Source organism: Rhineura floridana, chromosome 13 (genome assembly GCF_030035675.1).
Source record: "Rhineura floridana isolate rRhiFlo1 chromosome 13, rRhiFlo1.hap2, whole genome shotgun sequence".
NCBI lineage: Eukaryota > Metazoa > Chordata > Lepidosauria > Squamata > Rhineuridae > Rhineura > Rhineura floridana.
The window spans coordinates 14,923,435-14,995,523 of record NC_084492.1 but is presented as its reverse complement, the minus strand read 5'-3'; the positions used below and the strand labels follow the sequence as shown (position 1 = coordinate 14,995,523).

General features: G+C 43.3%; 3 protein-coding genes across 3 annotated transcripts; 2 read left to right on the top strand and 1 right to left on the bottom strand.

The window, feature by feature from the left end:
* Nucleotides 1–13,224: 13,224 nt before the first annotated feature.
* On the top strand, nt 13,225–18,229 carry CLEC3A (C-type lectin domain family 3 member A). Its single transcript, XM_061594159.1, has 3 exons — nt 13,225–13,339; nt 14,821–14,904; nt 17,838–18,229. The coding sequence occupies exons 1-3, from the start codon at nt 13,225–13,227 to the stop codon at nt 18,227–18,229; spliced, it is 591 nt and encodes a 196-aa protein (XP_061450143.1).
* A 6,035-nt stretch (nt 18,230–24,264) lies between these two features.
* On the top strand, nt 24,265–62,509 carry LOC133369388 (uncharacterized). The gene is made up of 5 exons (XM_061594661.1): nt 24,265–24,732; nt 34,170–34,346; nt 51,239–51,445; nt 59,224–59,437; nt 62,331–62,509. Exons 1-5 carry the CDS (start codon nt 24,265–24,267, stop codon nt 62,507–62,509), a joined length of 1,245 nt encoding a protein of 414 aa, XP_061450645.1.
* Nucleotides 56,886–57,916, bottom strand: LOC133369047 (small ribosomal subunit protein RACK1-like). The gene has a single exon (XM_061593890.1). It carries the CDS (start codon nt 57,839–57,841, stop codon nt 56,888–56,890), a length of 954 nt encoding a protein of 317 aa, XP_061449874.1. The 5' UTR covers nt 57,842–57,916; the 3' UTR covers nt 56,886–56,887.
* Nucleotides 62,510–72,089: the final 9,580 nt, after the last annotated feature.

Sequence of the window (72,089 nt, the reverse complement as noted above, 5' to 3'; positions counted from 1 at the left end):
GAAGCAGAACTATAATTGCAATATGAATCAGAATAGGTTCAGAATAGGCAGGATGTGGAACAATCTAGGAGTGAAAAGGGAAAGCAACATCAATCGCGTAGAAAAACTGGGAATCTTGAGAATTCTTTTTCCATCTCTGAAACTTACATTGGACAAGATTTCTCTCCTTTGTTTTCTCTGTAATTTCTTTAATATATGAGATACTATAGCCTTAGGCAAACAGATGCTGTGCCACTGAGCTACATCCCTTCCTTGGGCAGTGGCTGGGTCCTTGGGCAGCTGCACCCCTTTTCTAAACACTCTGAGGGATGCCACATCTAGCCATTGTAAAAAATAAAAATGGTCATCTCCAGCCCTGTGGTTACCTGCTTGACAGCTGCTGCTGTGATCAGAGGACCAGCACCACTACTGTCCTCCTGCTACCACTGAAGAACTAGGCTGCTGTAGGCCCACTACTGTCTGGTAATCTCAAAAGCACTGAAGTGCCTGCAAGGAGACTCATGCCTGGAGCTGGTGGTGCAGGAGGAGCACACCAGGGTGGTATTTGGGGGGAGCTGCCAGGGCCCCTTACTCAGGGTGCCTTCCAACCTTCCACTTGTCCATTCTAAAGCATAGAGATGCATGCACGTGGATATTACATTCCAGTGCATGACTTTCTTTCTGTTCCCCCTCCGAATAGTTGAATGTGTTTGAATTACATCTATTCTCCAACATAGGGATGGGGGAACCTGCAGTCCTCCAGATGTTGTTGGATTCAAAGGCCCATCATCTGTGGCTATTGGCCATGCTGGCTGGGGCTGATGGGAATTGAACTGGAGTGCCACAGCTTTTCATCCCTGAGAGTCAAGTACAACCAGGTTGACTGAGTGATTGATCCTGAACACACTTACTAGTAGGGACTAAGCCTGCAATCCTAACCCCACTTTTCTTGGAGAAAGTTCCACTGAATTCAGTAAAACTTACTTTTGAGTAGACATAGTAAGGATTGTGCTGAAAGCCCCACTGAACTCAATGGGTCTTACTTCCAAGTAAACATACATAAGCTTGCCCTGCAGAAATCCTTACAGATTGGTGGTTGTTTGTAAGGAAACCATTGTGATCAATTTGCTAACACATAATAAATAATAATAATAATTTAATTTGTGGGTCGCCTATCTGGCCAATGGCCACTCTAGGCGACGTACAATTTAACAACAATACATTACATCATAATAAAAAACACTCTGCTTCAGAAGCAAACCAAGCAATTACAGAATGAATTAACACAGCAGAATAAATGCAACAGAGCCAATGAATGGCCCTTGGCATGTGAAGGAGGAAGGGGCTAGTTTCATCTGTAAACTGTTGGAGGGATGCCTTAGGCTGCAATTGTATGCACACTTACCTGGCAGCAAGTCCTACTTAGCTCAATAAGGGTTACTTCTGGGTAGATATACATTGGATTGCACTGTTAATCATCTTTTTCCCCCTAGACAACCCCCCCAATGTTTAGCCTTTCCCTATAGGGAAAAATGCACACTGCAACCCCTCAGTCAGGTAAAGCAGGTACCACCCACTCCATGCATAAGCATATATGGAAAGAATGGTTGCTAATTCTAACCACGAAGTGTTGCTGCCTTGCAAACTGTTCCCCAGCCCTACATACCCTTGAGTCTGGGTTCATTCATGCACCAGAGACACTCGGATTGCTTGCAAAGACACTGCGTTAGAAGGCTCATTAGACAAGCTAAAGTCAGATCCGGGGAGTGAAGGAGAAATATTTAATCAGGAAATTTGCCAGCAGACACACACAATGATCAGGGCAAAAATCAGACATCTTTCCTCCCTTCCCTTCAAAGATAATGTTAATCAATCCATAAGGTAGCCTCAGGGTAACACACTCCCTTTCCTCTTTTGCAAATGTCCATGTAAAGCACAGTGCAATTAAAGGCTTATCCCAGGACTCTGAGAAATATGGCTTTATTCATAAGCAGGATGATAATGCTTGCAGCATCTCTGTCCATTGATTCCATATATGGGCATGTGCGCCTTGTCTGCCTCTGTGATAAATTGGCTTTTTTGTCCTTCAAAAAATAAAACCCAAGAGATGATAAACTTCTTAAAGTACCTTTTCTCTACACAAAACTTTTGTTTATTGTTAGGGATGGTTCTCCCAAGTTTGTTTGTCAACCAGTTGTAGCGAGGGATAGCAGGTACACTCCCAATTTTTTTCTGATATCTCATTCACTCATAATCTAGCTTTATGTGCACAACATTAATGTATAAACTGCTCCCCTCTCCTCCTCTGGTTCAACTCTGGGAAGGAGATCAGCAGGATCCATTTCTGTTTTGAACTACCTGTGGTATATTGTTATGTTAAAACCAGGAACTTTGGTTAGGGTTAACTATAGTTTATCCAAACAAATCAGGATCATTAATCATAGTTTGAAGTTGGCTTATTCAGAGAAAGCACCCAATTCAGACTTAACAACAAGCCATGGTTAGTGGGAAATGAAAATAAATGCTTCCAATCTCTTCCTTGCAGCTGTACCAGAGGAGAGGGAGGGGGGCACATGTAAACCTGAGGTTCATGCACGAAATGTTGAACTATGGTTTAGACAAAAAAATTTCAGCAGTTCATTTCAGCAGCTGTAACGTGTGATATGGCACTCTGCATGGCACCTTAGAGCAGCCCTTCCCAACTAGTGGGCCACCAGATGTTGCTGGACCACAATTCCCATCTTTCCTAACCATTGGCAATGCTGGCTGAGGCTGATGGGAGTTGTGGTCCAGCAACACCTGGTGGCCAACTAGTTGGGAAAGGCTGCCTTAGAGCCAAATGACACTGGATGTTAATCATGTAATTTGTCCTTACATGCTTGATTTGTCTTTACCAAACAGCCTCCATTGAATTGCCTTCAAACCCCACTTGTGAATTGGTAGGAAGCATCTGTGTAGCCACCATGAGAAACAGGTTACTGAGGTAGATGGCCCTGTGCTCTGATCCAGCAGGGCTTTTCTTATGTTATTTTGTTCTTCATTGCAGTGAAACTACTTTAACGGCTGCAGCACAAGCCTCTGGTTCCAGTGCATCAGCAAAAGCAAGGGAGAAAGGGCATAGAGTAATCAGAGGCTTGGAAAATCGGCCATCAGTAAACTGTCTATGGGTTTTCAGACTAGGGCCGCTTCCAGACTATGTTATTTTCAAGTGGAATTCAATCACATACTAGTCAATTCAGGTTAGCCAATTAAAGTAGATTTGGCCCTCTTGCGCAACAGACCTGTTTCCCAAAAAGGAAGAAAATGACAGGACAATGGGTGGTATTCAATGCTACTCCTATTCAGAGTAGATCCAATGAAGTTAATAAATATGACTGACTGAGTTTCATTAATTTCAGTGGGTTTACTCTGAGTAGGACTTAGGTGAATGCAGTCCAATGCACTAGAATGTATCAGATAACAACTGCCTGATGCGACATTGTATAATCTCCCTACAAGTAAATGCTCAATGAACAGCTGATGTCATATAACTAGGGATGAGGGGAGAAACTGAAAAGTTCACACTGAAAAGTGAACCTACCTAGTTTGTTCTTTCCAACACAACACATGGACCGTATGACAGCTTTCCTTCAAAATTTGCGCATCTCCAAATTTTGAAGTGCAGTTCTCCAGCCAAGCAATGTGTACCAAAATGCATATACTGGGGTAAAGTGTGCATGAAAATGCATCTGTTTGTGAAAATAACATACAAAGGTGCATTATATCATGGGAAATTGCTTTGCTAAAATGTGTGTATCAGGCAAAATTGCATACAAAACTGTATATTATGAGAGATTTGCACTAAAATGCTGATGAATTTTCACGAGGACTTCTTTTTAAAAAAGCAAACTGATGTGGAAATGTGGAGAGCTGAAGTTACGATTGGAAAAATGAGGGATGGAGAGAACTCTAAAATGACAAGATTTGCCGACCCTACATACAACTTTTCCTCAAACCTTGTGCAAACAAATCCGGATGAATCCTCAATAAGCAAGTCATCTGTAAATGGTCCTCATCAGCTACCCTTTATATGCACCACAAAGAGCACTGCATCTAGACATGTGCTCCATCCAGAGGAGGAAGAGGAGTCAGGGAAGGATCCAATCAAGAAATAGTTTTTTCCATATAAAGTGTGAGCTTAAGGCTGGGAGGTGGGTGAATCACCAGCTGACCTCCTTTCTTGTCCTGCTCATCCCTTTTCAGAGCACTTCCCTGTTCTAACAGATATAACTTTTTTTTTCCATTTCCAGAAGATCACACTGAGCTGTGCTCAATCAACCCTAAACCTCCTACAACCCTCTGAAAAACAGTTCGGCTACATTAGAAAATGCATTACCTTTTGTACCATTCTCAGTGTCATGTCCTTGCCAAATAGTATGTGCAACCCAGGTTCTTACTCTCCACATTGCCTCTCCACGGTGGTTTGTTTATATTCCTTTTATTCTCACTCTGTTCCCCCTCCACCACTAGGGATGTGCTAGAATTCTGCCCAATTCTGATTTGGTGCTGAATTTTCAATTAATTTGTTTATTCTTAGTCACTGAGGATCGGATTTTAATATAGTGAATTTCCGCAGCTACATTTAAAAATGAATGCGCCTCTAAAACATTGATTGTAAGAATTATAATTTATTGATATTTCCTTTTAAAATAGTGGGGGGAAATCCACCTCTAAAACATTGATTGTAAGAATGATAATGTATCGCTATTTCCTTTTAAAATATCAATATTTCCTTCTAAAATATTGATATTAATACTGATACTTTTTTCAAGCTGAAAACAACAACAGGGATTGTTTAAAAACATCAGCTAGCAGATGCAGAAGGAACTCAAATCGAAGCCAGCCAGTTAGGTCAATTGAATGCTTTCAAATTGGCATCGGCCATCAGATCCCATCCCTATCCACCATCTTTAAAATTTAAAAAAGTCAGGGTAGGGCTGGAGCTACAGTACCTATTGGCTTCCAGCAAGACATACCAACCATAGAGCTTTGGACAGTGGTTTTCCAGAAAATGAGATTTCCCAATTACAGAGTTGTCCAGGACTGAGGCCCCAAAGAGTCCTTGGGAGAAAAATAACTTAATGGAAAGAGCTCCCAAGGCCAAAACCAGATTTGTGTGCTGTTGCTCCATTGGTGAGCCACTAAGGTTCACTAGATCAGTGTGTTTTCTAGGTAGTGAAGTATTCCTATGCTCCAGAGTGCCTCTGCCCACCTAGCCTGGTCATTGGTTCACCTTGACCTGGAAGTACCACAGAGGATTTTCTGTTAGGCTGAGGCATTGTTTGGACATTCACAGTGCCTGTGACCTAGTGCTTAACTCCACCATGGCCCTGGCATTGAAGGGCAGTGTTATATATAAGATAGCCACTGACACATCGCTAAAAAAGAGGAAATGCATCAAGAAAAAACAGAGGACCAAAGGGGATGCAGCTTTACATATAATTTGCACTTGTTAATTTATATGTCTAGACGCACGTAAGTGCTATAATTCAAATAGAGATATAGTACATCTCACCATAGCAAGGGAAGATTGTAACCAGGTGACCTCTGTGCTTCCCATCATCCTTGCCCATTGGCCATGCTAGCTGGGCTGAGGGCACCAGGTAAAGGAAGCCTAGTCTAGCCAAATTTCAAGTGCACCTCTCTATGTGTCTACTCAGAAGTAGACATCCCAGGTAAATGTGTATAAAGTTGCAGCCCTGAGCATTTTTAAGGCTGCAATTTTACTGTATATACACATACTAGGGATGATACCCTAGTTGTACACAGTGTGTTTATTTCTGAGTAAGCATGCATAAGCCTGCACTGTGCATATTGATTATAGTGGTTGATTTTAAGCATGGGCTTAGTTTACTATTTGTTTAATGCAGGTACCTTTACACCACCCTTCAGTTTTTTTAAAAAAATCCCTAGAAAAGTGCTTAACCTTGGCCAGATCTTGCCAAGACTTTAAACTCTTTTTATATCAACCACACAAAATTGTAAAATCTACGACCAATACTAATGCAATGCTATCTATTTTTGCTCGATCTATGATGACCGATGTGAACCATGTTTTTATGGAATCACTGAAGCAACTTGCAAAACGAATGAGGTATGAAATGGAAAATTCTTACACTGTGGGGGGGAAAGAAGTCTAAAGATGTTGCATTTCACCCCTTGGCTATACTGGTGCCTCCTTCTCATCAGGATCTGTGGCCCGAATGGCACAGTTATGCATTCAAAGTAAGCTCGGCAATAATAATATGAAAGGCTACTGACCTTACAAAATCAGGCAATATGTCCTTCTCTGATAGAGCCAATATTCAAGATCTGCAAAGGCCAGAGTTCACATATGAAACATGGAATGTGACACTTAACAGATGCCTACATAACGCAAAAGGTGTAACACAACCAGTTCTACGTTTTCTTTCAAATGCTGCCACCTTGAGGTGGCCTATATGAATTTACACTAAAGCCTGGCAAACAACTTGATTTCTCACACAAGGTGATATTGTTGTGGGATTGGCAGGGAGGGGGGTTAGTCTGGGGAGGGTTAATGGAGCAGGGAGTTAACAGTCGGTGCCTTAACACTCCTCGCAAAGTTGCCAAGAACCTTCCTGTTGTTAGGGAATTAACAGGTAAATCATCGAATGGCAAGACACTTGTCGGGAATGTGAAAGTCAGTTTGGCAAAAATAAATAGATAAATAAATAAAATGAGCATGTCTTACACACACGTGTTCCTTTGGGGAAAGGTTCTAGGTCACTGGTAATGCATCTGCTTTGCATGCAGAAGGTCCCAGGTTCAATCAGTAGGACTGGGAAAATCCCCTGCCTGAAAAATCTGGAGAGTTGCTGCCAGCCAGTGTAGACAATGCTCAGCTAGATGGACCAATGGTCTGATTCAATATAAGGCAGCTTCCTATGTTCCTAACTTCACATACTCCTGATGACAGGCAGGGCCGGCGCCAGTGTTAAGAATGGACCTTGGACTTCCTCATGAGCATAGCTCAGTAGAAATGCAAGTTCCCCTATTGCGAGTGCAGCTGGAGTTACCCGCACGTCACCCTTAAAGTGTGTATAAATCTACCCTTAGCCCAATGACACACACACAGAAAGTAAAATAAAGTGTGGTCTTATTAAGAGAAGAAACAAGGAAAAATACTGCAGTGTACAATTACAATTAATATTTAAACAGTATCTATTACTCATTCATGTGTTTTGTAGTGCTAGACAGACTAAAGCAAAGAGACTAAACTTACGCACACTTTCACATCAAGCTCACTCATACAGAGAGAAAAGGAAATTAAGAGACGCAGAAGTTGTGTATATCTTTCCTGGAGAGTTGCTAAGAGAGAGATTTTTGTATCTAGCCCAATGAGCCAAGGCTCCTCCCTCATGTAACCAGTGCTATATTTGGAAGATCTCACCCAAACCCTTAGCTCTGAAGTTCTGCAACTGTCCCAAAGATGCTGGGGAGCATTGATAAATAAGGCAGCCATTGGAGCCCCCCAGAAGAGGAACTGCTGACCCCTTCAAACCCCTCGTGTTTTATACCTTTTCTAACTGAACTGACCCCAATGTAAACCTGACCAGGAAGATGTGGACATGACAGATAAGAACAACAAAAGAGTTTAGGAGTACTGGTCAAGGAATCTGTTTTTTCCAGAACCCATTTCCTAATAAGTTCCCAGATAATAACTCTGTTAATTCCTGATGTTTCAGATAATCATTATCCTGTCTCCTCCTAAAGGTTAAGATTATCATAAACCTTATGCAAACTGTTTCTTTGTTTGAAAGGAGCACCTGATTCTTACTGGGCAACATCCCCCAAATTTTCAAAGGAGTCAGGAAGTCTATACCCTCAGGCTTTCAAGATATCTAGCTACTCAGAGGTCACAGAGAGGCTGTTTCCCAGGAATCTTTGCTGTTGCAGATTTTCCAAACTCTGGTTCACTGAGGTGAAACAAAGATTAGAAATCCCCAGTATTTGATTCCTCATTACACCAGGCATGACTGAGCCCTTGGGCACCAGCCTGCCTTGGGCCTGCAGCGTGTACAAGCAATACCGTCTCCCCATACAGGCTGTGAGGTGCATAAACAGGCCTGGCCACCCCACCTACCTGTTGCATCAGTGTGCACGCCACACAGACTGCAAGCACATGCTTGCCATCAACCAAGATGCCCCCACTGCCATCTTTGGTGATGGCAGGAGGCATGCACAGCACACAGGGCATGAGCACTGACATGCTAACCCAATAGGTAGGTGGGCCTGTGTTGCCTGTATTTTGTGTGTGCATGCACGAACGCGTGTGCTAAGAAGCTCCTGCTCAATGATCGCAGCAGTGCCATCCTCCCACCTTAAGGAGGGCCCCCTCAGGGCCCCTCAGCCAGGCCTGGTGACAGGGCCGGCCCTAGACTTCTTGCTGCCCTAGGCAAAAGAAAAAATGGTGCCCCCTCTTATTCCATATACTAAAGCCAACTGGACTGGCAGTTGAATCTTAACTTCAGCACTGATGGTGGAACGGCATCCTCTGCCACACTTGAAGCCAGCAGGTTAGTTTAGCAGCCGCAGAGCAGGATATGTAGCACACACAGCTCCATCCTCCAGCTTCTCAGCGCTGCTGTTCACACCCAGCATCTGCCACCTGAGGTCCCTGCCTCACACTGCCTAATGTCAGGACTAGCCCTGCCTGGTGAGGATGATGTGATGTAGATGACTGCAGAAAAATACTACAGTTTGAGCAAAACAGAGACTGAGAAAAATAGAGAGAGATGAATATAGGTTCATTAAAAATGTCTTAGGTTGCTAGACGTCTTCCTAGAGTTCTAACAGTACGTGTGATATAGGGACACTTTCAAAGCTGTGTATCAGGGATGTGGAACCTGCAGCTTTCCAGGTGTTGTTGGACTCCAATTTCCATCAGCCCCAGCCAGCATAGCCATTGGTCAGGAATGATAGGAGTTGTAGTCCAACAACATCAGGCCATGGATTCCCCATCCTTGCTGTATATGGTCCTTTTTTCACATTTGTGCTTGTGTGTGTGTGTGTGTACACGTGTATCCTACACCATTCTTGACAAGTCTGAGTTTTTCCCTTCAGAATGAATGCTATAGGCTGATGATCACAAGTTCAAGCAAAAACTATAGATTAGCTGTGAGAGACTTCCGGCCCACAGGCCTAATTAGGTCCACTAAGCCTCCCCATTTGGCTTGTGAGGCCATTTTGGCCAAGCCAGGTCCACATTTGTATGTCAGACATGGGGCAAGTAAAGAGGTGGTCCAAAAAGGGATTTTCAGACATCACTGATCAGCTGATCAGTGGCACCTGTAAAATGGTGTGCAAAGTCCAGGGCATGCCTAGAGCCATGCACAGCACTTGGCAGCCCGATAATCAGCCAATCATCTGTGCTCGCATAAAGTCCTGCATGGTGCTTTGAAGCCCCCATTAACTGTAAAATAAAACTTACGTTGCTCATAGAAGCCATTTTTTTTCTTCCAAGAGCCAAAGGTGTGTCCTTCAGTAACAATGAGACCTGAGAGATATGACTGCAAGTTTGTTTATTGCTTTGTCATGGACTGCAACCTTGTTTGCTTGGGAGGGGAAATTTGAATCCAGGGCTCTTCGTTGATCTGTTCCTGACCATTTTTCTATAAAAAAAAACCCCATGGGGTGTTTTACTACCCCAACCCACTAACATTGTCTGGGGTTTAAATCACCCCAATGGCAAAATTTAATGCATTTCTGGAACATTTTCTACCCTGGATGGTTTTATGTTTCCAGAAGGAAAGTAAGCGGTAACTGGCTGAAATTTGGGGATTATTGTATGTGTGACAGTTTGTGACAATGTCCTAGGACGAATATCCTGTAGGTCTACGTGTGTAAATTGCACAGTGAAAACTGCTTCCAGGGTGGGTTTTTATCCGACAAAATTGGATGAAGTACAAAACGAATGTGAACCATTTCAGTTAGAAGTGAGATCTGAATGGATCAAGGCAGCTTCCTCTGTTGGGCAACTGATGCCATTATAACCTTTGTAGGCAGTATATTTCTGTTCTCAGACTAAGTCTGGTGCTTACTTAGGAAGCCTGGCGTGCTCTTTCAAGTAACCACCAGTCTCTCTGGGGACTTCTTAAGGCAGCATAAGGAATGCTTTGTGGCTGAACCATCAGGAGTCATTCCCCTGTACAGGATGCAATATTCACTGCTGTTTACTTCATTCCAAAGATGTAAACATAACAAAGACTTATTTCTTCACTGAAAACTGCTGTGCTTTCCAATTCATGTCCATCATTAGAGCTGACTTCAATATAACTGCAGCAGGCACTGTCTGTCAAAAGAGTTACCCAGTTACCCAGTGACAAACAGCAAGGTGTGGACCTGCTTAAAAAGTTCTTTTTTTTAGCAACTCATAAATTATGTATTTATTTATTTTAGAGATTTCTCTCCCACCCTTCTAGGCCTAGGCACCGCTACCTAGGGCAGCTTACAACCATTTAAAGTCACAATATTATGCAATGCAACTATATAGTAAAGATACATGAAAGGGATGGACTACTAATAAAACATGGGCTTTGCAACAGATACTTAGCAGGCAAAAGCCTGCTGGAATAAACATGTCTTTAAACCGTTCAGCAAAGTCAACCAGAGAGGGGCTGTTTAACCTAGAAAGTAATATAAAGGGTAGAATTATGTACTGGGTAGATATAGCAATATAAAGGGTAGAATTATGTACTTCACTAATTTGATGCCTTTCAGATGTTTTGGACTACATCTCCCAGCTGGGGCTGATGGGAATTGTAGTCCAAAACATCTAAAAGGCACCAAGTTGGCAAAGACTAATGTGTTGTCTTTCTCTGCCCAACCACCCCGCATTTGCTTAGGAACACAGAAATGTGCCTTATACTGTGTCAGACAATTACTTATCTAGCTCAGGAGTGTCTACTCTACACTGACTGGCAATGGCTCTCCAGAGTTTCAGAGAAAGGTCTCTCTTCCAGACCTACCTGGGATTGAACCTGCAATCTTCTGCATGCAACACACATGTTCTACCAGTGGGCTACAGCTCTTCTTCCCTTCTTCTTCCACGTTTAGGCAGTTCACAACAATGAGAGCACTAGCCTTTATGCAGCAATAGCCTGACAATTTCAAATGTAATTTTGGTAGAAGGAGGAAATGATTCATTCTAGGTGAGGCAAAGCTCCCGGCACCCATCCATTGTAATTACCACTTCCCCATGTGCTATATAGAAGTCAACAGAATGATGAAACTGACAAGAGTGATTGCTCCTTAGGAGAGTCTAGTACAGGGGCTCCCAAACTGTGGTCCATAGACCACCAGTGGTCTGAGACCTTCATTCAGATGGTTCACGGCATGCCCACATTGCTTCTTTTACTTCTTTTGTTATATTACACTTTGAATTCTATGGCACACAAATTGTAATATAGTAGTTTAAAATACAACATATGAAATACAACCATAAAGTATCTAGCACAGTGTATTGCAAGCGCAGCAACAAGATGAAAAATCATTAAGTGGTCTGCCAAGAAGACCCTGAGCAATTTTCAAGTGGTCCATGGGGAAAACAGTTTGGGAACCACTAGTTTATTAGTCAGTTTTATCAGTCTAAAGTGGGACTGAAAAAGGGTTGTATTCAATGAAGTGCTGCTCAGAGGAGACCTACTGAAATTAATGAACTTGAGTGTCATTTCTATCAACTTTAATGGGTCTATGCTGAGTAGGACTAGCACTGAATGCCGCCCAATATGTCCTGTTATGTGGTTGACAGTAACAGCCAGTGTGGTGTAGTGGTTAGGGTGTTGGGCTATGACTGGGGAGGCCCAAATTCAAATCAACACTCAGCCATGGAACCCATTGTGGTTGGACCAATGTCACCCACTTTCTCAGCCTAACCCACCTCACAGGGATGGTGTGAGGGCAAACTAGCATGGAAAACCATGAAGAGCGGCTTGAGGTCCTGAGAGGAAAGGGAAGATATAAACATAAGAATAATATTATCTGGACAGAAAGTTTGAAGAGTGCGTTCATCAGCTGTTCATAATATTGAGAACAACTGATGTAGGGCAGGTTCAAATATTTCAATAAATAAAAATACACAGAATAATAATTTATCTGCTGTCACTGGATAATAAGTAATCAAAGGTATTGGTTTTATTTTCACATACACCTGAGGAGATCAAGTACAGCTACATTGTCAATGGAGGACATTAGGATACTTTTTTAAAAAAAAATTAAGTGTTAACACTGCACTTTTACCCTGATCAGGATAATGGGTATTCTGCCGGTGGGTTTAATCTAATGCTAGACCTATTGAAATGAATGGATATGACTAATGTAGGTTTATTGATTTTTCCAAGTAAACTTAGTTGGATCCAGCCCTATTTGTTTTCAGCATATCATTATAATGCTACTCCAGGGAAATTTCATTTACCTGGAAAAATCCATAGCCTGATCCTAACTTACAAAGCAGGGATGGGCAACCTTTGCCCGGCAGATGCTCCTGGACTACATCTCCCATGATCTCTAACCTTTGGCCACGATGACTGGGGCCAAGGGTAGTTAAGAGTCCAGCACCATCTGGAGGGCCACAGATTCCCTGTTACAAAGACTGCATGCGTTTAGAAGTCATCATCACCCATGCCTTGCAGAATTTCTTGAGCACCACAGTCTGCAACTAGCATTAGGAGGCAGAACGATTCTGAAAGCCCTTTTGAGGATGAGGGCACTTTTTCAGGGTGAAGGTGACAGGGAAGCTGTGTTGCTGGGCTACAGTTCCCATCGTCCTTTGACCAAGGGCCATGCTGGCTAGGGCCAGTGAGTGTTAAAGTTCAGCAAGATCCAGAGAACCAAGGTCCCCCATCCCCGTTATAATGGCTGCTATCCTAAGCTTGCTGACCAGCACTGAACTCTGCAGGCGTTACTTTTGAGTAAACATGTTTAGCATTGGATTGCAAGCTTGGTCATTTCGAATAGGTCAGAAACTGACAGGAAGTACAAGTCTGGGGGGGAAGACGCTTGAGAACAAGAGGGCACCTTATGCTGAAGGCTGCTGAGGTATTTTGCTCATTTCGTAAACAAGGAGCACAGCCAGTTCTGTCACCACACTTTAATAAAGCCTAATGCAGTCAGTTCTAGAGGGCTGTAGCTCTCTGAACTGCTAAGGAGCTGCTGTTGACAAAGCTTGCTCACGCTCTGGAAACCAACATGGCACAAACAGGATTTCTGATTTTCCTCCTTGTTACCATCCTTTTGCTGGATCAGACATCTGGCCAGTCTTCCCCCTCCAAAGCCAGACAACACAGCAAACGGAGGGTTAAAGGTAAGCAGAATTTAATGGGATGCCGAGAATGAAGCTTATGATAGCTACATTATTTGATTGGTACCTTGGCAAATTTATTTATGACACACATTTGTTTTGGGGCTATGTAGGGTTGTCTGATTAGAATAATTTTATTTATGTATTTATGAATTACGTTTTGTGTCCCAGCCTTCTTCCATCATGTGCCAGGCACAGATCAAACCTAGACTTGTTTAGCTTCATGTGTCTTCAGAGCAGGGATGGGGAGCCTTTGGTCCTTCAGATGTTGCTGTACGGAAGGACTATAGTTCAGTAGTAGAGCATCTGCTTTGCATGCAGAAGGTCCCTGGCATCTCCAGGCAGGGCTGAAATTGTCCCCAGTCTGAAACCCTGGAAAGGTACTACCAGTCAGCATAGACAATACTAAGCTAGATGGACCAATGATCTGATTAAGTATAAGACAGCTTCCTATATTCCTATGACTCCAACTCTCATCAGCCCCAACCAGCATGGCCGATGGTCAGGGATGGCGAGAACTGTTGTCCAACAACATCTGTTATGTCACAGGTACCCCCTCCCTGCCTTAGACCATGACCCGAGATAACTGCTTTCAAAGTCAACAAATAATCATGAAAAAATAATCATATGGGGGCTATTATTCTTAAATTAACTTTGACCCTGTCTGCACTATACATTTAAAGCAGTATTATACCACTTTAAACAGTCATGGCTTCTCCTAAAGATTCTTGAGAAATGTAGTTTAGTTTAGTTAAGGGTGCTAAGAGACTCCTATTCCCCTCACAGACCTACAATTCCCAGAGTGGTTTAATAAGCAATCCCACTTCCCAGGGGACTCTGGGAATTGTACTCTGTGAGGGGAATAGGGGTCTCTTAATAACTCTCAGCAGCCTTAACAAGCTACAGTTCCCAACATTCTTTTGGGGGAGCCATGACTGTTTAAAGTGGTACAATGCTGCTTTAAATGTATAGTGCAGATGGGGCTATTGTGGCATGGTAGTCACTTCTGCGTAATCTGTTCCCACATTCTACCAGTAACTTTCAACGTGGGCAATTCATGTGGCATGGGTGGATGGCATGATTACTTTCTACACCGCTACTGTTCTCTGACACATCACCTGCCCAACCTATGTGGCCTCTTTGTGTCAAATGATACTTTGTGTCAAAATTATGTGACACAAGGATTTGGACTCCCAGAACTGTTAATCACTAAAGTAAAAATTACACACACATCCATGTAGTGTCTAGCAGGGGAATAATGAAGGCTGCCTGCAACCCAAAGTACCATGGGCACTCTGAGTAACAGGCAGCTCCCAGCCCCTGCAAAGGAAAGCCTGCAAAGATTCAGTGGGGCTTACTCCCAGGTAAGTGGGGTTAGGATTGCAGCCTTAGTGTTTGCACTCTCTCTGTTGTACTCCACAGCTTAATGTAAATATATAATGTGTGTATATATGCTAATGTATGCCAATATTTTCTTATTTAAGAGAAAGAGGGTGACCTAAAGAGTCAAATTAACAAACTTTGGCAAGAAGTAAACTCTCTGAAAGAAATGCAAGCACTACAGACAGGTAAGGTTGCTTTTTATTACCCTGCAGCAGATGCAGGTAACTCTTGGCCCTCCTGATGATATTGGACTACAGCTCCCATCATCCCTGACGATTGACCAGTGCTGGCTGGAGCTGCTGGGAGTTAGAGTCCAACGACACCTAGAGAACCATTTTGAAAGCTCAGTTGGGTGGCGAGATTCTGTGGCCAGAACTTTTAATGGGTTTAGATGGTTAGAGTTTCACAGACCTGGGCAAAGTGAAAAATGTCTGAAAGACACCTATATGAGCCAAAGATCAGGAAAAAGCGGAAGGTGGGAAACCCGTATACTGAATGAGCTTGATAGAACTGCCAGGAGTGAAGTCAGGCCTGAATACCAAATAGCATTCAGTTTGAGGAGGGGCTGTAGCTCACTGGCAGACAACAAGCCTTGTATGAAGAAGATCCCAGGTTCAGTCCTCAGCATCTCCAGGTAGGATTGGAAAACCCTGGCAAGCCACTGCCAGTTAGTGGTGCTGAGCTAAGCCAAGGTTTGGCGTAATGTGTGTTATCCAAACCAGGACTTGTGGTTACGTGTCACTGACCATGAGCTGTAACCGAAAACAAAGATGGGCTACAGCTCATGGTTAGTGAGGAGAGCTTAACCATGAGTCATGGTTCAGATGGCAGCACTGCACCAAAAAGGACCACAGAGGAACTAAACATCTGTAAACTCCTCTCTGGATAAATAGTATTTTGGTCATAGACCAGCACAATCTATCCATCTGTTGTGTTTCCCACACCCAGACAGGTTTTTTTTCAGTTTTAAATCACTTTAAATCTGAGTTTTGAAACTGGGGTGGAGGTGAAATAGATGGTAAATGTTATTCCATTTGTTGCTAGCGGTTACACCACTGGAATTGTTTAACAAATTGTCAAAGAGATATAAGGATGAAGTGCATGGAATACTCAGGATGTCTGATGCAGACATTAAGAGCAGCATTTTAGGATACCTTGTCCTGCTTTTATTTGCTAAGCAAAGTTGACCTCATGCACAGCTAGCTTTATTTTGGCACTTTGTCGCCCCAAGTAATGAAAAGGCCTTCAGATCCCTGCCTTTGGTGCAAAGCCAAGCATACACCTATTTCCTGATAGTTCAGCCCATTCTGATGTCAACACAAATGCCAATTTTTTCTTGCAGTGTGCCATGAAACCAAAGCGGTGAGGCGGATGAGACTGTTTTTCCGACATAAATAGTACAAATAACAGTCCCAAGCCATTTTCAGTTGACCCTCCCCTCCGCCCCTTCCTGCACCTCCAAAACAGCTCAAAGAATTATTGACAAAATGGAATAGCTGGAGATATTAGACTCAGAGTGGGAGGGACCGTGGAGTCAATGTGGAACACATGCTTTGAGTGCAGAAGGTCCCAGCCAGTCAAAGTAGACAATACTGAGCTAGCTTAGGGAGGGGGAATCTCCGGTCTGGGGGCCAAACCTGGCCCTCAAGGCCACTCTGTTGGGCTTTTAGGACTCTCGCCAGGCCACACATGCCCTCCCCAGCCACACACCCTACTCTGTCCCCAAGCCACATCCCTCCCCAGGCCTGCTTCGCATCCTCCTGGGTTGTTTTTGCCTGACTGGACTGTATCCTTGAACTCTGACAATGCTTCTTGCTTGCCTGGATGAAGGATAGAGAAGGGGGTGCAGAGTGTGTGCAGAAATTAGTCTACTGTGCAAAGGTAAAAATCACATTTGTTGCTCTGCCCACTTTTGCCTCTGATCAAGTGCCTGCCCACTTTCTCCATGCCATGCATAATTTTATACACTTCTTACCTCTTACTTAAATTTTTTATTTAAAAATTTGCCAATCCAATACACACCCCTAGAAACTAACATACAAATATGTATTACATTAGGAGAAATTGCTTGCAGAAGTGCGTACATTGTCAAAACAGCTTACAAAAATGTGTTTATTAGGAGAAATAAACACTAAAATGCTGGTGAATTTTCATGAGGTTAAAAAAAAAATCACAAATTGCCGCAAAAATGTGGAGAATTGAATTTAAGATTGGGAAAATGAGATACTGAGAAAGCCAACACTGACAGTTAGTGCTTACCCAGCCAATTCCTGCCCAATGCATCAATGTGAATTGGACCCTCTAATCAAGGTTCGATTTTTCTCATTAGCAACAATCCTGGCAATTGGGGCTACTGCTGGAAGAATGACACACAGTGTGATCAAAAGGCTAAAGAAGCCACTACCTTCAGCAAATGTCTGAAAATCAGTAGAGCAGCCATCATCTTTGTCACTGGTGATGCTTGACTCCCGGTTTCATTGGGTTGCTAATGAACTAATCTGAACCCTGATTAGAGGACCCAATTAACACTGGTCTGCTTCTGTGATTCAGCAGCAAACAGAAGGGTATTATGAAAAGGTGCTTTGTTATCTCATGAAATCACAAATGATGTCATGCAAGGGCTGATGTTGTGCCTGAAGAAATGATGTTTATGGCGAAGCAACACTGCAAGCTGCTAGTGGTTAAGGTCCAAAATTAGAGTTGTAAAGACTCAGCCTTGTCAAGAGTAAAGTCCTCAGGGCCAAGGCAGATGTCCACCCATCCTGAATCCTGCCAAGAGAAAAAACAAATCCAAGGAAAGTTTGGATAATAATATTTATTTATTTTAAGCATTTATTTCTTACATTTATATCCCACCTTTCTTTCAAGGAGCTCAAGGTGGTGTACATTGTTTTTCCCTCTTCATTTTATCCTCACAACAACCCTGTGAGGTACGTTGGGCTGAGAGACAGTGACTGGCCCCAGGTCATCCAGTCAGCTTCATGGCTCAGTGAGGATTCAAACCCTTAACCATTATACCACACTGACTCTCCAGTATAACCAATAACCAGAGAAGCATCGGTTAGGGGCACTTAAAATGGATTCTTTAATTACTGTGTCCATCACTTTCCATTCACAGTCTGTCTTCGTGGAACAAAGATCCATAAGAAATGCTACTTGGCTTCCGAGGGTGCCAAACATTTCCATGAAGCAAATGAAGATTGCATAGCCAAGGGAGGGACTCTTGCTATCCCCAGAGATGGTGATGAAACCAATGTTCTCCGAGAGTACAGCAAGAAGAGCTTGCCAAGTGTGGCAGATTTTTGGCTGGGGGTCAGTGATATGGTAAATGAAGGGAAATTTGTGGATGTCAATGGAATGGTCCTCAACTACTTCAATTGGGACCGGTCACAACCCAATGGAGGAAAGCGGGAAAATTGTGTCGTGTTTTCTCAATCAGCCCAAGGAAAGTGGGTGGATGAAGTCTGTCGTACTGTCAAACGATATATTTGTGAATTCCTGATCCCTTAATCACAGCTAGGCCTGCTGCCTACTTGACCTTTTAAGAGACATGTATGCTAGGGATGCCAATTTGCAATCATCACTAACCCTTCACAACAAATCTATTAAAATGCTGGGCATAGGGTTCCCAGACACATAGAAGGCCAGCCGCCAGGAACTAGGGATGGCAGAACAATCATCCAAACAAACAACCACAGGTAGACTTGCAATTTGAGGAGCAATGCTGGAACTCTGCTCTTTCAGCGACTATATCTCTTTGGAAAACCGTTGACCTCCAAGGGCCCAAGTAGATTTGCCAGTCCTTTGTTTTAATTCACCTCTCTGAGCTCTAATTGGTTACTGCCTCCCCTGTCCTTATATAACAGGTTTGTACAACTTGTACAAGCTGAACATATCCCTAGTACCATATGTTGCAGACTGTCAGCAGTGTGGCAGCCCCACTCCCAGGTAGACAGCAAAACCAGGAGATTTCTCAAGACCCAGATAAGCCACCCCCATGGAATTAGTGGATCAGAAGTTGTACCAGATCTGATAGAGAACTTCCTCTTCAGGTTAGCAGACTTCTGCATTAAAACACTTCCCAAGTTCAGCTCTCAGATACTGCTCCTCCCTCTGCCCTATTTCTTAATAAGAACATAGGGGGCTGCCTTATACTGAGTCAGACCATTGGTCCATCTAGCTCAATATTATCTAAACTGTCTGGCAGCAACTCTACAGTATTTCAGGCAGAAGCATCTCCCAGACCCACTTGGAGATGCTAGGGACTAAACCTAGGACCTTCTGCATGCAAAGCAGATGCTCATCCACTGAGCTATGGCCCTTCATCTAACTTTTTCCTAGATCCTTGGTCCCTCCTGTAACACTCCCTGAACCTTTGTCCAGTCCACCTTGCCTGACTGGATTACCTTTTAGTAGGTAATCGCTTGGTTGTCCTACATACAATATGGCCTCACCCCTTGGCCAAACATCTCTGCTCAATTAGCTCATTGAAAAAAGGCCCAACAAAGCAGAGATTCAGAGTTCTCCATTGTCCTTCTGAGAGTCAGAACCCTTCCAAAACATGATAGGGATATAGTTCTATAAGAATGGAAGACAGGAAGTTTTAACCTCTTGTTTGCCTTCTACCTTGGCTGAACGATTGGCAGTCCAGTCCTATTCACGCTCATACAAATGTAAGTCTCACTGGGTTGTATCCAGACTTGTTGGTTATACTTAATTCCCACTGGAGTCAATGGGACTCTACTTAGTCATGGTAAAGGTGGGGGAGAAATTTGTTTCAGTTCACATATAAAGGTGAGCTACCTGATTTGAAATTCCTAAAACAATATGCAAACTGAAACACAGCTATCCTTCGAAATTCATACTTATCCAAATTTTGCCATGCAATTCTCCAACCAAGCAACGTGTACAAAAATGCAAGTACTATGTGCCCAAAAAGTGTGCACAACAATTCATGTATTAGTGAAAATAACATACAAAACTTCATTATGTTAGGGGGAAATTGCTCCCAAACGTGTATATTAGGCAAAATTGCATTCAAAAATGTGTATATTAGGAGAAATTCACACTACAGTGCAGATTAATTAATTAAAAAGTCACAAACTGATGTGGAAATGTGGAGAACTGAGCAAGATTTGAAAAATGAGAAACTGAGAAAAACCAAAATGGTCAGATTCACTCATCCCCAGTCACATCTAACTGGTCTTGTTGATTTAAGTTGGACCTAAATTCATCTAACATAGCCTGCATCCAACTCACTATGTTCACTTTACCAGGACTTACTTTCTCCCAAGTAGTACATAGGATAGAAGCCTTTTTCTGCTTTTAGACTCAGTTCCACAGAAGCCAGGACCTGGTAATGCATCTTTCTAAAACAAACAAGTAGAATCATTCTGGGATCAAATGCTCATACATTTTAATACATGGGTCCAACTTCTAAGGGCCCCTTGATAGCTTTTCATAAAATCAAAGAGCTGGAGGAAGCCATGTAGACTATCTAGTCTAGCCTTCCTGAGCCTAGTGCCCTCCAGATGTTGTTGGACTACAACTCTCATCATCCCTCACCCCTGGCCCTGTGACTGGGGCTGATGGGAGTTACAGTCCATAACATCCGAAGGGCATTGGGTTAGCAGAGGCTGAGCTAGTCCAACTGATCTAGAGATCATTTCCCCCACAGATGGCTATCCAGCCTCTGCTTGAAGACCTCCAGCAAGGAAGAGTCCACCCCCTTTCCAGATAATTAGTTTTGTATGGAGCAGTCAAAATAAATTTTAATCATGATAGATTATTGAATTCAAGGGCATACCTCTTGATAATCCTTCCTGTTTACTAAAACTGCACACCTGTATTTTAAAGCAGATACCTCCTCTATTAATTTATTTCCCATTCAGTTGCAATTCCCTCTGTGTTCCATTGCTGCAAGAAAAAAACACAATGTTCTGTTTTGAGCAGTGCTAACGTCATTGACAGAGATGGTAGAACAGCTAACATGGAATTGATTATGGTGTTAGTGGTAAATCCACTGTTTTTATCCTAGCCAGCATTGCAGGGTGAATTATAGGGTAGTCACATCCCAGGATTTATAATGGACTGCAGGACAGAGTGTCTTGCTTTATACATGGGTTAAATTCTACAGTCTGGTTTCCAAAGTATCAGGCCTCTTATTTCCAAGGCTCCAAAGGCATCAGGACAGAGGCAACCATTTGTAAGACCCCTGTTATCTATCACCACTAAAGTGTCTATCCAGATCCCTTTGATATATTGGACCATTTCAGTGGTGTCATTAGGGCAGGATTTTAGGGCAGAGGTCCAGCAGCAGAAGGCCCTCAAAGGCCTGCATCAGTGTTGGCTTACCTCATTTTGAAGTGAAGTAATACAGAGCTTGGAAAAGTTACTTTTTTGAACTATAGCTCCCATCAGCCCAATCCAGTGACCATAGTGGCTAGGGCTGATGGGAGTTGTAGCTCAAAAAAGTAACTTTTCCAAGCTCTGAATACACACTACCATCTAAAGCAAGGGTAAAGAACCTCTGGCCCACAACCCAATTTTTGCCCACCAGGGAACCTAATATGGCCCTAGAGGCTATTCCCCCCCAAACCACACCCACCAGTCAATCAGCTGACATCACTGGATGACATCAGTTAATGGGCAGGAGTGGGATTAAATCCTGTTGCGTACTGTGCCCCTGCAGGGAATGTGCTGGCAAAGCTACACCAAGCAGGATTGAAGCCTCCGCTCACCAGGTGATGAGTGGAGACTTCAATCCTGGTCTCTGGTCTGTTTGCCAGCCTGTTCCCAATGCGCTGGCAAACCAGCAGCACTCAGCAGAACTGAAGCAGACCCCCCTCACCACACTGGTCAACTTTGATAGGTGGGCAGGACTGCCCACCTATGTCACCTGACATCATCATGGTGTCACATGATGCCCCCGCCCACCTGTTAAAGTTGGCCTAAGGGGTGGGAGGAAATCAAGATCTGACCCACTGGAGCAAAAAAACCCTGATCTAAAGAGTTGCAGAGGAAGACTAAGACCATTCTTAAACCCAGAATCTTAATCCTTACTTTACCTTAAAAGAAAGGTCAGGAAACTTTTCCAGCCCCAGGGCCAGTGGTAGCTGGTGTCACTATGTCAGTGGGGTAGTGGAATCCGCTCCGGGTTTTAGTCTGAGCTTCAGCACCTTGGACAGCTCCTTAAAAATTCAGACTAAAACCCAGAAGGGATTCCACTGCCCCACTGACATGGAAACACCAGCCGCCACTGCCCAGGGCCACATTCTCTTGTGGACAACCTTCTGGACGAACACATGACAGTGGTGGGAGCAAACATAGTTGTGGCCAGAGACAAAAGTGGGCAGAGCAACAAAGGTGAATCTCATCTTTTGTACAGCTGGTAACTTTCCAGCCATGTAAAAGTGAAAGATTTCCACACACACACACAGCTCTCCATCTTCCATCCAGCCAAGCAAATGACATTATCATCAGAGTTTGAGGACACAGTCAAGCTAGGCAAAAGCACTCAAGGAGGTCACTGAGCTGGGCTGGTGAGGGGTGTGTCTTGTGTAGAGTCTTGAGGGCCCTACAGAGAGGCCTGGAGGGCCACATTGATCCTTTGAGCCTGAGGTTCCCCACATGTACCATAGAAATTTGTCTCAATACTTTTTATCATTCACTAGCTCTTTATGTTCTTAACTCAGTTTGAACTAGGGAAGGATTTTTAGGAGGTCAGTATGCCTTCAGCCATGGAGATGAGGGATTTTTTTTAACAGTGTTTAAATTTTTTACATTGTTCAATAATAGCAACAAACTACTCTTGCTATATAGAATTTAGTACTTCTCTCCCTGCTGTCAAGAAATACATAGCAGGGGAGAAAACAGTCTCTGAAATGTAACTTCCTACTGTGCTTTATATCTAACATATTTCAATATCTTCTCTGTTGGCTTATTTTACATATTTTAATAAAGTTATTTTTTAAAAGCACAATTGTAAGGCTGGATATTGCAGTAGCAATCTGGTGTTTCAGTGCATGGATGTGTGTGGGAACTGAGGAAGCTAAGGCTGCAGTCCTATGCACACTTACTTGGTAATGGGTGCCACTGAACTCGGTGGGACTTGCTTCTAAGGTTATTGTCCCTTTAAACACCATGCAATCCTAACCCCCAAAGAATTCAAGGGGACTTACTCCCAGGTAAGTGCGTACAGGATCACAGCCTAAATAGATGAATCATTTGAGTTTTACTTGATTAATCGATTAACCTATCACATTGATTTCACACAACGTATATATCGCTTGATTGTAACAAAAACCCCACAACTCTAAGCAGTTAACAAGAAACATTAAAACTATCAATAAAAACAGTTAAAAACAAGCAAAACATCTTAAAAATGATTAAAACAGCAGTAAAGTAAGAAGATATTAAAACTCCTCAAATCTATGTCTTGGATAGGATAGGATAGGATAGGATAGGATATATGGGCTCCTTCTGGGAGGAAGGCTGGGATATAGATTAGATTAGATTAGATTAGATTAGATTAGATTAGATTAGATTAGATTAGATTAGATTAGATTAGACAGACAATCTACATTATAGGTGAGCCTGGTGCCATCACTGTTATTTTTTTGGTGCAAGGTCAAGACTTTCCTCTTCTCCCAGGCATTTTAGCGTGTGTTTTTAAACTGTTTTAATTTTTTTAAATTGTGTTTTAAATTGTTTTTAAAAGATGTGTTTTAAATTTGCATATTTGCTTTTAATGTTTTTAGTTACTGTAAACCGCCCAGAGAGCTTCGGTTATGGGACGGTATACAAATACAATAAATAAATAAATATAGATACAAAATCTGCTGCTCAGATTTTTTAAAAAAATCATTCTAATTGATTGAATGTTGCCAAACTACTTACTTCTGAGTAAATATTCATAGGATTGGCCTGTAATTCTTATTAGGGGGAATGCAGTAAGGTTTGTCCATCTAACCTAGTATTGTCTACTCTGACTGGCAGCAGCTCTGCAGGATCTCTAGCAGAGAGGTTTTTTGGTTTTTTCCACATCACCCTCTACCAGCTCCTTTTTAATTGAAGATGCCAGGGATTGAACCCAGGACCTTCTGCATGCAAAACAAGTATCTTGGTCCCTCCCCGTGAGAGTGACTGGGTACATAGTCCTTGTTCCAGACTGTTTAATCCAGATTTGATTTGATATTTAAATAACTCCTTAGCCCTAAATGGCAGCGAACACACAACTTTTGAAAGAGTGCTTTCCTTTGCTCTTTAAAAGCACGCTTTCAAAATCAGGCCTATGATTACCTAGCCACGTGTCCCATTGGCCCTGATCTTCTATCAGGAATCCGAAGCAGGTGGCACGCTATTCTTTTCCCCCATCAGGGCCATGGAGACGGGATGAGGCGCATGGACGCCGGCGGCTGAGAGAGCTGTTGCTGCCGTCCGCTTGCCTCTGAGCGGCAGCAACAGCTCTGAGTTTAAGGCGCTGCCGGAAAGCCGGCCGGGGTTGCGCATAGCCCAGCCGCAGGAGCAAGAGCAGCAGCAGCAGCATGGAGAAGGCAGGTGCGCCGCCGCCGCCTTCCTTGCAAGTCCAGTACGAGAGCTTAGCCCTGGAGGCAGCCCTGAGCACGCTCCTTGCCGTGGCGCTGTACTCGGCGCTGAAGATGAGCGTCGACGGCATCCGCCACTGGAGGGCGAGGGTCTCCGTGCTGGTGGTGGGCGCCGGCCCGGTGGGACTGACGGCCGCGCTGGTCGCTGTCCGCTCGGGCAAGGTGCTGAAACTGACGCTGCTGGACGAGCGCTCCCGCGCCGCGCTCCTCTGCAGGGCCCAGCAGATCGCGCTGGATCCTCGCAGCGTCCGCTTCCTGCTGGGGCTCGGGGTGGACTTCGACAACATGGAAGGCTGTTGGGAGCAGGAGCACTTCTTCACCAAGATCGGGGTCTTCCAGGAGCACCTGCTCAGCATCCTGGAGCAGCACAAGAGGCGCCTGGCCGTCCACATCTTACTGGGCACTAAGGTGGGTGAGGAAGAGTTGGCCAGGGCGTTCTCCTGAGCAAGCCAGAGCACAGTCCAGGCGTCTTTCTGTCCAGAGAGCACCTGGAGTGATTAGTGGGGAAGAAAGTGCCCCCAGGCACGTGAAGAGCACCCTCCCCACAACAGCAGTGTGGCATTTGGAAGAAAGGCAGTGTTACAATGACATAGGGTGCAGAACAGGCTCCTCTGATCCCCGTTATATTTTGTGATGACCACTTTGGCTATTCTTAGGAGAATGTAGAAAGGTGCCTTATAGGGAACCCATCTAGCTCAGTATTGCCTACACCAGTACCCACAGGATGCTTTCCGGATGTATTGGACTACCCCTCCCTTATCCCTGGCCATTGGCTGTGCTGGCTGGGACTGATGGAAACTGTAGTCCACAACATATGGAGGGCACCACATTGGGCTGTCTCTGGTCTTCACTGACTGGCAGCAGCTCTGCAGAGTCTCCAACAGGAGTATTTCCCACACCTACCTAGAGATGCTAGCAACTGAGCCTGGGACCCTGGGAGGCAATTGGACCCTTGGATGATAAGGGAGTCAAAGGTGTACTAAAGAACGATATGGAGATTGCAGAGAAGCTAAATGAATTCTTTGCATCTGTCTTCGCAGTGGAAGATATAGGGCTGATCCCTGAACCTGAACTAACATTTGCAGGAAGGGATTCTGAGGAACTGAGACAAATAGTGGTAACGAGAGAAGAAGTTCTAGGCTTAATGGGCAATATAAAAACTGACAAATCACCAGGCCCGGATGGCATCCACCCGAGAATTCTCAAAGAACTCAAATGTGAAATTGCTGATCTGCTAACTAAAATATGTAACTTGTCCCTCGGGTCCTCCTGCATGCCTGAGGACTAGAAAGGGGCAAATGTAACGCCAATCTTCAAAAAGGGATCCAGGAGGGATCCTGGAAATTACAGGCCAGTTAGCTTAACTTCTGTCCCTGGAAAACGGGTAGGAAGTATTATTAAAGCTAGATTAACAAAACACATAGAAGAACAAGCCTTGCTGAAGCACAGCCAGCATGGCTTCTGCAAGAGAAGGTCCTGTCTCAGTAACCTATTAGAATTCTTTGAGAGTGTCAACAAGCATATAGATAGAGGTGATCCAGTGAACATAGTGTACTTAGACTTTCAAAAAGCATTTGACAAGGTACCTCACTAAAAACTTCTGAGGAAGCTTAGCAGTCATGGAATAAGAGCAGAGGTCCTCTTGTGGATAAGGAATTGGTTAAGAAGCAGAAAGCAGAGAGTAGGAATAAACAGTTCTCCCAATGGAGGGCTGTAGAAAGTGGAGTCCCTCAAGGATCGGTATTGGGACCTGTACTTTTCAACTTGTTCATTAATGACCTAGAATTAGGAGTGAGCAGTGAAGTGGCCAAGTTTGCTGATGACACTAAATTGTTCAGGGTTGTTAAAACAAAAAGGGATTGCAAAGAGCTCCAAAAAGACCTCTCCAAACTGAGTGAATGGGTGGGAAAATGGCAAATGCAATTCAATATAAACAAGTGTAAAATTATGCATATTGGAGCAAAAAATCTGAATTTCACATATATGCTCATGGGGTCTGAACTGGTGGTGACCGACCAGGAGAGAGACCTTGGGGTTGTAGTGGACAGCATGATGAAAACGTCGACCCAGTGTGTGGCAGCTGTGAAAAAGGCAAATTCCATGCTAGGGATAATTAGGAAAGGTATTGAAAATAAAACAGCCGATATCATAATGCCGTTGTATATACCTATGGTGCGGCCGCATTTGGAATACTGTGTACAGTTCTGGTCGCCTCATCTCAAAAAGGATATTCTAGAGTTGGAAAAGGTTCAGAAGAGGGCAACCAGAATGATCAAGGGGATGGAGCGACTCCCTTACAAGGAAAGGTTGCAGCATTTGGGGCTTTTTAGTTTAGAGAAAAGGCGGGTCAGAGGAGACATGATAGAAGTGTATAAAATTATGCATGGCATTGAGAAAGTGGATAGAGAAAAGTTTTTCTCCCTCTCTCATAATACTAGAACTCGTGGATATTCAAAGAAGCTGAATGTTGGAAGATTCAGGACAGACAAAAGGAAGTACTTCTTTACTCAGCGCATAGTTAAACTATGGAATTTGCTCCCACAAGATGCAGGAATGGCCACCAGCTTGGATGCCTTTAAAAGAAGATTAGACAAATTCATGGAGGACAGGGCTATCAATGGCTACTAGCCATGATGGCTGTGCTCTGCCACCCTAGTCAGAGGCAGCATGCTTCTGAAAACCAGTTGCCGGAAGCCTCAGGAGGGGAGAGTGTTCTTGCACTCGGGTCCTGCTTGCGGGCTTCCCCTAGGCACCTGGTTGGCCACTGTGAGAACAGGATGCTGGACTAGAAGGGCCACTGGCCTGATCCAGCAGGCTCTTCTTATGTTCTTATGACTTTCCGCATGTAAAGTACCTGCTCTGTCGCTGAGACATGGCCTCGCTATTGGTGGGCATGAATTTTCTCAAACTGGAGGAGTCTGGGATAGGGTTTGTGGATTTCATTAGGAGCCCCCTACATTTCTCCCATTATTTGAGCAGTGAATAAGTGATTTCTAGGAGAGGGGAGGCTTAGGTTCAAATCCACTCTGTCATGAAACTCACTGGGTGACAGTCACTATCTCTCAGTCTAACCTACATCACATTATTTCTGTGAGGACAAAATTGGGGTGGGGTGAGGACCCACATATGATACCTTGAGCTCTTATATTAAATAAATAAATAAATTTGAGATGAAATGGAGGTAGCCATAAGGACATAAGCAGTGCCCTGTTGGATCAGGCCAAAGGTCCATCTAGTCCAGCATCCTATCCTCACAGTAGCCAACCAGATGGCTCTCGGAAGCCCACAGGCAGGGCTTGAGAGCAGCAGCATTCTCTCCACTTGTGACTCCCAGCAGCTGGTATTCAAAAGCATACTGCATCCAACAGTGGAGGTAGAATGAAGCTGTCATGGCTAATAGCCACTGATGGCCACTGGTAATAGCCTTAACCTCCATGAATTTGTCTAATCTTCCTTAAAAGCCATCCAGGTTGGTGGTCATGTTAATGTGCTACAGCAACTAAAATTAAAAAGAGTATTGTGGCACTGTGAAGACTGTGGCATGAACTTCGAGCACACCAGAACCCACTTCATCAGATGCTAGATAGATTTTCACTCCCTAAAGCTAGAACCAGTGTATTCCATGGAGACTCATGAAGTGGGCTGTAAGCCATGCATGCTTATACTACAAAAAACTGTTAGTGTTTAAGATACCACAAGACTCTCTTCTTAACTCCCCCCTCCACTTTGCAGGTTAAAGGGAGTAGTTTCCATGCAGACATAAAGACTGGAGCGTCTTAGCCCAGTGGTTTCCTAGCCCCCCCTCCAAAAAGGTTACTTATTAGGCTTGGATCTAAAGGGATTATAATCGAGGGGTTATGAGCAACAATGTGCCTACCGCTCAACTTCTCCGCACTGTATTGCTATCTTCTCCTGTAACTCCTTCTCCTTCAGTCCTAAAGAAAGAAATCCAACTGGTGCGAATGAGATAAACTTGAAACTGAACCTGCAATCATAAACCCTCTTAGTAGAGAGTAAGTTGCATTGAACTGAATGGGGCTTTCTTTGGGTAGCATAGGATCCCTCTGCAGTTCAAGCCTATGCTTGTTGACTAAGATGTAAATCCCACTGAGGTCAATGGGGCTTATCCCAAGTAAGCATATGTTTGGGCTTGGTCTGCCAGTCCTTATTTAGTACTAAAACTGTGCCGTGTGTGGAACAGAAAGGACACAGAGGCCCTGAAGTCTACATGATGCTATATCCTACATGGATGCAATGCTCATGGTGCACCATATGCCATGCATTTCTCTCTGTAAGTCTCTGCTGGATGATAAAATGAAGAGGGTTTACTGCAAGAAGCATGAATGCAGTGCCAATTGAACATCTGGATAGGCAGTTTTGAGCACAGGGGAGGAGAGGCATTGTGGAGGCATTCATTGGAGTCATTTCACCCGCTACCGGTTGTGTGTTACAACTGGCATGTAGTTCGATAAATTGTGGCAGAAAACCCCTAGAGAGTGCATGCACCTTTTCCATATGGTCTTTAGGAGCACAGCTCAGAAAATGAGTAGGTTAAAAGAGCAACCCATGTGGCACTTCAAAAGTTGCCTCTTGCGCTCTCTAGCTGGTTCACATCCTGATGCAATCTCTAGCCACATCCACTCTGTACACTGAAAGCCCATTTCTTCCCCCCTCTCCCAAGAATCCTGAGCACTGTAAATTGTTAAGGGTGCTGGGAATTGTAGTTTTGTGAGGGGTAAACTGTAGGATTCTTTGAGGAAGCCATGTGCTTTAAATGTGCTTTAAATGTATGGTGTGGATATGGAATCCATATGGAGAATGAGGGAAGCTGTATCTTTAGAAAGTCAGGCTCCCAAGGCAATATGCCACTGCAAATCAGTTGCCGGGGAGCACCAGCTGGGCTTCCCTTGAGGTATTTGGCTGGTCATATTCAGAAGGAAGGTGGTGAATTAGGCGGACCTTTGGCCTGATCCAGCAGGGCTGATTTTATGTCCAATCCTCATTAGGAGCTGGTGCAAGTGAAAGAGGTGGTGCTTAATCCTTTCCCTGCCATCTTTTCTGCGCTCCAAATCCCACCTCCCATGGCTCCCCACCAAGAGTTCCAAATGCATGGCTCTGAGTCCGAGGGTGGGGAGGATATTCTTAGGGGAAGGACTGTAGTTCAGGGGTAGAGGAAATGCTTTGCATGCAAAAGGTCCCAGGTTCAATCCCCAGCATGTCTAGGTAGGACTGGGAAAGGTTCAGTGCCTGCAACCCTGGAAAGGTGCCACATGTCAGCATTGACAATACTGAGCTAGTTGGACCAGCAGGTCTGATTCAGTATAAGGCATCTCCCTATGTTCTCTGTGAGATTAGAGGGTGGACTGGAGAAGGTTAATAGGTTAACAGAACCACAGAGTGTCTTAATAATTTGGACAAAGTTTCCCAGCCCTTTTCCTTTGTTAGGGAGATTAGCTGATTACTCACAATAGCTGGCCCACAATTACTAGAAGATAGTTAAAGCCATTGCGGGGAGGCTCACCACCACCCAAGGTGTCCCTGTGTGAAAAGAACAACAAACTGCAGTGTAAGGCAGACTAAGAACAAATTTGGCCACACCATACACTTAAAGCACATTCAATACATATTTAAACCACATGACTTCTCCCAAAGAATCATGGGGATCATGTAGCTTGTCAAGGGTGCTGGGAAGTTGCAGCTCTGCAAGGGGGAAACTACAGTTCCCAGGATTCTTTGGGTGAAGTTATGTGCATTAAATGTGTGTTGGCTGTGATTTAAATGTATGGCGTGCATCTGTATAGGCTGCTGGCTGTCTCCCTAGAGATCTGATGTAAGAGTAGCAGATTGTGGTTATCTCTTAGAGTGTTTATGACATATACCTCCACCTATGCTCAGTCTGTATATTTATAAATAAACTAAACATTATGAAGCACCAATAAGCCTCAACTGACCTCTTTCCAAAAGAAACCAATCATACGCAAGCATTGAGTCCTTCAAATATACACATATACATATATATGGAAATAGCTGCTGTATTTTAAAGGGCCAGTGATGGGTTCCTGGTAGCCTTGAACAAATTTACACTTAAAAGTACAGTGTGGGGTGGGGGAATAGGCTTAACTTTATTAAACAATTTTTTTATTTTTGCAAACGATAATCAAATTCCATGCTGTCTTTAGATTCAAGTAAGCACATAGTCTTGATTCCTGTCTAATGAGTTAACTAGCTTTAGTTCAAAGGTACATCAGCTCCGATATCACTGTTTGTTTACTTTCACATGCATGAAATTATGGGGCTAGTGTACTTCCATAATTTCTGTGGGCAATAATGAGTTAGTACTAAAGCAATCTATAAATCAGGGCAGCTAAACTAATTACCTTTGTACATATTTAGTCAGGCAACTGGCTTGATAAACCAAAACAAACAAAATGCAATAAGCTAAGATTAAAGGGACTAAAGAACCCGTAGCTGGCCTCTAATTAAATGACAAGAACCATGAAAGGGAATATCAGGAAGCGTTTCCCAATGAATGTAATAAAGAAAGTTGAACGATTGAGGGGAAAGGAATGGTTAGGTTTAAATTCATAATAATAATAATAATAAATTTTATTTTTCAGCCGCCTATCTGTCCGGGTTAGGGACACTCTAGGCGACGAACAACAAGAATAAAAACAATACATATAGATCAACATAATCAAATTTTAAGCTAAAAAACCATTCATTAATTCAATTGTAACATAAGTTAATCTGTCCCAATCTTGTAGGCCTGCCTGAACAGCCAGGTCTTCAAGGCTCGGCGATAACTGGACAGGGAGGGAGCATGTCTGAAATCGAAAGGGAGAGAGTTCCAGAGGGTGGGGGCCACAACAGAGAATGCCCTCTCTCTGGTCCGTACCAGCCTAGCTGTTCTCACCGGTGGGACCGAGAGAAGGTCTTGCGAGGCTGATCTCATCAGGCAGCACAATCGGTGATTCTGGAGGCGTTCCTTCAGATATACTGGGCCGAAACCGTAAATTCACTATATCTTATGGCCAAATCCAGTGTACTAATACATAGGAATATTGGAAGGTGTTTTATACGGAGTCAGACCATTGCTCCATCTAGTTCAGAACTGTCCACACTGACTGGCAGTGGCTCTCCAGGGTTTCAGACATGGCCCTGCAGGGCTTTTTTAAGACACTGAGAGGCCCCAGGACAAAACGTTCATGTGAGGCCCCTCCTCACCACCTCAATTATTTCATTTTTCCCCATTAGGTTTATTCATATGTTAGGCCTGGGGCAATTGCCCCCTGCGCCCCTCCTCAAACAGGCCCACACAAGACATTCCCAGCACTATTTGGAGATGCTGCGGATTGAGTCTGGAGTCTCCTGCATGCAAAGCAGCTGCTCCACCACTGAGGCAGACATGACAGAGTTTTGTGCAATTGGTGGTGCCTGAAGCTTGCATTCTGCAAGCATAGATTTATGTTCCTTGTTGAAACTGGACATGCCCCATCCACATGTCTGATGTGACAACAGAACCCCCACACCCCAACATTCTGCCCCATGTCTGCTTTGGCATGCTTTCTGCTGCAAGGCAGACCTCTAAAGTAAGCTTCATAACCCAGGTTTGAACAGGTAGGTATAAACATTTTACACTTTCAGATGTTAGTAATAATTTCTGCATTTTAGGCTATGTGTCCACCAGCATTCAATTTTGGGGGCGGCCTGGAAATACCTTCACAGTTTGGGCATACATCTCTTGTTCTCTATAGTTATGGAGAGAATGACAAATATAGCCTTGTCTCTGATGTGCTCATATTCTACATATGGGAAGGGTGTGTGTGTGTGTATGTGTTAATGTGAAGAGTATTCAAACATGCATTACCTATAGGCTAAAATAGTATAGTCCTTGCAACTCTATACAGCATGATTTCTCTGCATCTACAGAGAATCTACAGTCCCTGGAACTCTGTACCACATGGTATCTGTAGAATTTATTTGCACATGCAAATAAAATATGTAGTGCAGAATTCCAGGAATTGTACTATTTCAGGCTGTAGGCAAGGGAATGCATGTTTGAATACTCTCCCCATTAAAAAAAAAACCCACCAAAACTATCTACATGTAAAAAAAAACTAGGGCATCAGGTGGAAGACTAAAGCTGAGTATAAGGCAGCTGTTTATACAGCCAGTAGTGTAGTGGCAAATTCAGAAGTGCAGGGTCCCTTCATGATGTTAACACCACACCTCTTCATAGCCAAGCTCCCAAGATTCACCTTCTTTTCTGCAATTACAGAATTATAGAACCAGAACAAAACTGCATAGGCTTCCCAACCCCCAATATGTCTCTCTGGGGCATAAACATTGCCAGAAATGTTTTGATTTTAAGAATTCTGAAGTGAAGCTAAGTATGGGACTAGGATTTGGAACACCATGGTACTTTGCCAAGAAGGTCTGTTCTCACCTTAGGAACTCATCAGCATGAAAGGAGGGGGTGTATGCTACGTACTGGGAAGAGTATTTTCAGTGACTGCCTCACCTCCTTTCATTCTGACTGGCTCCAATCAGCATGAACAGACATGTTGTTAGCTATGTGAGAAGACTCTTCTCAAAGACTAACACTCTCCCTTTTCTTGCTGATTGGCTTATTAATAGGAACCATGCTCGCCAAAATGTAAGGGGTCTTTGTCCACGACCCTGGACAACTACACCCCTGTGTACAGCTCACACCATGCCTCACTGCCTGACTTTTGAAAGTACTCCTTGGTCCCTCTAAAGCAGTGATGGGGAACCTACAGGCCCCCAAATGTTGCTGGTCTCCATCATCCCTAGCCAGCACGGACAATGATGAAGGTTGATGGGAGCTGTAGTCTGAAAAAATGTGGATGACCACAAGGTTTCCCACCCCACTCTAAAGCTTCTGTGACCTCATAGTTTCAAGCTTATTTTCAATATTAAAAGAGCCTTTAAAAAAAAAAATAGAAAGCAGCATTTGTCCCCACAGACCCCTCTCCAGTTCAGGCTGTGAGTATAATTCATTATGTAGCCAAAATGGCACAACACACACACACACACACACACACACACACACACACACACACACACACACACACACACACACACACACACAAGAAGGCTTAGGGGAACCCCAAGGTTTGTAGGAGTACAAAACAAATCTTGTGAAGAACAATCCTGAAGAGGGAAGGCCCCAAACAGCCCAATGATGACTCAGGTGACTGACTATTGGGGGGTAGAAATCTAGGGGAGAAGGGGGTATGGTGTGGAGTGGCTCAAATCCTGAACAACAGCAGATCATACTGACACTCAAGACCAGCCTGCTGGGTCAGGCTAGTGGCCCATCTAATCCAGCATCCTGCTCTCTCAGTGGCAAATCAGACGCTTATGGGAAGCCCACAAGCAGGACCTGTGCACAACAGCAGGCTCTCCCCATTTGTGATTCTCAGCAGCGTTGGTATTCAGAGACATACTACCTTTGACAGAGCAGGTAGAGCACAGCCATCAGGGTTAATGGCCCTTGAAAACTTTGTCCTCCATTTTGCTACAGGGCCACACTTGTATTTCAGTCAAAAGATCTCTCCCTAAATAAACCCAAATGTGCACCTTCTCAAAACATTGAACATGTGTTACTCTTCTCGCCCAGATTAGCCCAGAGCACCCTTTGCATTCTGATCTGCCTTGAGGTGAAGAGAACGGAAAATGGGGGTCTTCTTATGGCTGGTTTCTTTCTTCTGCTACCATCTCAGAGCACAAGCATATTTCAAAGCCAGAAATAGAGCGAATCTTACTGTAGAATTCACAAGTCAACCTCCCTTCCTCCCTCCCTCCTTCCATCTCTTTATTAGTTTTCAGATGATTTTCTAAAAAAGAATCTAGTCTCCAACTGGCCAGAGATCATTGTCTTAGCTGATGGATCCCGTGGAGAGTCAAGTGCAGTTCTTGGAATCAGCCCAGAATACATTGTGGAATCTTGTAACGCTTATGGAGCCAATGCTGTCATCGAGAGACCAGACCAACGACAGGTAATCACTGAGAAGTAAATAGTGACTGCCATATACTGTATTCTTTCTTTGGTTCCTTACCAACCACATAGGAAATGTCTGGGGCCCTGTTTGCACTATACATTTAATGCAGCATTAGACCATTTTAAACAGCCATGGCTTCCCTCAAAGAATCCTAGGAGCTGTAGTTTGTTAAGGGTGATGAGAGTTGTTAGGAGACCCCCTATTTCCCTCCCAGAGCAACAATTTCCAGAGTGGTTTAACAACCAATCCTACTTCCAAGGGAATTCAGGGAATTGTCGTTCTGCGAGGGGGAGAGGGGTCTCCTAAAAACTCTCAGCACTCTTTACAAATTTACCATTCCTAGTATCCTTTGGGAGAAACCATGATAAAGTGGTTCAATAGTGTCTTAAATGTATAATGCAGAAGAGGCCTCAGTTGCTTGAGCCATCCAAATTGTTTATTCAGTTCAAAATTCTAGACCTTGAACTGGGCCAGACGCATCTCTGGCAGAGACTTGCTTGTAACTTGCTAAAATAGTGGTTTAATTGCTTATTTTAAAAGTTGATGTACTGCCTTTAGACCATTTGGTCCTTGTCAGGATCCCACCTCTGACCACCACCTGTCAGGTCCCTCCAGTCAGGATCCTGGTTTTTATTTGTTCTCTCACCAGCTCTAGCACAGATCTCGCAAGATCCCACTGCTAGGCAGCACCACCAGCCACTCCCTGTTTCACAATATTGCCTTAGGACTTTGCCTTAGTCCCCTTCTGGCTTATTGTTACTTTGTGTCTGGGTGCACTTGCAGGCCACAACCCCCCTGTATCTTTGTGCCTGGGTTGCCCTGGGTACTTGATGATACACTATCTCTTCACCGCTGCCACCATTTGGTACTGTTTCTCCACCTTGGTAAATACCCTGCCCACCCTTCTGGTCTGTGCAAGTCCCAGCCAAGGATCAGGCTTTTGGTAAACCAAGAAAATATTTATTTTTAAACACCAGGAAAAAACAAAATTACTAATGGTATATTTAACAAGCATATGGTTTCATATAGTGTCACTCTTTATGTTTCCAGTCATATATAATCTGCCTTAATACCAGCCAAATAAAATCCAACCTACAACCAACTCCAACTCACAACAACCCACCAACCGACTCAACCAACAGAACCCTTTCTCAACTGTCATCCTCTCATTTATACCTTCAGCCACTCAAACGCTCAGCCAATCATCATACAGCATTCTCCAGCATTCTAGCTCATGTACTCCCCCTCTCACTCTGCCTACTTACCTCATTTACTCTAATAAACCCACACTTACCATTTTTACAGTAATATCTATATACAGGGACATCACAGTCCTCAAAACAGCTTGCAACAATTACTAAAAAGAAAAGAAAAGATAGTGCTATAAAACAATTTAAAATACTCATCACACCAAATCACAGAAATAACACACTGTTTCTAGTTTTGCTATGCTAATTTAGCGCCTGGAGAGGGAGAGGAAACCTAGGTCCTGCAAACAGATTATAACTTCCTGATAATTTTTTGTCTGCCAGTTTTGTGCTGGAGTCTCTCTTTGACATTGTTTTATTGAACAGTGGCAATTTTCAGATTATCAGCAGAATCTCCCAGGGGACTGAAATATTCACCCACTGCTTTCGGAATGTTGCTATTCAGGTGAACAGTATGGTACTCGTACTCTGGTAAGTGTGGAATACATGAGTTCAAGCTGTGATTATCACTACTAGTTGAAATGGATTTTTAAAAATGGTTAGACACATGCATGGGTAAAAGACCTATCAGCAGCTGTAAGATATAAGCAATCATCACTTCCCCATGCTGACAGAAACAGAGCCACAGTGAGACGACGAAGAAAAAGGATGCAACATGCGCAGTGGAAACCTCAAGGGGCAAACTCTCCTAAAAGCTGCCCAGTGAAGACAAATATTATATAGTACAGAAACCACAAAATGTGAGTGCCAGTTAAAAACAAAATGGAACAAAAATTGGGGGAGGGGGACTGAATTGGCTGGCTTGAATCGCATAGATGAGTGGTTCTCAAGATGTGATCCACAAGCTTCATTCAGGTGGTCCACAGTGTGTCTGTGAAGAACACAATTTTAATTCAATGGAATTCTAATTGTACTACAATAAAACAGAATATAAGAAATACAAGCAGCAATAAAAATATATTTAAGAGTCAATCAGTGTCTAACATTGTGCATTGCTACAGCAGGCAGAAAAATCATTAGGTGGTTCACCAAGACCCTTAGCAATTTTCAAGTGGTTTTGGGAGAAGTATGGGAACCACTGCCATAGATAGGATCCAGCACATGGCTGTCTAGAACCTGAACAGAAGCAGTCATGTTAGTGAGTTACAATTGTTGTTGTTATGTGCCTTCAAGTCGATTACGACTGATGGCGACCCTACAAATCAGTGACCTCCAATAGCATCTGTTATAAACCACCCTGTTCAGATCTTGTAAGTTCAGGTCTGTGGCTTCCTTTATTGAATCAATCCATCTTTTGTTTGGCCTTCCTCTTTTTCTACTCCCTTCTGTTTTCCCCAACATTATTATCTTTCCTAGTGAATCATGTCTTCTTATTATGTGTCCAAAGTATGATAACTTAAGTTTCATCATTTATACATGATAATTAATATATATCTAAATTACCGGATAGTCTCTTCCTGTGTGTTCTTCAGCCGAGCTGATTTTAAAATATAACACAAAGCAATCACAAGAAACTGGAATTCAGTCAGTTAATGTAATTCTTCTACCTTAACTTCCATAACAGAAGATTGAACAGCATGAGAGATTGCCTCTCATTAACATTGTTTGAGTCCTTCATTCACCCCTCCCAGATCACCAGCAGCCATTCAGCTAGAGCATTGTTCTTCATCCTTGGGCCTCCAGGTGTTGATGGACTACAACTCCCATCATCCCTATTGACCATGCTGTTTGGGGAAGATGGAAATTGTAGTCCAACAACATCTAGGGACCCAAATTTGAAGGACAATGGGCTAAACAGGGATGGGAAGTCTACGGTCCTCCAGTAGGATAGCCAAGGGCAAACAGAGACAGGCCTCCTTGCTAAACATATACATGTTAGGTATGTTTTTATGGTGTATGTAGTCATGTATGTACTCATTTATGGTCTTATATATATATATAAGAGGCCTTTGACTCCTCCAGTCACATTTCCAAGGAGAGACTCATATATTTTTCTTTATAATCTTCCTTTACAGTACATGTTGACAATATTGTATTGTTAGTTTTTTCAAAGTATTTGATGTCCTTAATTTAATATTAAATTGTTGTGAATGGTGTCAATGAATGTTTAGCTTATAAAAGAACACTCTGCTACCAGAAAAGAAGCAACAGGCAATGTTTGCTTCATTACAAAGTTGGTATGCAAAACAAAACTGGCCAAAGATGCACATCAAACCCTGAGATGCCTCTTCTCCCTCAAACTACAAGGAGCGGCATCCAGCCAGGCCCCTGAAAATGTGACCTCAGTCTGGAAGAATAGCACTAATGTCTCTCTGACTATTTGCAGACAGCCCACGGTCAAAAGATAACAAGGAGTATGGAATAGGGAGACTTGAGCAGGTATCATGCCTACCCTGACCTGGTACCAGACATAGGGCTCATCTACATTTACTGTGTGTTTGGTGCTGCTTACCTCTCCTTTAAATTTATTTATTATTTGATTTATATGCTGCCCTTCCTCCCAGCCAGGAGCCCAGGGCGGCAAACAAAAGCTCTGAAAACACTTTAAAACACCATAAAAACAGACTTCAAAATACATTAAAACAAAACATATTTAAAAACATTTTTTAAAAGCTTTCAAAACATCTTTTAAAAAAAGGTTAAAATCATATTGTTTTTTTAAAAAGCTTTAAAAATATATTAAAAGGCAATCCCAACACAGACGCAGACTGGGATAAGGTCTCAACTTAAAAGGCTTGTTGAAAGAGGAAGGTCTTCAATAGGCACCAAAAAGTTAGTGGAGAGAGAGACGCCTGTCGGTAAGACATGCTATACATCGCTCCTGGCTAAGCTAAATTTTATTACTGTTTTATTACTGTTTTCGTTACTTTTTATTACTCATTTACTACTAAAACCAATCTACTTCAAACTGAAAGACCAACTGTTATTATACTTGGAATGTGAGATAAGATTTAAAGCCAAAACATTTCACGGAGGCTCCTAATTAACATCTGGTTGATGCTGAAGACTCTCATAACATAAAGCTATTTCCACATAAATTCTACACTCCTAAAAGCCTTTATCATCGCTTTTAACAGACGTTGTGGGGAAAGTTCCTCTAATTAATTCCAGAGGATATAAATTTAAGAACTTTATACTCCTGATAAAGCAAGAAAGTTTATTTATTTAAATTGTACCTTCGGAATAACATGGCGCTTATTAAGAAACACTATCAGTTATTGGACACTAATACCAAAAATGAAAACTATAATAGACTTGGTAACAGTCAAACAAAAATAAAGAACTTTTTTTTAACCTCTCAATGACTCTGCAAAAAGTATACCGCAGCCATTATCCATTTCCTGTTTTAACACACTCTCGGAAACTCCACACGACTGGTCGATAGATAGGCCTTCACAACTTCATTCTCTCACTGTGCCCCCTTCTGGCAGAAACCTGGCTGAGGAATTAGAAGATGCAGGTTTTAACTGTTCATTGAATCAGGACAAGTCTACTTTTTCAACAGAAAAGGACTGTTCCATGGAACTAATTACAGTTGATTCGTACCAAAACTCTCAGGGACGTCCTCCCCATCTATTAAATCATACAGATGTTGAAACTCATAGGAATAAAAATGATTCAACTACTTCAGAAGCTGAATGTCAGAATTGGAAGGAATTGATATTTAAAGAATTGAGTTCAGTCAAAAATTATTTAACTGAAACCAACGAGCTGCTTAACACTCTGGTAACACTCCACCGCTATAATAAAGAACAACAGACAGCGGTAGCCCTGACAGCTGAAAATGAGCAAAGTAAAGCACCCCCAGTGGTTGCGAATAGACGTAAAAATAAGTCTAAGAAACAACAACATCGACATCCTCAACAGAAAAAAAACAAAGAATATTAAGAATACAAAACAAAAGTCGATAAGGAAAATGAATTATGAACCGCTGTTCAAACTACTTGAGATCCCTAATAAAGAAGCTCAACGTGTTGTAGAATCTGAAGGTGGTTCTACTTCCAATACAATTATAAATCATAGAACTACAAATTTGTCCTTCTCCACTAGCTTATCTGATGAGCTAATGAATGAAAATTCTTTTCAACAACCATGCTCAAGAGACAAATTATTATTTCCCTCTGCCAAAACTCTACTTAATCCAGATAAATGGAAACTCGTATTACAGCCGGATAAGTTAGTTGTTACCTATCGCAGCAGGTCTACAGCTCATCAGGCCCCCTTCCCAAATGTCTCATTCTTAGACTTCTGCTTTGGATCACTATTCAATCAAGCTCATCGTTCTAATTACATAAAACGTATGACAAATTTATCTTCCAAACCAGAGATATGGAAATTGATTGTTACCTTTCACTCTTCGGCCATTGCTAACAGGATTTTTCATGCCAGGGAGAGGTTAAGGAATCGAGGCTTGACAATACAACGATATTATATTAATATCTCATCTCCGCCCTCATTGATTAAACAACAATCCAAAGTTTTACAAATATCGGGGAGACGTGGCAAGACACCTACTTCGACTGCAAAACAACTGATCTCAGCTCCGATATATTCAACGAAATCAACCTGTCCACCTCTTGCGGAAAGTCCTATGTTCACGACCCTAAGAAAAGAACTGGAACCGGAGGAATTACAACTTACCGAGATATACTCTCAATTACCTGGACCTGGAAAACTACTAATTGTCGATAAATTATATCATCTCATTCACCGATTGGAAACTACAGCTTCAAATGCGACCCAACAAGACTTCCGGGAAGGGTGACTTAGCCTGTGCCTGCTTTTGAGACGGGCTCCTGCCTCAAAAGAAGCTTATTCAGATATATCAGTCAGTTTTTTCTTTTTTTTTTTGACTGATTAAACTTCTCCCGGGTAGGGAGAAACGAAGAGATTAACCTCAAAGCCTATTTTTGTTGGGACGACCAGATCTCATTAATTTATGGGACGAGGTCCAGCCGACGAAGGTGGGACGGATTTTCAACAGCAAGCTCTATCTGTTAAAGCGAACGTTCATCTTATCTTCTAAGAGAGAACGCACTAACAGGCAAGCACCCTTCTTTCTATATTTTTCTTTTACTTGACTTAAATTGTTGCTGTTTAAAAGAGATTTGCCAGATTGATCAGTTTTTGACATCTCACTGGGGAGCCATAACTTCTCTCTGCTACGCACTAATTAATAGCTTATCTCTGTTTTTGTTGCAAAAAGCTGTCCTGGATTTGCATTCTAAAGATATACACAGAAGAGGGATTTCTATTCCAGATTTTTATTTTGAAAAATATTATACTGTTTTGAGACTACTCTCTTTTTGGTCTATTTTATTTTGACGAATCTGTTTCTTGACGATTGCCATTAATTGTTTCGATCCTGGGAACTGCATTTTGTTTACTTAACTATTGGAGAGATAAGGCTGTCTGCACTGTTTATACTGTGATGTCACCAAGTTTGGAGTATTAACCCAATTGTTGCTGAAATAAGAAGTGGTTTTCCTATATTTTTCTTTTAAAATGGCAATTAAGAAAGTGGCTGAAAATCTGGAAATAACTATGTTTCAGAAAATAATGGATGAGATTGAGATAACGAAAATTGAATTGAGTAAAATGAAGCAGGAGATTAAAGATATAAGGGTCCCTGTGAGAGAGGTGACCCTGGAAGGGGTCCCTGTGAGAGAGGAGACCCCGGAGATTGGAACAGGGGTTCCTGTGAGAGAGGAGACCCTGGAGACTGGAATAGGGGTCCCTGTGAGAGAGGAGATCCCGGAGATTGGAACCAACGTGGAACAGGAACAAGATTTGGAGTCTATGGACTTTAGAAATAAAATCTATTGTTTGGAACTCAATGTTATCTCTGAAGAAATGAATGAAGATTCTAGAGATAAAGTTATCAATGGCATGGATAATCTTCTGGACTGGAATGATGTGATGGAGCCCAATATAGAGAAAATCTATGGAATTAACTGCAGCCATGTGACAATGGAAAAACTTTTAAGAGATGACCCAGTGCATTTTGAAAAAAAGAACAGAGATATGATTTTACAGCAGTATTTCAGCAACCTATTCAGAATGGATGGCAAGAAAATATTTGGGATAGAGGTAATTCCCATCAGACTCTTACTATATGACTATGGCTTTGACAGCAAGATTATTATGGAATACTGATAATGGAAGATTGGATATTGAAATTACTGGACTTAACAAGACTACTGAAGATGGAAGATGGAAAATGGAACTAATAGAGATAATAGAACAATGGCTACTGAAATTATTGAACCTAACAGATTCTGATGTGATGGATTAATTGAAATGTTTATTTTGACTATGGTTATGACAATAAGATTATCATAATTAGTAATGAGATGGATTAATCGATATGCTTATCTGGAAAAAAAAATTGATAGATATATTTCTTAAAGAATTGAAACCTCTCTTTGACTTTTTGTGGAAAGAATAAAGTAATGTTTATGAGATTTGATGATTAAGTAAGATAACTACTGGAGGAAAGTGATTTTATAATATGACTTAAGAGACAGGATTGTTATATATTATAGACTTATAACTGATTTGATCTTTGACAAATGGGAAGTCAATATTTTACTCTTTATTTTTTATTTTTGTTTTTTTTTTCTTTTTTTCTTTTTGTTTAACTATTTTTGATTTTGTTTTTTGTCTTTGAATGTTTTATGATTTTGTCTTGTATGTTTTATGAAAATCTGAATAAAAATTATTGAAAAAAAAAAAAAAAATGCGACCCAACAAGAACTTTCCTCAAACAATGTCCCCAATGAAACGGACCTTGATTTCTCAAGTTTGCCTGACCCTTTTATGGCTCATATGGCACCTTCTATGACCAACCGAAACTGGGTCAATGCCCCGTTACAGGATGGAGCAACAAGCTTAAATATAAATCCTCTGGATTATGGAGAAAAGAACTCTTTAACATGTCATCTAACTGATACCCATACTCCAATCTCTCCGAAACATAAAGTGAAATCAGGTGCCGTTTTTATAGACTCCATGGGAGTTTTGGATCAGATTATGGAACTAAACTGATATGACCAACAATCAAACCCACTTTGTCCTGAATTTTCACCAACTTTCCAGATATCTTACCCAGCGATAACTGGGGAAGAATTCTCTACTTGAAATCATGGAATACACCTCCTTTCCTGGAATATCGCTGGTTGGTCTGCAAAACAATCATCTCCTGACTTCATCACATATTTGAGCGAATTCGATATAATTTTTTTCCAGGAAACTTGGGCTGTACAAAACTTGATAGCAGATGGATTTTCAATTGCACATCTACCTGCGACACCACCTTTACCAAAAATGAAAGGTCGCCCGAAAGGAGGCTTGGCAATACTTATAGCCACATCAACATCAGCATGTATTACAAACTTGAATTCTTGTAAAAATATTGCCATGGGAGTCCTTTTGTCTTATAATACATGTGCCTTCCTCCTGATTAATGTATATATCCCCCCTAACCTTACAAAAGCTCAAACAGATCAAGTGTGGGATGATTTAGATAGATATATCACTACACAGGAGGCATTATTCCCTAAAGCTTTTCCTATAATTATGGGTGATGTTAATGCCAGGATTGGCTCAGATAATGATAAATTGTTTGCCTCAAAATTATGGGGAGGAGAATCTATTGACTATAATAACTTTATTTTAGATAGATCCTCTAAGGATACTAAGATTAATTATGGAGGTATATGCCTAACAAGATTTATTGATAGTAGAAATCTCACTATGTTAAACGATTTAAGCTGGCTTGATAGATGTGCGGAATATATGTATATTTCCGGATCAGGAAGTAGCGTCATAGACTATGCCCTAATTCCCCAATATCTATTGAAATACATTCTAAACTTTAACATCGGTAATAGACAAGATAGTGATCATCTACCAGTAACCTTCTCAATCTGCCTACCAGAAAAGGGACGTCTGCTAAACTCGCATACCCAAATGTCATATTCACCACATCCTACCCATAAAAGAATCATTTGGTCCCCACAAATAGCTTTAAATGTGGCCACATTCCTCTCCTCTGATTTGGCTCTGACAATAAGGGGAAGAATTATGAACGCTACAAATCCCTGTTTGGCTATAAATACTTATGCTTCTTTGATTTCAAGTTTAAAAACTTTAGCCTCCCCATCTACCACCCACAGGACAACCACTTATATGAGCTGCCCAAGATGGTTTGACAAAGATTGTCTGGATGCCAAGAAACAACTTAGGCAGATATATCTTTAATACCGCCAATCAAATACAAATATACTTCCGCCTGAGTACTACAATGCTAAAAAGAACTATAAACAAATAATAGCTAACAAAAAAAGACATGTGATACATAAGAGTTGGGATTCGCTAATACATGCTTCAAGAACCAAAAATTCCAAAAAATTTTGGGAGATTGTTAATGGATCTTTTGGACTCGCAAATATTGTACCATGCTGTATCCATTCTCACATATGGGAACAATACTTCAATGACATTCAGATTAATACAACCTTGCGCCCTTTCTCCCAAAGCATGACAAATATTCAGGATTGGCCGCCAGTTTCTCAATCAGAAATAACTGACTTGATTGCTAAGATGAAAACAGGGAAAGCCCCTGGTTTTGATAATATTACGCTGGAAATACTGAAAGAACATTCAATTTGGTGGTCACCGATACTGGCAAATCTTTTTACATTGATAAATGCCTCCGGATGTATACCTGAATCTTGGCGGGAAGCCATAGTTGTCCCTATCTTTAAGAAAGGGAACAGAGAGGAGCCAGCAAATTATAGACCTATAAGCCTCCTCTCTGTTATTGGCAAACTATACGCCAGTTACCTGAATAAGAGACTCTCAGAGTGGATAGAGGAAGAAAATATTCTTGGATGGGAGCAGGCCGGCTTTAGAAAGGGCAGGTCTACAATTGACCATTGCATTATCCTAAACCACCTGGCGGAAAAATACAAAAAACGCTGTGGGAATGGCCTTTTTGCCGCTTTTGTTGATCTAAGATCAGCATTTGATTCTGTACCTAGGGAACTACTTTGGGCAAAACTTGATAAAACTACGATTGATAAAAGACTCCTTTTCTTAATAACTCAGTTGTATCAACAGACTTCCTTTCGAGTTAAATGTGGTCAGGGAGGGGGTCTTACAAATTCAATTAAAACAAACACCGGAGTTAGGCAAGGATGTATATTATCTCCTCTCCTATTTAATCTTTTCTTAAATGATCTGTCATCTAAATGCCAGTCACTGACCTTTCATTCTCCCAAATTAGCAGATAAACGATGTCCACTGCTTTTATATGCAGATGATGCCGTACTCCTATCTCTATCTAAAGTAGGACTAAAACGGCTATTTCGAGGTTTTCTGCATTATTGTCAGGACAACAAATTGGCCATAAATTTCACCAAAACTAAAATTTTAGTATTTGCTAACCACTTTCGGCCCTCAGTGTGGAATATAAATGGTCAGAAAATTGTACAGGTAAACAAATTTAAATATCTGGGTATCCTATTTCACGCATCACTATCTTGGACATCCCATATTCAGGCGGCCATTGTAACTGCAAGAAATTCTGTCAAAGGTATTTTAAGGTTCTTTTATACTAAAGGAGGCCAATTTATCCCAGCTGCTCTGAAAGTTTTCAGTTCTAAAATAATCCTTCAATTGTTATACGGAGTCCCGCTTTGGATCAGTGCATATAACTCATCTGTAGAGGCAGTTTTGTCATCCCTTCTCAGACAAATTTATGGTCTACCCAAATGTGCCCCATCAGCGGCCCTTAGATTAGAATCTGGCTTAATTTCGCTACAATCACATGCATGGTCTATTGCTTTCAACTACTGGTGTAAAGTGTCATATGAAAACACCCCTAGTTATTCTTTTTTATGGGAAGACACATATAATTCACACTGGGCAAAAAAATTTAGCTCCCATCTTACAAGCATAGGTTTATCCCCTGAATATTTAACATCTCAAGAGCCAAATTCAATAAAACATCTTATTCGAACTCGGCTTAGAGATATAGACTATCAACTTGCAATCTCTTCAGCCTCCTCCACCTGTTCTCCGATTTATTTTGACCTACATTATGATCTGCTGAGTTACTCCCCCTATTTGGATTTTCTCACCATCCCAAAATATCGTACAGTTTATACTAAGGCTAGATTTAATTGTCTAGCCTCGGCTCTATTGGATGGAAGATTTCTGGGGATCCCTTTTGCTAACCGGATTTGCCCATGTAAAGCTGATGCGATTGAAACCCTTTTTCATGTTATTTTTGATTGTGTTCTATATAGAGAGGAACGTATAAAATTTATTACCCCGATAATAAACAAATTTCCTCATAAATCAGATAACAGGTTACTTACCTTTTTGCTATCTGGCTTTAACAGAGATATTACTTTGTCTGTAGCTAAATTCCTTTTTATTGCTCAACGAATTCGTAGGGGTTGTTCTCCCCCTGATGTTTAGGACATTTGAAGTATTTTATCTTTTATTGTAATGTAGACTACAATAGTCTGATGTTTTATCCTTTTGATTCTCCTTGTATCCCTGTTTTAATATATGAAATACTTGTCTTATGTATATGGGTCTATGACCGTAATAAAATGGATTGATTGATTGATTGATTGACCAAAAAGTTAACAGAGATGGCGCCTGCCTAAAATTTAAGGGGAGGGAATTCCACAGGGTAAGTGCCACCACACGAAAGTTCCGTTTCCTATGTTGTGTGGAACAGACTTCCTGATAAGATGATATCAGCAGGAGGCCCTCACCTGCAGAGCACAGTGATTGACTGGGTATATAAGAGATAAGATGGTCTTTCAGGTATCCTGGTCCCAAGCTCTATAGGGCTTTGTACACCAAAACTAGAACCTTGCACTTGGCCCGGTGGCAAATGGATAGCCAGTGCAATTCTTTCAGCAGCAGGGTAACATGTTGGAAAAACCCTGCCCCAGTGAGCAGTCTCACTTCCGCATTTTGCACCAGCTGTAGCTTCTGAACCAACCTCAAGGGCAGCCCCATATAGAGCACATTACAGTAATCCAGCCTGGAGGTTACCAGTGTGTGGATAACAGCGGTCAGGCTATCCCGGTCCAGAAACAGCCACAGCTGTCTTACCAGCCAAAGCTGGTAAAAGGCACTCCTAGCCACTGAGGTCACATGGGCCTCTAGTGACAAAGATGGATCCAGGAGCACCCCCAAACTACAGACCTGCTCTTTCAGAGGGAGTACGACCCCATCCAAAGCAGGCAATTGACCAATTATCTGAACTCAAGAATCACCAACCCACAGTGCCTCCGTCTTGCTAGGATTCAGAGTCAGTTTATTGGTCCTCATTCAGCCCACCTCCGAGTCCAGGCAGCTGTCCAGGGCTTGCACTGCCTCTCCCAATTCAGATGTCACAGAGAAATAGAGCTGGGTATCATCAGCGTACTGCTGACACCTCATCCCAAATCTCCTGATGACCGCTCTCAAGAACTTCATATAGATGTTAAACATCATGGGGGGAAAGATGGTACCCTGAGGCACCCCACAGCACCACTGCCATGGGGCCAAAAGGCAATCACCCAATGGCCTCCCCCTGTCTCCCAGTATAGGGCGTTTATCTATCTGCACAGGCAATCTAACAATTGATCTGCTGGTAGCTCATAAATCTGTCAATTTCAGTTTCTTTCAATTTTTCATTTCTCTCCAATTTTAAATTCAGTTCCCCACATTTTCAGATCACTTTGTGATTTTTTTTAGGTCTTCATGAAAATTCATCAGCATTTTAGTGTGAATTTCTTCTAATGCACATTTTTGTATGCAATTTTGCAGAATATACGTATTTTTGCAAGGCAGTTTTCCCCAATATAATTTTATTTATTTATTTATTTATTTCGATATATATACCGCCCACAGCCCGAAGGCTCTCAGGGCGGTGCACAGCATGGATAAAATACAATAGAACAATAAAATCACGAAAGAGTAAAAACATACATATTGAACAGTTCAACAACCTGCTATATATTAAAAGCTAAAAGATAGATTAAAATGCTTGGGAGAATAAAAAGGTTGTAACCTGGCGCCGAAAAGAAAAAAGTGTAGGCGCCAGGCACACCTCATCAGGGAGACTGTTCCATAATTTGGGGGCAACCACCGAAAAGGCCCTAGATCTTGTTACAGCCCTCTGAGCTTCTCTGTGAGTCGGAGCTCGGAGGAGGGCCTTAGATGTTGAACGCAGTTAACGGGTGGGTTCATACTGGGAGAGGCGTTCCGCTAGGTATTGTGGTCCCTCACCGTGTAAGGCTTTATAAGTCAAAACTAGCACTTTGAATTTGGCCCGGAAACAAATAGGTAGCCAGTGCAAACGAGCCAGAACAGGTGTTATATGCGTGGACCGTCTGGTCCTCGTCAACATTCTAGCTGCTGCATTTTGCACTAGCTGTAGTTTCCAAACTGTCTTCAAAGGCAGCCCCACGTAGAGCGCATTGCAGTAATCCAATCTCGAGGTTACCAGAGCATGTACAACTGAGGCAAGGTCGTCGCTTCCCAGATAGGGACGTAGCTGGGCTACCATCCGAAGGTGGTAGAACGCATTCCATGCCACCGAGGCCACCTGCGCCTCGAGAGACAGGAATGGATCGAAAAGAACCCCCAGGCTACGAACCTGTTCCTTCAGGGGGAGTGTAACCCCATCTAGAACAGGTTGAACATCCACCATCTGACCAGAGAAGGCACTCACCAACAGCGTCTCAGTCTTGTCAGGATTGAGCCTCAGTTTATTAGCTCTCATCCAGTCCATTATCGCGGTCAGGCAACGGTTCAGTACATTAACAGCCTCACCTGAAGAAGATGAAAAGGAGAAGTAGAGTTGCGTGTCATCAGCATACTGGTGACAACGCACTCCAAAACTCCTGATGACCGCACCCAGCGGCTTCATGTAGATGTTAAAAAGCATGGGGGACAGAACCGATCCCTGCGGGACTCCACAATGGAGAGTCCAGGGTATCGAACAATGTTCCCCAAGCCCTAGTCTCTGGAGCCGATCCATCAAGTAGGAGCGGAGCCACTGCCAAGCAGTACCTCCGACTCCCAACTCCATGAGTCTCTCCAGAAGGATACCATGGTCGATGGTATCAAAAGCAGCTGAGAGATCAAGGAGAATCAACAGAGTAACACTCCCTCTGTCCCTCTCCCGACATAGGTCATCATACAGGGTGACCAAGGCTGTTTCAGTGCCAAAACCGGGCCTAAAACCGGATTGAAACGGATCTAGATAATCGGTTTCATCCAAGAGCACCTGGAGCTGGTTGGCGACCACCCGTTCCAAGACTTTGCCCAGGAATGGAACATTCGCTACTGGTCTATAGTTAAGGTTATCTGGGTCCAGGGAAGGTTTCTTCAGGAGTGGTCTCACTACCGCCTCTTTTAAACAACTAGGAACCACTCCATCTCTCAAGGAGGCATTTATCACTTCCCTGGCCCAGCCAGCTGTTCCATCCCTGCCAGCTTTCACTAGCCAAGAGGGGCAAGGATCCAGCATCGAGGTGGTCGCACGTACCAGTCCAAGCACCTTGTCAATGTCCTCGAGCTGTACCAACTGAAACTCATCCAATAAATGACGACAAGACCGTGTTCTGGATACCTCATTAGGTTCAACTGCCATAATACTGGAGTCTAAGTCCCGACGGATGCATAAGGTTTTATCTTGGAAGTGCCCAGCGAACTCGTTACAGCGGGTTTCTGAAGGTTCTATAATATCCTGAGGACTATGGTGTAGAAGCCCTCGGACAACTTTAAAAAGCTCCGCTGGACGGTTGAGAGATGATTTAATGGTGGCAGCGAAATATCGCTTTTTCGCTGCCCTCACCACTGCTGTATACAGCTTAGTGGAGGCACTTACCAAGGCATAACTGCATCCGTCAGGAGTACACCTCCATCTGCACTCAAGCCTTCTCCTCTCTTGCTTCATCGCTCTCAGCTCCGGGGTATACCACGGGGCTGCAAGAGCTCTGCATGGGATAGGGCGCGCAGGAGCGATTGTGTCAACGGCCTGGGTCATTTCCGTATTCCACAGTTCGACCAGGGCTTCGACAGGGGCGCCTGTCTTATCAGCCGGAAAATCCCCCAGAGCCCTTTGGAAACCCTGAGGATCCATTAGTCTCTGAGGTCGGACCAACTTAGTGGGTCCTCCACCCTTGCAGAGGGAAAGGGTGGCTGTAAGCCTAAACTTCAGCAAGCGGTGATCTATCCATGACAATGGGGTTGATGAGAAATTCCCCACCTCCAGATCACCATCTCCATGTCCAGTGGCAAAGATTAAATCAAGGGTATGCCCCGACACGTGTGTTGGGCCAGTGTCAAATTGAGACAGCCCCATGGTTGCCATGGAGGCCATGAAGTCCTGAGCCGCCCCAGATAAAGCAGCCTCAGCATGAATGTTGAAGTCCCCCAGTACCAATAGTCTGGGGGACTTCAACAGTACCTCCGAGACTACCTCTGACAGCTCAGCTAGGGAAGCCGTTGCGCAGCAGGGTGGACGGTACACCAACAAGATTCCCAGTCTGTCTCCTTGACCCAACACAAGGTGGAGGCATTCCAAGCCAGACATCACCTGGACAGGGTGCTTGATGAGCAAGAGAGAACTCCTATAGGCCACAGCCACCCCACCTCCCTGACCCTCGGATCTACCACAGTGCTGAACCATATACCCAGGTGGGCAGAGCTGGGAAAGAGTAACTCCTCCCTGATCACCCACCCAGGTCTCCGTTACGCATGCCAGGTCGGCACCCTCATCAACAATTAAGTCATAGACGAGGGAGCTCTTATTATGTACCAACCTGGCATTTAGGAGCAGCACTTGGAGATCCGAGGGCTGGCTGATAGGACAACCAACAGTCCTGCGGGTGTGAGAAGGACCGGAACAAGATACAGACACAACTTGTCTGGGACGCGTTCCCCTAGTCTGGCATGTTCTTCTCACAACGCCATACCTCCCGTCACCCGTCACTACGTTAATTGGGGCCCCCGAAAGTCCCCCCAGTCGGAGCAAAGCTCTCTCTCCCAAGCACATGATAAAATAGACGTAAATTCACACTCATATACTCAAATAGACACTCAATCTCATTCAATCCAAACACAATCTACAAATTAACTACACAGGGATTCAAACTAATACATTCATATAAAAACTCAAATTCATTCATACTAAGCACAATCCACACATTAAAACAGTAACAGCAGACGTTAAACATTCAACACACAAGCAAGCGGGACAGTAGTGGCCAGCATGACCAAGATGGTAATAAGGTCAAGATAGTGGCAGCAGCCGGGAGCTATAGCAATAGGGCAGCAGCACCTGCGTTCAAAATGTCAATAGTAATAACCTGTCCCGAACGAGATGACAAAAGCAGCTAAGAGCCACAGCAACAGCGACAGTGGTACAACCCCCGAGAGGGAACTACAGCAGCAGCCCCACCCAAGCAGCGGCGATGGCGGTAACGGCGGCGGTGTCCACACTCAAACAGCAGCAGATGAAAGCAGCGGCAGTGGGACAAACCTCGTAAGAAACAGTCCCGCCGATCCAAACAGCGACAGGATTGAAAATGCCCCCCTTTCCATTCTAATGCGAGCCTGCAAATTACTTTGTTCTTTCCCCTTCCTTTTTACACATTTTAGGTACCAACCCCAGAGATCCGTGCTCATAGTTTGTACTTCGACCTCTCTGCTTATGGCATGGATATGTCTGCTATGAGAAAAGAATCTCCAAAGCCTGGATTCCATCTTAAAATCTATGGGACGTTCCGCAACCGTTACCTGGCTTTGGCATGCCCTGCTTCTGATTCCAAAATGGTGAGGTTCTTACGCCATACACTCAATTCTTCAGTGAGTATCCAGAGCTACCATTTTGTGCTGTATTCAAATGAGAAGTGTGATTTTGGTTGCGATTAATGTGATAACCCGCTTCAAAATTCAGCAATCATTAAACAAGGCATAAGAACAGCCTGCTGGATCAGGCCAATGGCCTATCTAGTCCAGTATCCTGTTCTCACTCTGGCCAACCAGATGCCAATGGGAAGCTCACAAGCAGAACCTAAGCACAAGAGCGATCTCCACTCCTGCTGTTTCTAGCAACTAGTATTCAGAAGCATACTGCCTCCAACTACGGAAGAGTGCTGTTGGTTAATCTATACCTGCCTTATTTATTTTTACTCAAGAATAAGGAATTGCTTTTGTGCACATGTGTATCCTCTGAGAGATACAACCTCATTCAAATGAGCAGGCATTCAAAAATCACAGCCAATTCACTCCTTCTTGCTCCTGCTGCCTCCCTGCTACTGTGAACTAAGTCATGCTTCGGCTTAGTGTTAGGTCTGAACCTGGGCTCATGGTCCCTCCCCCCAATAAACCACAAGCAGTAAACCAAGAACAGACCTTGGTTCCAGCTCGTGGATTCTTTGGAGTAAGACAAACCACGAGGCCAGATTTGGACATAACCCTAACTGAAACCATGGGTTAGTTCCTGGCACCACTGCAGCAGCCGGACTGGGGAAGGAGTGAAGCAGCTGCAGTTTTCTTCCTGTGCATGATTGCTCATTCGTGCTAAGCCATAGTTTGACTTAGCATTATGTGCAGACCACTGAATCCGTAATTGGAGATATATGGGGGAGTCATCTTGAAAAACAGCCCTGTGCCTGGTTGCTAGCCTACTTGTTCAAGAAAATGTAGATGTGGTTACTATTTAAGAGGCAGCTATGATCTCTTGCATGAAATGAATCTTAAAAGGTTCTCCTGCAAAGAAGCTTATTACAGGTATCGGCACTGCTACAGGGAAGGTTCTTATCTGGAAGTAAATTGAACAAAGCTTCTCCACTCTACCACATATTAGGGCCAAATGACACATCTTTGCTTGTAACCTGCAAGTTTTTTAACAATGGAAATTACATATAACCTGCAGTGTTGTTGTTTTTTTAAATGACTCTTTGTATTGCAGCTTGTCCTGGCCAGCTCCATTGGATTCAGACTCAGACTCGCTGGTGTGTTTTGTTCCATTATGTTTAATGTGGAATTTCAGCTTAAGCATTTCATAGATCATCTTATAGATTACACAAGATTCTGCATCTCAGCACAACGTAACTAGGCATTACTACTTGAAATCAAGACATTGTGACAGCAAGTAGACACATCCCTTGGGATCCTTAAAATAGGTCCAGGTCAGGCACTTTCTACTTGCAGGGAAAGGTTTCACTGAATGGGCCTGTGTGAGCATGCAAGCACTCCGCTTAGTTGGAAAAGCTGGGGCTGCCTCTGCACACCTGCACAGCTGTCTGTGCACCCTGGACAACGGCAGCGGCACTTCCAAGAGATCCATCTCAGACACTAACTCAGATGGCTCTCTTTATTCCTTCCCTTTTAGAGGAGGCAGCAGAGGCGAAGACGGGGTGGAGGGAAGGAGAAGGGGCTGGCTCATGGTCAGACAGTGTTTGTTGTAACTGGAGCTAAAGGGGTGGAGCTGTCATTGTCAAAAGTGCTGAAACCATCTGCTTCAGTACCTCCCTGTTGCAAGCCAGATAGCCCCTCTCTTGGGTTGCATTCTATCTCTCCCCCCCCCCCGGCTCACTCCAGGAATGCTCCACAGGACTCATGACATGGGGTGATATTTCATGGGATCATGGCAGGTATGAAGATGGAATTTCACCCTTTGCTCCATCGTAGACCCCTGCTGTGGTCCTGAAGGAAAATCAATCTTCTGAAGCTGGTACTATTTGCTTTGGAAGAAAATGCCCCATCCTGAAAAATAACATATTTCATATGTCCACTTCTCCCCTCCATGGGGACCTTTACATTTCTGCTCCTCCCCCTTACAGGTGGGCTCCACCCCAGCCTCGGATTGTCTTTCAAGAATGGGCAACCATGTGACCGGTGAAGGCTGATTTGTTAGGGCAAATGGAGCACTGCTCCACCAACCTTATTCTGCGCTCAACCAGTGCCCACCTGCCTACTTCCTACTTATAACCAGGCCAGGGGTGGCACTTCCTGACACCATCGTCCTCCTTAGTCTCACTGTTGCCCTTGTGGGACTCAGCAGGTAGGAGGATGGGGAGAAAACTAGAATTAGTTGGCTCTGCCTCTCATTGGTTCTGGCTCCGCCTACTGTTTGGGCTCCCTGCCTTCTGCAATGGGCACCAGACACCACTGCATGTGACATCACCAGGCCCTGGCTTGTGACATCATTAGGCTTTAGCTTGAGACGTCACCAGCCCCCACCTTGTGAGTCTCAGTCTTGGACAATATTGATAGTAACTGGTGTTGTGCTCAGTCTCAGACAGTGTTGATGGCTACCGGTATTGTGCTGGTGCTTCTCTTTTGTTTAGCACTGAATAAGGACCTCGGCATTTCACCCTGTTTTCAGCCTGCCTTCAAGTAAACTGCTCAGATGTATTACGGGATATATCTCTAGTATCTTTAACCGTTGTGCAGAAGAGAACATACTGGCAAGTGCAGCTGTTCTCTGCTATTCCTATTCTAAACAACTGGGTTCTGTCTGTAATTAGAACTTCACTGACATCCTGTACTTATACACTCAGAAGTAAGCCCTATTGAATTCAATGGGATTTACTCCCAGATAAAATTATATATAGGATTGCAACCTAGTTCTTTTTAGTTATGGGATTTGTTGTTGTTGTTATGTGCCTTCAAGTTGATTACAACTTATGGTGACCCTATGAATCAGTGGCCTCCAAGAGCATCTGTCATAAACTACCCTGTTAAGATCATGTAAGTTCAGGTCTGTGGCTTCCTTTATGGAATCAATCAATCTCTTCTTTGGCCTTCCTCTTTTTCTACTCCCTCCTGTTTCTCCCAGCATGATTGTCTTTTCTAGTGAATCATGTCTTCTCATGATGTGTCCAAAGTATGATAACCTCAGTTTCATCATTTTAGCTTGTAGTGACAGTTCTGGTTTAATTTGTTCTAACAGCCAATTATTGGTCTTTTACACAGTCCATGGTATGCGCAAAGCTCTCCTCCAACACCACATTTCAAATGAGTGGATTTTTCTCTTACCCACTTTTTTCACTGTCCAACTTTCACATACATACATAGAGATCGGGAACACCATGGTCTGAATGATACTTACTTTAGCGTTCAGTGATACATCTTTGCATTTGAGGACCTTTTCTAGTTCTCTCATAGCTGCCCTCCCCAGTCCTAGCCTTCTTCTGATTTCTTGACTGTTGTCTCCATTTTGACTAATGACTGTGCCAAGGTATTGATAATCCTTGACAAGTTCAATGTCCTCATTGTCAACTTTAAAGTTACATAAATCTTCTGTTGTCATTACTTTAGTTTTCTTGACGTTCAGTGGTAGTCCTGCTTTGTGCTTTCCTCTTTAACTTTCATCAGCATTCGTTTCAAGGTTATGGGATATGGACATTTATATTATAGGTTCTTGATATTTATTTATCTAAAGATCAAATAAATGGAACCAGAGCATTTAATTTCAACTGTATTGTATTTCTATTATGACAATTTGTAATGGATACACACACATACAGATTCCAGTAGGTATTTGGTATGGTCCCAGAGATGTAGAAAAGAGAGCTGTAGGGTTTTCTATTGTTCATCCATAGTGAAGCTAACATTTGGATTAATTTACAAAATATGGGACAGACATATTGAACTGTTGCCTAAGCCTGAGCCTTGTCAGTTTCCAAATGCAGGAAGTTTTTGGCATGGTGAGGGAGAACTATTAAATCAAGAGATCCACCACCTGCAGATGAAGTGACTGTGCATGCTTCTTCTGAATATGTAGATCAGAACCCAATGAATTGTTTTCCTCTTATCTACTGTTAAAATGATATATTGGGTGTTCCTTACCTTTCAATCATAAATTAAGCTTATGCTGTATGGGAAATGAGGCATATAGGAAAAAAGTAGGCTTGATAGAAACTATATTGTAACTGCCTGCATATTTATGCTCCTTTAACCTTTCTACTGCTGTTAGAAAATAATTAACAAGGATTGCCTACCAAGTGGTTTTAATGTTATTTTTTTTCTGCTGTGTTAGCCTGCAAGAACAAACATTGTACATCAAGAGCAAACATTGTACATCAAAAGCATAAGGGCTTCAAGAACGGTTTCTATCACTGACTATTTATATCAGACTTTTGATTTGCAAAGTCATACTGAGGCCATAGCTCAGTGGTAGATCATCTGTTTTGCATGCAGAACGCCCCAGGTTCATTCCTCGGCATGTTCTGGTAGGGATGGAGAAGTCTTCTGCCTGAAACCTTGGACAGCCACTGTCAGTCAGGGTAAACAATAGTGAGTTAGATGGACCAACGGACTGACTTGATATAAGGTTCCTATGTAAAGTGCTTTTGAACAGCTAATTCTCCCTCCTTAACAAGGCAGGAAGAAAAATGCATGCATCCATACATAGCCTTAGTACAAACTACCTGTTTCATGTGTTACATTATGTGTGTGGACACATATCATCTGTGCTGATCAACACAAAAAGGTTCACCAGCTAGCTTAAGTGCCCTTTAAAGGGGGATTAGGCAAATTCATGGAAGAGTGATTTATCCAGAGCTATTGGTCAAAACAGGTATATTGAATCTCTATGTTCAAATGGAATATACCACTGAATAGCTGCTGGGTAGCTACAGTGAGGGAGGGCTCTTGCTTTCTGGCTCTCTTTGACAGCTGGTATAGCACAGTGGGGAGGAGAGCCTGGCTGGGAGTCCAGAGTCTGTGAGTTCAAATTCCCACTTGTGTCTTCTGGGTGTCAAGGGCCAGCTAAAGATCACCCCCACAGTGAGTGGCTCAGGGGTTACGTGCCCTGCCACCTGTGCAGCCGTGGGCAAGCTGCATAGTCCCAAGGAGCCCAGTTGCCCCCCAGCTGGCAGTTGCAGACAAGGAAGGGTCTGGCTTGTGCAGCTGTGGCAAGCTGAGCAGGCCCTAGCCAGCTGGGGAGGACTAGCCTCAGAGGGTGGCAATGGTAAACCCCCTCTGAATACCGCTTACCATGAAATCCCTTTTCATAGGGTAGCCATAAGTCAGGATCGACTTGAAGGCAGTCCATTTCCATTGTGGGCTTCGTGGATGCATCAGCTTTCCCAATGGGAAATACACAAGCAGGGCATTGAAGGCAATAGCTCTCTCCCACTACTGTTCCCTAGGAACTAGGGATAGGGGAGAAATTAGATTCAGTTCACATTTAAAGCTTAATCTATCAAATCCACACTTTCCAAAACAATATGAGAACTGAAAAGCCAGCAATCCTTCTAAATCTGCACTTCTCAGAATTTTGTGATGCACTCTCTCTCATCTGGTCCCAATAGTGACCTGCCAGATGCAAACCAGGTTATCCGTGTAGACAGCAAACAGAGTCTGTCCATCAGCCGACCAGGCCAATGAGGTGCACTGGGATGGCTCTGCCTTGCTGCTGGTGCTGATCACTTCCTGCTTGAGCTCATCCACAATGATCTTGCCTTCCAGGTCCCATATCTTGATGCTGGGCCCAGTGGCAGCACACAGCCAGTAGCGGTTAGGGCTGAAGCATAAGGCATTGATGATGTCCCCACCATCCAGTGTGTACAGGTGCTTGCCTTCGTTCAAGTCCCACAACATGGCCTGGCCATCCTTGCCACCTGAAGCACACAGGGAACCGTCAGGTGAGACTGTCACCGTGTTCGGGTAGCCAGTGTGCCCAATGTGGTTGGTCTTCAGCTTGCAGTTAGCCAAGTTCCACACCTTCACTAGCTTGTCCCAGCCACAGGAGACAATGATGGGGTTGCTGCTGTTGGGGGGAAAGCGCACGCAGGACACCCACTCCAAGTGGCTTTCATACTGCACAGTGTACTTGCAGACACCGAGGGTGTTCCAGAGCTTGATGGTTTTGTCCCTGGAACCAGAGACAATCCGGCGGTTGTCAGAAGAGAAAGCCACGCTCAGCACGTCCTTGGTGTGGCCTACAAAGCGCCGGGTGGTGGTGCCTGTGGTAAGGTCCCAGAGGCGCAGAGTGCCATCCCATGAGCCAGAAAGAGCAAACTGCCCATCTGAGGAGATAACCACACCACTGACAAAATGAGAGTGGCCCCGCAGGGCTCGCTGGGGGATCCCATAGTTGGTTTCATCCCGGGTCAGCTTCCACATGATGATGGTCTTGTCGCACGAGGCGGAGAGGATCATATCTGGAAACTGCGGGGTGGTGGCGATCTGGGTCACCCAGCCGTTATGGCCCTTCAGGGTGCCACGCAGGGTCATCTGCTCCGTCATGGCGGCGGCTGAGAAGGCTCGCGCTCCCGCGGCAGACGGAGGATGGGCACAGATTCATCGACGGCCCTTAGCCCGGACCTGCCAGCTCGCTCAGGCCCAGAGAGAGAAAGGAAGCGGCAGCCAATTTTGTGATGCAGTTCTTCAACTAAAGAATGTTTACAAAAATGCTTGTATTTGGGAAATGTGTGCATAAAAATGAATATATTAGTGAAAATAACATACAGAAAGGCATTGTATTATGAGAAATTGCTTGCAAAATATGTACATTAGTCAAAAGTGGAGACAAGATTGTGTTTATTAGGAGAAACATGCGTTAAAATGCTGATGGACTTTTATGAGGTGTTTTCAAAAGAAAATTTGCAAATTGTTGCAGAAATGTGGAGAACTGAATTTAAGACTGGAAAAATAAGAAACTGAGAGAACTGAAACTGACAGATCCTTACATCCCTACTAGGAACTAGTATTCAGTGACATGCTTTCTCTGAGTTCCATATAGTCATTATGGCCAGTAGCCTTTGATGGACTTATCCTCCATGTATTTGGCCAGTCCCTTTTTAATGCTGTCTAAACCAGCCATCTTTTTCTTAATTAATGCAAAAATGGGCTTCTAAACTGTTTTCAAGCATAAAAACCAGTTACATATGCATCAAAATAAACATCCATAATAACAAGACCTTAAACTGGCTCAGCACTGTTCTTAATCACATTGTGGCAAACCTGGCCCTACCTTTAAGCCGAATGAGATGGTTGCCTCTGGCACAGATGCTGGATGATAGGCAATAGTGGTGAGGTGCTGGAAACCTGAGCTGGGTGTGCCATGTGGACTGCCCTGCACCCCCTAAACTAGCCTCATATGCAGTGGGAGACATTGTCTTGTCATCATTGTTGAATTCAACTATCATCTGGTTGGCTCTTGTTTGTGGAATAGGGATGGGGGTTCCATCTTGTCCTTTCCATTAGCCAGCAGAATGTCTTCTGCCAACCCTGATCTCATGACATTCAGTTCCATAAATCAGTTTTGCCTTTTGTATTTGCTGCTAATTTCATTGTGCCGATTCACTAGCCACAATGGTTGTTATGTTCTACCTTCACTGTCAGAGGCAATGTGCCTCTGAATTCTAGGTGCTGGAAATTACAGGTGGGGAGAGTACTCTTGTAGGTCCTGCTTGCAGGCTTCCCATAGGTATCTGGTTGGCCATTATGAGAATAGAATGCTGGACCCTTGGCCTGATGCAGCAGGGCTCCTCTTATGTCCTTGTTGTGTCATTGCCCAACACAGATGCACTGGCCACTGTTGTGCTCCTACGTGCAATCATTTTGACACAATCAATCTATATGATCTGAATGCTCATGTTTTTGAACAATGTTTCTGTTGCCTGCAGATAATGAAGAACGTATTCCACCAGTCTTTCAATGCCTACAAGATGGATATTGAGCCCAGAGTAAATGAGCTGACTCTCCATCATATCCAGTGCAGTGCTCGACTGTTTGAAATCATGTTGTCCCATCGGCGAGTAACTGCAGCTTTCATTGATGGGGACAATGTTGTTGTCACTGTAGAAGGAGAAGCAGCAAGGGTGCTGAATTTTGACACTGGTCAGTTTTGTGATTTAAAACTAATCATTATTTTAATATTGTACATAAAGGGAAGTGAACAAGTGAAGGCGAATGAGAAACATCTGCATGCAGAATAATGAAGTTCAAGTATCTCTATTACTTGAATTTGAAGTCTGCCCATTCTAGAGAATTAGAGGAGGCAACAATACAGTCTTAATGAGACTAGACCTCAGTGTGCAGAACCTGTGCACTTGCCCGAGATATAGGTATTCCTGAGAAATTATCGTATCAATAATTTTTATTCAAAATTTCAAAAAAACAAAACAGAACAAAACAAAAAACAACAACAACAAAACACAAATTAATAACTAATACAATAAAATAAAATGTTGACTTCCGATTTGTCGCAGATCAGTTATAGATCTATAATATATAACAAACCTGTCTCTTAATATATTACAAAATCACTTTCCTCCAGTAGTTATCTTAATTAATCATCAAATCTCATTAACATTACTTTATTCTTTCCGCAAAAAGTCAAAGAGAGGCTTCCACTCCTTGAGAAATATATCCATCGATTTTTCTCCAAATAAACATGTCAATTAATCCATCTCATCAAGTCTGCTAGGTCCAGTAGTTTCAATAGCCATTCTCAGTGTTAATTCCATCTTCCATCTCCATCCTTGCACCCATAATAATCTTGCTGTCATAGTCATAGTCATATAATAAAAGTCTGATAGGAATTTCTTTCATCATAAATATTTCCTTGCCATCAATTCCGAATGTACCACTGAAATGTTGTTGTAAAGCTGCATCTCTGCTCCTCCTTTCCACAGAATGCACCATCACATCTCCCGAGAGTTTTTCCATTGTCACACATCTGGTGTATTCCTGAGAAATTATCATGAATAACCTGAAATACAAGGGAGGAATTTCTCCCACCCTTCCTAAATGCCACCCTGTTTTACTTGAAATTCAGCTTTACGGGAAAGCAAGTGGCACCTGAGAGCCAGCATGGTGATGTGGTTAGAGTGTTGAACTAGGACCTAAAAGAACAGATTTTAATTCCCAACTAAGCCATAAAGCTCACTGTGTGACCTTGGGCCTGTCACTATCTCTCAGCCTAGCCTACCTCACAGGCTTTTTGTGAGGATAAAATGGAGACAGGGAGAACTATGTATGCCACTTTGATCTCCTTGGAGGAAAGGTGGGATATAAACATAATGATTAAATAAAATAAATAAGCAAAATGTTGCAAGGTGGAAGAACTCCTGCTCATAGAGCCAGCCAGCCATGTACTTAACCAGGATACTCCATCCCATTCCCCCCTCCCTGTAGGTTTTTTATTTCTCCCCAACAATCAGCCGGCGTTCCATGGTCACTGAGCATGCTCCATCCCCACTGGGCTGTTCTTTGGGGGATTCAATATTTTGGGCTTGTTTTCTAAAGGATTTTTTTATACTTCTGCAAACCTTGGGGTGCCTCTTGTGCACAGATGGTGTTGTTTTTGCTACATAAGGATCCACGCATGGAGAATGGAGATCATCATTAGTATATAGGATTGAAGGACAGGTAAGGCGGTTTCATGTTTAGGCAGCACAAAGACACCTTCCCATTTCCAGTGGCTCCCTCTCTTCACCCACATTGGTCTAAGAGCACTCCAAGACCATATAGGTAGAGAGTGAGGGAAATAAGAGGGGTAGGAGTAATGGGCAAAGCGGAGGAGAGAGAGGAATGGGAGAGACTCTCTCTTCCCCACCCCTATTAAATTGACTCACCACTACCTAACAGACTCTGGCCTAACCTGATATCCTCCAGGTGTCATTGGACTACAAGTTCCATGACTCCTTTCCATTGAGCTATGCTGGCTGGGGCTGATGGGAATTGTAATCCAATAACATCTGGAGGGCACCAGGTTGGGGAAGGCTGAGCTAGTACACAAAAGCAGCACAGAGTGTGAATCAAATAGGTTAAAAGCATGGGGGGGAAGGGCTGCAGCTCAGTGGTGAAGCACCTGCTTTGCCTGCAGAAGGTTCCAGGTTCAGTTCCTGACATCTCCAGGTAAAATGGACTGCCTGCAAGTTGATCCTGACTTATGGCAACCCTATGAATAGGGATTTCATGGTAAGCAGTATTCAGAAGGGGTTGACCATTGCCTCCCTCTGAGGCTAGTCCTCCCCAGCTGGCTAGGGCCTGCTCAGCTTGCCACAGCTGCACAAGCCAGCCCCTTCTTTGTCCGCAACTGCCAGCTGGGGGGCAACTGGGCTCCTTGGGACTATGCAGCTTGCCCACGGCTCCACAGGTGTCAGGGCACGTAACCCCTGGGGGTGATCTTTAGCTGGCTCTTGACGCTCAGGAGACACAAGCAGGGACTTGAACTCACAGACTCTGGACTCCCAGCCAGGCTGTCCTCCCCTCTGTGCTATACCATCTTACATCTCCAGGTAGGGTTGAGAAAATGCCCTGCTTGAAAACCTGGACAGCCGCTGCCAGTCAGTGCAGAGTCTACACTGCAGACAGTACTGAGCTAAATGAATCAATGGCCTGATTTAGTATTTGTTGTAAGGCACCTTCCTATTGTCCTATAACAGATGCTAAACCTACCAGTGTTTTTGGATCAAGAGCCAATCAATAGATTCGGGGGGGGGAAGCTAAATGGTACAGCCACTCATCCTGGGATTAGACCATTCGTAGTTGGAGACTTTGGGCTCTTTAGCATGGTTGGATGAAATCAGGGCTTTAAGTCCCCCTCCAGGTGTTATAAAATGGTCCCTGTATCTTTTTCTTTCTTTCTTTCTTGGTCAGGTATTTGTTGTGCAAAGAATAGTTACAAGCAAAATAAACAAGCCATTTTACTTGACAGACTGTTTGGAGTTTAGCTGGTCCCTGAAAATAACAATCTTTTTTTTCCCCTTGAAACACCCTCTGGCAGGCTGTGGAGTTAATCTTGGGCTGATAGGTTTGGAGTCGACAGAAGAATTAATCTATAAAGTGGCCACGGCTATGGATCAACATGATATTTTTGAGGCACTGGCAGCTAAAATCCGGCATTCAAAGCAAGTGGTGGAAGATTTCAAGCAGAATGGATTATTTACTACCATGTTTGAATGATACAATGTGGAAAAAAAACCCTCACTCGAGAACCATGATTCTTATTGCACACAAACAAAATGGAATATAGTTTTTTTTTCCTTTGAAGGAAAAAAAACCCAAATATTACTTGAAGGTCCATTTGAGAGAACTGTCCATTCAGGGCATGAGAGGTGTGACCCCAATGTATCAGCACCTTTACTCTCAAAGTTGTGTTGTGGATTTGCAGACACACCTCCCAGACCAACTCAGACACTCTGCAGAGTGCAGACAGACCATTCTTGACAGCCCTCAGGGTGATATACACTCCATTTCCCTTAAATAAGCTCTGTTGCTGATGCAGCAGCCATAGCAACTTTGGCCTTCACCTCACCAACGGTTACTCCTTCCTCCAACTTTACCCTTCTAAGACTTAATCAGGCCAAGGAATCAGAATATGATTCTAGATGGCCTGTCTGTCATGTAGTTTTCACTAATGTCAACATCACTTATGCCAACTTGACATGACTATAGGCCTAATGGTCCCTAGTTCTGCAATACTATAGCATCTCTTCTCGATCATCCCAGAGTGCAGGATATGGAATAATGGCTCAAGCTGCAGGAAGCTAGATTTCAGCTACACATCAAGAAAAACTTTCTGTTAGAATGGTACCAAAATGGAACCAATTACCGAAGGAGGTTGTGGCCTCTCCAACACTGGAGGCATTTAAGAGGCAGCTGGACAGCCACCTGTTAGGTATGTGTTAAGTTGGATTCCTGCATTGAGCAGGGGGTTGGACTCGATAACCTTATAGGCCCCTTCCAACTCTACTATTCTATTATTCTAATGGCTATTAAATTTCTGATGTTCTTAATTCCCTTACATACTGAATCACTAACTTTAAATATAATTAACATTTCATTGACAGGACAATGCCAAACCACACATAATGGCAGCTGCTTCATACCTTCAAATGCAAATCTACCCTAATCCTGTCTGAAGTCACATGGCTTCAAGGGGCTGCCTTTAAAAATAGTTTGGAAGTTACAGTTGCTCTAGAATGTGGCTGCGAGATTATTGTCTGGTTCCTGAAGAGAAAAGCATGTAACTCAGATTTTGTTTTGGCTCCTCTGACTACCTATTTGTTTTTGTGCTCAACGTAACAGTGCTGATTTTGGCCTTCAAAATAGTGGCAGGGAACCTGTGGCCTACCAGATGTTGTTGAATTCCAGCTTCCATCAGCTCCAGCCAAGCAGTAGTCAGGGATGATGAGAGTTGGGTTCAGCAACAACTGGAGGGCTGCAGGTGCTTTCAACTTTAATGTTTCCCCCCTGAACCTTCCCAGGTTTTAAAATCAGTGTCAGAACCCTGTTCTCTGTCCAGCCATCACATGATATCAGATGTACAGGCATAGAAGATTGTGCCTTGTCAGTGGTGGTGCCAAGAGTTTGGAATGCCCTGCTGATAGAGATGCGCCAGGCTATATTTCATTTTGCATTTGGGGGACATTCACTACACACTCCTGAAATGAGGTTTTAATGCAGGCAGTTGCCAACTTTTTTGGGCTAGTGGGCACATTTGGAATTTTGAAAAGTGCTATGGGCTATGTAAACTGCTGAGAGGCTTTTATGATTAAGTGGTATATATATTCTGTTAAATAAAAATAAAATAAATGGAAGCAAATCGCAACATGATTTTTTTTTTAATTTAAAAGTTTGATGTGTTGCCCTTCAGTGGCACTCATAGGTTGGTTTAGGAACATAAAACAAAAATACAACATACGTTTTTGTTTTAAATACACATTACGGAGACCTGGCTGGATGAAGCCTCAGCTCCTATTCTTGAGGCTATGTGTCCACCAGGCTTCTGTTACGCACAGCAGCCGAGGGTCGGAAGGCGGGGAGGGGAAGTGGCAGTTATTTATGTAGAGTCGTTGCTCTTTGCCAGACCTCCCCTTCGTGGGACTAGCTTTGTTGATTGTATGTACTGGAGGTTGGGCTCAAAGGGCAGTTTAGGGATCCTGCTCGTGTACCGTCTGCCCCGCTGCACGGCAGACTCCCTGGCCGAGGTGCTCAAGGTGATCTCAGATGTGCGAATGTTGTCCCCGGAGCTGTTAGTTCTGGATGACTTTAACATACACGCTGAGACCACTCTCACTGGAGCTCCTCGGGATTTCCTGGAAACCATGGCTTCCTGGGAACTGCGCCTTAGTAATAATGAGCCCACCCATGTAGCCGGTCATACTCTTGACCTTGTATTTGTCCCGGGGGGGGAGGGTAGTGTGCTGAAGTTAGGGGCAAATTCTTTTACCCCTGTGTCATGGTCAGACCACTATCTGGTAAAGATGGATCTCTCAATGCCACATGCCCTCGTCAGGGGTAAAGGTCCTATTAGAATGGTCCGCCCCAGGCGCCTGATGGATCCAGACGGTTTCCTGACGGCGCTAGGGGAATTGGAACCTGCTGAAGGTCGTCCGGTCGAAGCCGTGGTGACGGAGTGGAATGAGAGGATCGCCGGGGCGTTAGACCGAGTGGCTCCGAAACGTCCTCTCCCCCTGAACAGAACAGAACTCAAGTAGCACCATGGTACACACCACGTACTTTGAGACAGGTTGCGTACTTTGAGACAGGAGGTGAGATGACTAGAGCGCCGGTGGTGGAAGTCGCGCTCTGAAGATGTTCGGACACAGGTTAGAGCAGCAATAGCTGCCTACCAAGTGGCGGTAAGGGCAGCAAAGAGGGAATTCTTTGCTGCTTCTATTGCATCAGCTGAGTGCTGTCCCAGGAGGTTGTTCCAGGTGGTCCGAAGCCTGGTCGGTCCAGTTGCTCAGGAACCCTTGGAGCAGTCTAAGGCCTCCTGTGACAAATTGGCAAAGCACTTTGCTGATAAAATCGAACACCTGAGGAGCTTGATTCCATGCGCCGTGGATACAGTGAGTGAACTAGAGTTAACCAGTTGCAAACCGGTCAAATGGGATCGATTTCGGCCTCTTCCTGCTGAGGATGTGGACAAGGTGCTCTCATCTGTAAGGCCTACCACCTGTCTAAATGACCCTTGTCCATCGTGGCTCCTTATGAGCTGCAAAGAGAGATTGGGTGAGGGGATCAAGGCAATGGTTAATGCATCCTTGCAAGAGGGTGTTATGCCACTAGCCCTCAAGGAGGCTATTATTAAACCCATCTTAAAGAAGTCCTCCTTGGATCCCCAGATCTTAAACAACTTCCGCCCAATTTCGAACTTACCATTCTTGGGCAAGGTCATTGAGAGAGTGGTGGCAAATCAGTTGCAGACACACTTGGATGAAACGGATTATCTAGATCCATACCAGTCGGGTTTCAGGACTGGACATGGAACTGAAACAGCCTTGGTCGCTCTGGTGGATGATATGAGGAGGGCACTGGATAGGGGAGAATTCACCTTCCTTGTCCTCCTTGATCTCTCAGCGGCTTTTGATACCGCCGACCACGGTATCCTTTTAGATGCCTGGAGAGCTTGGGATTGGGAGGCACGGTTTTACGGTGGTTCCAGTCCTTTCTCTCTGATAGGCGCCAACAGGTAGCATTGGGTGATGAGGTTTCAGACCCTTGGCCTCTCAATTGTGGTGTGCCACAGGGTTCTATCCTCTCTCCCATGCTATTTAACATCTATGTAAAGCCGCTGGGAGAGATCATCAGGAGATTTGGGCTGCAGTGTCACCAATATGCGGATGACACTCAGCTCTATCTCTCATTTAAATCTTCACCGGAGAGGGCTGTGGAGACCATGTCCAAGTGCCTGGAATCCGTGAGTGGATGGATGGGCAGGAACAGGTTGAAGTTGAACCCTGATAAGACCGAGGTACTACTTGTGGGAGACAAGGGAGGGTTAGGAGAAGTTGACCTGGTGTTTGGTGGGGTGAAGTTGCCCCTACAGGGCCAGGTCCGCAGCCTCGGGGTTGTTCTTGATTCCAAGCTGTCCATGGAGGCTCAGATTTCGGCTGTGAGCCGGGCAGCTTGGTATCAATTACACCTTATACGTAGGCTGCAACCCTACCTCCCTGTTCAACAGCTCCCGCTCGTGGTGCATGCCCTGGTCACCTCTCGATTGGACTACTGTAATGCGCTCTGCGTGGGGTTACCCTTGAAAACGACCCAGAAACTACAACTTATACAGAATGCAGCGGCGTGCTTGCTTACCAACAGCCGCCGACGGGACCACATCACGCCAGTGTTATTTGATCTACACTGGCTGCCGGTTGTTTTCCGGGCCCGATTCAAGGTGTTGGTTTTAACCTTTAAAACCCTGTACGGTTTCGGCCCAGCTTACCTGAAAGAGCGCCTCCACCGCCACCAATTATGCCGCCCAACTAGATCAGCCACACAAGGCCTTCTCTCAATCCCGCCAACCAAAACAGCTAGGTTGGTGGGTACTAGGGAGAGAGCCTTTTCTGTGGTGGCCCCCACTCTCTGGAACTCCCTCCCATGTGATCTTCGACATGCCCCTTCCCTAGATGTATTCCGCAAGGCCCTGAAGACGTGGCTATTCCAACAAGCCTTTGAGGTCCTTGGGATGGGTAAATCGTCATGAGTCTGTCATCTATCGTATGTTGTTAATATAATTGCTTTTATATGTATTGATGACTGTCCAGTATTTCTATCTATTGTTATTAATGTGATTGCATCTGATATTATTGTATTTTATCTTTTTTAATGTATGTCGCCTAGAGTGGCTAATTGCCAGATAGGCGACAAACAAATTAAATATTATTATTATTATTATTATTATTATTATTATTAAAATACATTTTATCATTAATTTTTATTCAAATTTTTCAAAGACAAAAAACAAAACAAAACAAAAATAATTAAACAATAAAATAAAATGTTGACTTCCGATTTGTCGCAGATCAGTTATAGGTCTACAATATATAACAATCCTGTCTCTTAAATTATATTATAAAATCACTTTCCTCCAGTAGTTATCTTAATTAATCATCAAATCTCATAAACATTACTTTATTCTTTCCACAAAAAGTCAAAGAGAGGTTTCAATTCCTTGAGAGATATATCTTTCAATTTTTCTCCAAATAAACATGTCGATTAATCCATCTCATTCAAATCTGTTAGGTCCAATAATTTCAATAGCCATTCTTCCATTATCAATATTAATTCCAGCTTCCAGCTTCAATAATCCTATTAAGTCCAGTAATTTCAGTAGCCATTCTTCCATTATCAGTATCCCATAATAATCTTGTTGTCATAGCCATAGTCCAAATAAACATATTGATTAATCCATCTCATCAAATCTGTTAGGTCCAATAATTTCAATAACCATTCTTCCATTATCAATATTAGTTCCATCTTCCATCTTCAATAGTCCTGTTAAGTCCAATAGTTTCAGTATCCATTCTTCCATTATCAGTATCCCATGATAATCTTGCTATCATAGCCATAGTCATATAATAGGAGTCTGATGGGGATTTCCTTTATCAGAAATATTTCCTTGCCATCAATTCTGAATATGTTGCTGAAATATTGTTGTAAAGTCATATCTCTGTTCTTCTTTTTTACAAAATGCACTGGCTCATCTCTTGAGAATTTTTCCATTGTCACATATCTGTAGTTAATTCCATAGATTTTTTCTATGTCAAGCTCCATCACATCATTCCAGTCCAGAAAGTTATCCAAGACATTGATAACTTTATCATTAATATCTTCATTAATTTCTTCAGAGACAACGTTGAGTTCCAAACAGTAAACTTTATTTCTAATATCCATAAACTCCAGATCTTTTTCCAATTCCACATTTGTTCCAATCTCCAAGGCTTGTATCTTCCCTTTAATTTTTCTTTTCTGATCTCTAATCTCAACAATCTCCTCTCTCACAGAATCCCCTATTTCTTTAAGCTCCTGCGTCATTTTGCTAAGTTCAATTTTCATCTCCTGTCTACCCTGTCTCAGGGTTTGTTTCGTTATCACAATCTCATCCATTATTTTCTGAAACATAATTTCTTCCATGGTCTCAGTCACTTTCCTGGTTGCCATTCTTTAAACCACAAAAACAAAAATTATTTCAGCCACAATTGGGTTAATATTCCAGGCTTGCTGACATCAGAATGTAAACTGTGCAGCCTGCTTTATCTCTTATATGCTCAGGAATACAAAACAAGTTTAGTTCCCAGCATCAAAACAGTTAGTGGCGTCATGAACAAGCAGATTCGTCAAAATGAAATAGACCAAAAAGAAAATAGTCACGGACATATAATACTCCAAAGTTCATAAATCAAATTTATTTGTTTTTTTCCCCTCCTCGAAATAGAAATCCCTCTTCCGTTGATATCTTTAGAATGCACTTCCAGGACAGCTTTTTGCAATAAAAACAAAGATAAGCTTTTTCAATTTCTTTCCTCCTTAATTTCGTAAATAGAAGAGAAGAGTTATAACTCACCAGAAATTCTTTATAGCTGATTCATTGACAAATCTCTTTTTGCTGTAACAATTTAAACCAAGTGAAGAAAAAATAGAAAGAAGGATGCTTGCCTGTTAAAGTCCGTTTTTCTTTGTAGAAAAGATAAACGTGTCTCTTAGACAGTTAGAGCTTGTTGGAATGTCCGGCATTGTTGGCTGAACCTTCTCTCATAAATTAATTATGAAATCCAGTCCTCCCAACAGAAACAGGCTTTGTGGTTAATCTCTACGTTTCTCCCTGCCCGGGAGAAAATCTTTACCAGTCAAAAAGAACGTTCTGACTTATTTTAGAACTGAAAAAGCTTCTTCTGAGACGAGAGCTTGTCTCAAAAAGCAGGCACAGGCGAAGTCATCCTTCCCGGAAATCTTATTAAAATACATTTAAAACCCTTGGGTGAACTTGCACTGAAGGGTGAACGGAATGTAAGTTGCACAATACAAAATGAACTAGTGCAATTTATGTGCAGTTCACAGGGATGAACATGAACAGGAATCAGTTCCTTTTTATACATGTTGAACTTGAAGTAGTTCCCTTTGAAAATGAACTTTCCCAGCTCTGGGTCTCATTGTTGTGTAGTTTGGGCAAAAACCACTTTAATGTTAGTTGTAATTTATTTATTTTATAAATAAACCCACCTTTCCTCCGAGGAGCTCAGGCAAAGTCCTGTGCCCATCTCAGTTTTATCCTCTTAACACCCATGTAAGGAAGGTTAGAGACAAAGTGACTGGCCCAAGGTTACCTAGTGAAAGCTTCATGGCTGATTGGAGACTTGAACCTAGTCTCCTTAGTCTTAATCTGACACTCTAACCACTGAGTGTGGTTTACTAGTAGTTCTAATCTGCTATCGTCACATGTAATTTGGAAGTTTGTTTCATTTATTTAGGAGAGTAAACAGTTTCCTATTTTATAATTGTTTTTCTTCAAAGTACTTTGTAAGCTCTGCAAGACTTGAGAGCTGAAATCTAATCTAAGGGACCCCAGTTTGTCCTCCACATTTAGATGCTTGCTCTTGAACTCACAGGAAAAGAACCCTGTTTATATCCCACAATATGCTCAGGGCAGATATTTTCCCCCATTTTATCCTTACAACAATCATGGGAGATAGGCTAGGCTGAGCCATAATGACTGGCCCATGAGTACCTTTGTGAGCTTTATGGCTGAGCAAGGATTTGAACCAGGGTCTTCCTGGCCTAAGTCCATCACTTTCTCCACTATAACACATACTGGCTGTGTACACACACTATACATTCAAAGCAATTGACGTCCCCCAAAGAATCCTGGGAACAGCCATTTGTTAAGCATGCTGGGAATTGTAGTTCTGTGAGGAGTAAACTACAGTTCCCAGGGTTCTTGGGGGGGATTCCTGCACTGTAAATGTATGGTGCTGTGTGCCCAGCCTGGGTCTTTTGACTTGCAATGGTTGAAGACATGTCCACTGTTGCTGTGCTATGCTGACAAGCTGATTGCTGCACCCTCAGGGAAGGTAATTAAAGACATGCCTTTTGATTCCAGCATTACATAAATGCTGACATTGTAATGCAGGGTAGTGTAGGTTAAAGTAATATTCCTTTTAGACTGAATGGAGATGGGGGCTGGGTCTTGATCTGAACTGGGAGTGAACAGACTCAAACATTGACCAGTTGCATAGAGCCCTAGTAATGTTTTGCAATAAACAGTATCTGGGGTTTATGCTTGGAGGGGAGAAAGGGAAGAGATTACATGAAGCACGGAATGTTAGGATAAACTGGGGGGGGGGAGAACTGGAGATAGCATGGAGTGATAGTGAATACTGTGAGTTGACATAACTTGGATGGGAATGAATTTAGGAGATTACTAGTTCTAATCGCATTCATCTTGGACTTTTTTGCTGTGAATTTGCTTTCATCATTCCTCAAACAAATCCTCTGTCTGTTGTTAATCCTGACCTGTCAGTGAAGCCCAGTGGTTAAAGCAGGGGTGGGAAACCTCGCATGCAGGGGCCAATTGTGCCTCTCCAGTCTTTCTACACTAGCAATAAGGAACTTGTCCCCCCCTAGATGTTGTTAGACTCCAACTCCCATCAGCCCTTGCCAGCAGGGCCAATGGTCAGGGATTATGGGAGCTGCGGGCCAGCAATATCTGGGGAGCCACATGTTCCCTATCTCCTTGCTATGCTCTCTCTCCCCTGGCCACACATCTCACTGACCTTGCTCCTTGCCCTCTTCAAGTGCTTTTGCCTGGCTGGCATGCATCCTTGAACTGTGATAATGCCTTTTGCTTGCCCAGGTGGAGACAGGCATCTGTATAAAAACCTCAGACTCTTGCGGGGGTGGAATGAAGCCTACTGTACCAAAGTAAGAGTCCACTTTTGCCTCTCTTGGTTCCACCCACCAATGGCATGTGGCTTCCCTTGAAGGTCATCCACAAGGAAACATGGCTCACACACTAAAAAAAAGGTCCCACTCGTGGCTTAAATGGCTTGAACACCTACTCTGATATGTACACTTACACAAAGTGCTGTTAGCACAGTAACACTGTGGCAGTCTATGCAGGGGAATCGTGTGCACTGGCCAAATGACAACATAGTTCAGTCCCATAGCAGTGTTGATTCTCCTTGGGAATTGACAAGGGGTGAACCACAGAGGCTGCATACACTCCATAGTTTTAAACACCGTTCTCCACACCAAAGAATCCTGACAACTGTAGTTTACCATTCACAGAGCTACAATTCCCAGCACCCTTAACAAACTACAGTTCCCAAGATTCTTGGGGGGAAGCCATGTGCTTTAAATGCATGGTGTGTACACAGCCAGATAATAATAAGGGACATGGGTGAAAGGTACTCAGTGAAGTGCCTACAAATCCCCTTGCCAAGGGAGAGTGCCTGGCCAAGAAAGAATGCCCAGCCCCACAGGGCCTCTGTCATATGCTATCACATGGGTGTGTGTGTTAGTGTGTATGATAAGAATAAGGAGTCTTCTCCCTTTCTCATCTTCTCCATATCTCAGTGCAAGGGAGAGAAATCCATGCCTCAAACGCAAGCCTGCTGTGTGTTTCAGAGCCGGTGGGCTTGGAGAGGGGTAAGTCTTATCTCATTTGTGCCGAAATGTGGGGAAAATAAGAAACACAGCACAAGAAGACTCTGCTGTTCTTACTTTCTCTGTGTTCCACCACAAATGAGAGAAAAATCAGCCT

Excerpts from the sequence above, each read along its gene's own strand:
- CLEC3A (XM_061594159.1), top strand. The coding sequence starts at position 13,225 with ATGGCACAAACAGGATTTCTGATTTTCCTCCTTGTTACCATCCTTTTG. Across the intron at positions 13,340-14,820 it reads CAGCAAACGGAGGGTTAAAG|AGAAAGAGGGTGACCTAAAG; the intron begins GTAAGCAGAATT and ends TTCTTATTTAAG. Across the intron at positions 14,905-17,837 it reads AATGCAAGCACTACAGACAG|TCTGTCTTCGTGGAACAAAG; the intron begins GTAAGGTTGCTT and ends TTCCATTCACAG.
- LOC133369388 (XM_061594661.1), top strand. The coding sequence starts at position 24,265 with ATGGAGAAGGCAGGTGCGCCGCCGCCGCCTTCCTTGCAAGTCCAGTAC. Across the intron at positions 24,733-34,169 it reads ACATCTTACTGGGCACTAAG|TTTTCAGATGATTTTCTAAA; the intron begins GTGGGTGAGGAA and ends TCTCTTTATTAG. Across the intron at positions 34,347-51,238 it reads AGAGACCAGACCAACGACAG|GTACCAACCCCAGAGATCCG; the intron begins GTAATCACTGAG and ends TACACATTTTAG.
- LOC133369047 (XM_061593890.1), bottom strand. The coding sequence starts at position 57,841 with ATGACGGAGCAGATGACCCTGCGTGGCACCCTGAAGGGCCATAACGGC.